This window comes from Triturus cristatus, chromosome 2_1 (assembly GCF_964204655.1).
Source record: "Triturus cristatus chromosome 2_1, aTriCri1.1, whole genome shotgun sequence".
NCBI classification, from domain to species: Eukaryota; Metazoa; Chordata; class Amphibia; order Caudata; family Salamandridae; genus Triturus; species Triturus cristatus.
In genome coordinates, this window is record NC_140581.1 from 106,718,964 (window position 1) to 106,791,052 (window position 72,089).

Here is a 72,089-nt window from a genome sequence, read left to right on the forward strand (position 1 = left end):
GTACCACCTGGATTGGCATTCATGCCTGGTCCTTCTGGTGTCCCCAACAGCATTCACAGCATCGATGATGGTCTGCCACATGGCTGTTTTAGCTGCCATGCTGGTGTTTCTGACCAATGTTCCAAAGAGCTGTGGCTCGACTCTGAGGATTTCATCGACAAGAACCTCCAACTCTCGGTTAGTGAACTTTGGATTCTTGGTAGTGGGCATGGTGAGGGGTGTGGGTGTGGATGGTGGGGGGGTGTGTGGATGGTGGGGGGGTGTGTGGATGGTTGTGGGTGTGTGGGTGTGGTTGTGCAGGTGTGTGTGTGTGTGTGAATGTGATGAGGGGGTGTTTGTGAAGGTGGTTGTGTGAAGGTGTGCAAGTGTAAGGTGTGGTGAAGCTTGTAGTAAGGTGCTGTAAGTTGTCTGTGGTGTCTGGCAGCAGTGAGTCTGTTGCAAAGGCTCATGGTTTGTGTGTGTGGGCCCTTTTTCTTGGTCCATTGGTGGGTGTGGCTGTGTTTGAACTTTGGGTGGGTGTGTTATAAGGAGTGGTGGTGTTTAGGGCCTCTGTTTGTTTTTGGCAGTTGCAGGTCAGTGTATGTGTTTTTTTAGTGTTTGATGGCCATGTTTAGTGGCTTTGTGCCATTCGAATAGTGTATTCTTGTGTTGTTTTGTTTTGTCCTGGTTGTGTACATGCGTTTTGAGCGTGTGTACGGTGTGTACATGGGCCATTTGGTTGTACGGTGCTGTCCTTGTGTGTGGCTTGGTACGACTCGTACATGCGGTAGTGATGTTGGGGCCTGGGGTGCGCTCCGTACTTAGGAGGTTGTGTTGGGTGTGCGACAGGAACGTACTGGGGTGTAGGTACACGGGGGTACGACACGTACAGGGGTGGGGGTACGACTGGAACGTACTGGGGTGTAGGTACACGGGGGTACGACACGTACAGAGGTGGGGGTACGACAGTAACGTACTGGGGTGCAGGTACACGGGGGTACGACACGTACAGGGGTGGGTGTGCGACAGGAACGTACTGGGGTGTAGGTACACGGGGGTACGACACGTACAGGGGTGGGGGTACGACTGGAACGTACTGGGGTGTAGGTACACGGTGGTACGACATGTACAGGGGTGGGGGTACGACTGGAACGTACTGGGGTGTAGGTACACGGGGGTACGACACGTACAGGGGTGGGTGTGCGACAGGAACGTACTGGGGTGTAGGTACACGGGGGTACGACACGTACAGGGGTGGGGGTACGACTGGAACGTACTGGGGTGTAGGTACATGGGGGTACGACACGTACAGGGGTGGGGGTAGGACTCGAACGTACTGGGGTGTAGGTACACGGGGGTACGACACGTACAGGGGTGGGGGTAGGACTCGAACGTACTGGGGTGTAGGTACACGGGGGTACGACACGTACAGGGGTGGGGGTAGGACTGGAACGTACTGGGGTGTAGGTACACGGTGGTACGACACGTACAGGGGTGGGGGTACGACTGGAACGTACTGGGGTGTAGGTACACGGGGGTACGACACGTACAGGGGTGGGGTAGGACTGGAACGTACTGGGGTGTAGGTACACGGGGGTACGACATGTACAGGGGTGGGGGTAGGACTGGAACGTACTGGGGTGTAGGTACACGGTGGTACGACACGTACAGGGGTGGGGGTACGACTGGAACGTACTGGGGTGTAGGTACACGGGGGTACGACACGTACAGGGGTGGGGGTAGGACTCGAACGTACTGGGGTGTAGGTACACGGGGGTACGACACGTACAGGGGTGGGGGTACGACTGGAACGTACTGGGGTGTACATACACGGGTGGGGGTTCGACACGTACACGGGTGTACATACAGGGGGGGTGTACATTAACGGGGAGTACGACTCGAACGTATGGGTGCTGGGGGGAGTGTTGGGCGCGTATGCGGGCACATGTCTCCATGGTTGCAATGGGAGTTCGGTGCGGACGGTGTTTTTACCATACGGTTGTGAGATCGGACGAACGGGTGGGATCGTGATTCCTCGGTCGGACTTCGCTTTTCACGTTTGTACGGTAAATCGTCCGAGGACGTGTCGGACACATTTTCCGACCCGAGGACGTGTGGGGAATGATTCCCGATGCGGTTCGTATGGACTTTTTACCATGCGAATCGTGATTGCCAGTTCGTACGGCACTTGTACGATTCGTACGGTAAAAAGACCGGATACGAGTCGTACGGAGATTTTTTTTACAGGATCGTAATTGGCACCAGAATCTCTGCTGTGAAAACAGTAAAATAGCTATATACCAGGACTATACCAAGGGGAAACACCCATTACAACAATGGCATTGCTATGCGGTGCCATCGCAACGCAACTTTTACATCACATGATCCTTTGCATCGCATGCCTTTACAACACATGCTATAACAGCGCACTGACATTTCCATCGCATGCTATTGCAAGGCATGTGATCTTTGGGATACCGTTACAGTTAAAAATGTACATACATATTCATTACTAATGCTATAGAAATAAATGAATATAATTAAATTAATTGGGGGATACATTAAAAATGGTATATAAATAAATAAATACAAAACAAATTATTTTGGAATACATAAATACATACAAAACAAATTATTTTGGGATTCTATTACATAATATAATAATATTTTCATTTTTTTAACATATATTTTGAATGATATTCCATAAATGCATTGTTTTGGATGTATTTTCCCATGGTTTCACATTGTAGTTCATGGCAAAAATTGTCTCTTTTTTATTTTCACAGTAAGCGATAACGTTTGAGACGTTTGCGTTCATTCGTGCTTTTCGTCATTCATTGGGTCGACGCGAGCCACGGAAGATGGCAAAGACAGCTCCGTTAAGGTAAGGGCAATAATATTTTTTCTATTTAAACACAAGGGGATATGTAATATAACTGATAAAAGCACAATGCGCAATGATTTGCCTTATTGCTTTACTTTTGCATATTACATTTATGGTATGGTGAGTCGTCGCGAGCCACAGAAGATGGCAGGGACAGCTCCTATAAGGTAAGGGCAATAATAATATTTTTATTTAAACACAAGGGGATATGTAATGTAACTGATAAAAACACAATGAGCAATGATTTGCATTATTGCTTTACTTTTGCATATTACATTTATGGTATGGTTTATTATACATGTTTCAAACTTGGAAACTTAGGGCCCGATTCACAGAACTAACTTAATACAAAATCCTAAACTTACTACCATTTTGGTATTCACAGAAGGCACTTACTCATTTTGGTATTCACAGAAAGCACTTACTCCTTTCGGTATTCACAGAAGTTAGGAGTCCTAACTTTAGGACTCCTAAATGCCTTCTGTGAATGCCGAAAGTCTTAAAATTAGGATTTTTCTCAGTTTAGTAGTAGTATAGTTAGTACTCCTAACTTTCGGACTCCTAAATGCCTTCTGTGAATAACGAAAGTCTTAAAATTAGGATTTTTCTCAATTTAGTAGTAGTAAAGTTAGGACTCCTAACTTTAGGACTCCTAAATGCCTTCTGTGAATACCGAAAGCCTTAATATTAGGATTCTTCTCAGTTTAGTAGTAGTATAGTTAGGACTCCTAAATGCCTTCTGTGAATACCGAAAGCCTTAATATTAGGATTTTTGTCAGTTTAGTAGTAGTAAAGTTAGAAGACCTAATTTTAGGACTCCTAAACTAAGAAAAATCCTAATTTTAAGACTTTTGGTATTTTGGTAGACCTTAGCCAGCTGGAACATCGCAGGTTTGAAATCCAAGGGGAAAGTTCTGGGCAGGCAGAATTTTATCAACTCCTATGATATTGTATGTTTTCAGGAGACATGGTGCAGGGAAGAAATTAATTATGAGGGGTTTGTTTCATATAATTTGGTGGCGAAGTGTACTGGGCCGGGCAGAGCTAAAGGTGGTCTGTTGATATTAGTGTCAATCCACCGCCCAATTATAGTAAAAAGGTATATAACAGTGGGAGAACATGCTCAGATTCTTTGGCTGTTAGAGGAACAAGCCCATAACATCTTATTGATAAATTATTATAATAATATTTTCGACAGTTCCAGGGATGCAGTCGTCCGTGATTTGGCCAGTGCCATCGAAAACTTAAATCCAGAAGTTAATGTCTCTTTTGATTTTGTCTGGGTTGGTGACTTTAATATCCCATTATGCGAACTGTCAACTGAAAATGTCTGTGGATTTACCAACGATGCGGGAGTAGAATACCTGCATTTTTGTCACAACAACTATGGAGATGTACTAAATTATTATATGGGCTATTATGACTTAGAAATTCTAGGTCTCCCAAGAGAGGAATCTGGACGAATTATCCCTACTTTTAAGGGTCATCATTCCTGCTCAGTCATTGATCATGTGATCGTTTCCTCTAATATTGTCTCCTGCTGTGCTCCACCCAGGATTGAAGTTACCACCATAAGCGACCATACTTGTATTATTTTGGAAACAACTCTCTGGGGCGATAGCTGTGTTAATATGGGCGCTTCGGTCTCTAATATTGAACCGTATAGACCAAATGGTGTCCGCCGAGATGGGCTGGGGATAAAGCAAGTGATTTAATTGGTCTTATTGTGAGGGACTGCTTACCTAATATTAGTATTATTTTTGATAACCCTACTGATGAAACGCAGGTTTTAAATGCTTTTAAGGATATCAACAAAATTATCGAGGCCAGATTTACTAAATCCAAGGGGGGCCAGCGCAGTAACGTACCAAGATGGTTTGATCATTTGTGTACCCGTCTATTAATTGAATTAAAATCCGCACTTGCTAAAAAGCTCAGGGACACTGATTCTGTAGCGAAATCAAGGCTAGAATATAAGCTTGCTCTAAGGCGGAGGAAGAGTGAGCTACAGCAGACGGCATGGGACTCTCTTAACCAAGCAGCTGAACTATCTAACAGTACCTTGTTCTGGGCTACTGTTAACTCTCCTTTTTTTAAGGATGAGAATACCCCAATGTTAACCTCTAACGTCCCGAGCGATGGCTGGGTTGCCTATTTTTCAAATATTTTTGATTCTAATAGCACCTGCCAGTATAGATGGCCTGGGCCCGATTCACAGAACTAACTTGAGACAAAATCCTAAACTTATTACTTATGGTATTCACAGAAGTTAGGATTTTGTCCTAAGTTTGACAAAAGACAAACTTAAGACAGACTTAAGACAAACTTAAGACAAACTTAAGACAAACTTAAGACAGACTTAAGACAGACTTAAGACAGACTTAAGACAGACTTAAGACAAACTTAAGACAAACTTAAGACAAAATCCTAACTTCTGTGAATACCAAAAGTAGTAAGTTTAGGATTTTGTCTTAAGTTAGTTCTGTGAATCGGGCCCCCTTTCTTACCCTTGAATATTACAGTCTGTGAGGTAGAATCTGGCATCCGTGACAGTAAGGGGGGGAAAGCCCAGGGCCCAGATGGGGTGCCCATTGACGTGTATAAAATGGCTCCCGAGATGTGGAGCCCTCTGTTAGCTACAGTTTTTAATGCTGCTATATGTACTGAGACCCCCGAAACTTGGGGGGAATCTATTATTATCCCAATACATAAAAAAGGTAGTACGTCCGATGTAAAAAATTATCGACCATCTCTCTTCTAGATTCGTCTGTCAAAATCATGAGCAGAATTGTGTTAGTGAGGCTAGAGGAATGGGCCGAGCAAGAGGGTATCCTAGCCGACAGTCAGTATGGATTTAGAAAGGGCAGGGGCACACTTGATCAGTGTTTAAACCTTGATCTATTGATCGGGAAATACACTGAAGTTAAGCAAGGCTCACCTTACCTCTGTTTTGCAGACCTTAGTAGCGCCTTTGATATGGTCGACCATTCGATCTTATGGTCAACCTTGTTACAGTTAGGTGCGCCAGAAGGTATAATCTATTTTCTCACTAGATTGTATGGGAATCTAAAAACTTGTGTGTGTTTTGGGATTAAAGGAGAATGCACCCCTAAATTTAGCGTAAAAAGAGGTATTAGACAGGGCTGCGTACTGGCCCCCCTCCTTTTTATTTTATTTATTAACGGAATCGACACAGTTTTAAAAACAATTAAAGCAGATGCCCCACAGATCAAAGGTTCCCCCGTGCCAGTGTTATTATACGCTGATGATGCTGTCTTACTCTCCAGAACTCCATTAGGATTGCAGCGCTTGATTCATAGATTCTCTTCCTTTATTAATGATAGGAAGTTGACTATCAATAAGAAGAAAACGTACATCATGATATGTGGGGCTAAAAGCAAAAAGAAAAGCAAATCTGTAAATTCTTTTTTTATAGATAAGGACAAGGTGCTTCAAGTGGATACTTTTTGCTATCTTGGTATAACCTTCTCTAATGATAGAAAGTGGCTTAATGAATTTAAAAATATTCGTATTAAAATGGCAAAAAATGCCCATGCTGTTTTTAGATTCGCTGCGAAGGTCGGGGACTGACGTACCAGGGACATGCTTAAGATTTATCAAGCTAGGTGTGTTAGTATTGCTCTGTATGGGGCGGGTGTTTGGGGACACTTTCATGCCCATACCTTGCAGTTGGAGGAAAATGCTTTTTAAAAAAAACTCCTGTTACTTCCTTCCACCGCTTGTACTGATCTTACCCATCGAGAGCTGGACATTAATTTTCTCACTGATCAACTATCTCTGAGGCCACTTATGATCTGGCGTTCTATCTGGCTCCAGGAAGAAAAAACCTTTAATAGATTGGTCATTGAGGATTGTCTCTCGTTGGATAAATTCCTAAATTTACCTTGGTTAAATTACGTTGTCAGGTGTTTTTCAGAGATTTTTAATTTAAACATCCTGGCGGACCCTAATGCAGCATCTTTAATAACGAAACAAGAGCTGAAAATTAACTTTTTTGCATTTGCCGCAAGGAAACGGGCCATTGCCAACGGTTCTCTATCTACTGTTATGTTTTATAATAAACATAACCTTGTTGAAGGTTCACCTATTTACTTAGTATGGGTAACAAGGCCATCTCATAAATTTGTGCTGACCAGACTGAGGTTTGGTATAGCCCATCATTTAGTGGCATTGCCAACACTTAAGATTCCTTTTTGCTGTGCTTTTATGGTCATTTTATATGTACCGAATAAAGCTTCATGAAATGAAAAATGGTATTGTTTATTATCCATCTTTAAAACTTGGAAATTGACAATTTCTTATTTTTTTGTTTATTCAATACATATTTAACATTTTTAACATCGGATTTTATCATAAGGATTGTCCTTTTTTTCATGTTCACAGTAGGCTATTACGTCGGCGCACATACGTTCCTGACGTTCTTCTGGGACTCGTCGCGAGACAGAGAGCAGATGGAAGGCAGAGCTCCGTCAAGGTAAGTGACTCCAAGTTGGGAAAGCTTGGCCGTGAGGCTGGTTGATTTGGCAAGATTAGTGCCCCTGTTGGGCTGCGAGGGACGCTGTGCACGTCTTGGCACAAGCATGGGAAGGGCATTGATGATAGTGCTGTTGCAGGTTATTTGTCAGTGGGTAGGGGAGGACGGTGCATAGTACAGTTTGCTTTTTTTTGTTAGTAGTTATTATATGCAGCATGTTAATTAGGGATGCAGTGCGCAGCTGGGAACTGGGATGACACCATGCGGGTCATTACTATGGCAATGGAGGTTAAGTTCTTAGTTGAAAAGTAAGGGGATTGAGTACATGCACAAAATGCTACACAGTACTCTCTTTTCTTAAGTGACACCACATTTCATTGGCCTGCTTGCAAGAAACCCACCTAGATGATATGGTATCTAATAGGTTGGCAAAATATGGAGAGGTCAGATATTTCATTTATCCTATTCTGCTTATGCGAGGGGTGTATTGATATGGGTGGCTTCTGGCACTCCATTTCCCTTGAAGTATATAGAAGCAGATGTGAATGGCCCTATCTTCTTCTGAGGATGACGCTCAGCAGACTGGATATCACTATTCTAAATGTCTATGCCCCGAATGTGGACTATACTGGCTGGCCCAGACCTGAATGTTCCTCGCCTGTGGGTAGGGGATTTTAATTGTGTGTTGGATTCCAACTTGGACAGGCACCCTCCTAGACAGGGCACTAAGCCGCAGATGACAAGTGGCTTCGGGAGGTAATGCAGTATCTGGGAATAAGGGACATCTTGAGAGATAGGCACCCAACGCAGAAACTATATACCTGTTACTCGCTTACACATGACACGCACAGCAGGATGGATAAAGTGTTGGTTTCAGGGATGTATGACTTCCCAGACATGGGGGTGACCCATCTGGCTCGATTTTTGTCTGATCATGCCCCGATCAGTTGCGTGGCCCGCTGGGGTACCACCGCTCATTTATCCAGAAATGGCAAATGCCGGCGGATATTTTAGAAGACCCATTTGGGAAAGAGACTTTGTCTCAGGTCTTGACTGACTACATGACAAACAACTGGGAGGGTGCGACCACCACTAGGGCAATGGAATGGGAGGCATTGAAAGTGGGGGTATGGGGGACCTGTATCAGACAGACATGCGGAGTTCGAAGACAGCTGCAACGAGACCTCAGGGCAGAGGACACTGCATTAGCGGAGACCCAAGCAACAGATCAGACCAACCCAGCTGCTGCTGCTCACGAGGGGACCGTATGTACATGCATCAGTGACATATGGGATAGACTAGATAAATATACACTCCATCAGTATCGGCAGTGGCTGCATAGGAAGGGGGACAGGTCCGGACCCCTTTTAGTTTGGATTTTCAGGAGAGAGCAGGCCCCTACCCTGACCACTGCCTTGTGCACATCGACAGGTGAAACGGTATATACCAGGGCCGCAATCCTGGAGGTGTTCCAACGACACCTGCAGAAAGTCTATGCAGCAGACCCGGCGGTCCGGGAGAACTGACACGTGCCATTCCTCTAGACATTGACCCTTACGTGCCTCCCTTCATCGGCCTCTAAAGAGCTGGACAGACAGCTGTCCCTGGAGGAAGTACAGGAGGCCTGCTGAAGCTCCTGAGGGCTAAGGCCCCTGGAGGAGATGGATACCCACCTGAGTTTCAGTGAGTGTATTCTGCTACTGTGACCCAGGCATTACTGTGGGTTTTAGGGAGGCCTTTGGCAGTAGAATCTTACCCCCCACCATGAGACAGGGAGAGATCTGTATGATATTGAAACCGAGAGGGGACAGCTTGGACCCGGCTTCTTATCAACCACTCACTTTGATCAACACAGATGCAAATAATTATGCAAACTGCTGGCAAAGTGCTTAGCCCTGCACATTCCTCACTTGATGCATGAGGACCATTGTGGCTTCATACAGCGTCGTCACACTGGCACAAACCTACGACAGTTAACTCATATCATGCATGAGGTTAAAGATGAAGATGAGGAGCTTGCCCTCGTGTCAATAGATCTTCCAAATGCCTTTGACACAGGTGACTAGAGATATCTGCTGGAAGTGCTTAAGAAAGTGGGTTTTGGGCCACAGTTTTGCCAATGGGTCAAAATACTGTAAACAGAACCACGTGCAAGGGTACAGGTGGGACAGGCGAGTTCGGAGGAGTGGGTACTGGAGTGGGAAACACGTCAAGGATACCCACTCTCACTGCTGTTCTTTGCCCTAGCCATCGAGCCTCTGGCGGTGCAGATACGAGGAGAGATGGGGCAGTGGGGAATCCGAGTAGGTGACACATCCCACATACTCTCCCTACATGAAAATGATGCCCTCTTTTATATAGCTTTTCCCTGCTTAGCGCTGCCTAGGCTCCTGTAGCATCTCGAGGATGGTTTCTGGGCTGTGATTTAATCAACGCAAATCCTTGATCTTCCTTCTGGCATGAATGGCCACATTGCCCCTGGAGAGCCTCCCTGATCTTGGGATATGATGGGAGCGAGCGCACTTTCGGTACTTAGGCGTCCAGGTGGCACTTGACAATGCCCAGCTGATACGCCTTAACGTAGACAGGGTCATAGATACACTGCGATGTTTGATGGGCAGACTGGCAGTGTCCAAAATGGTGGTGCTGTCTCGCTGCCTCTATGTGCTACAAAACTTACTATGTCCGGTTCCCAATCAGATCTTCAAGCACCTGAACTCTGTGCTTGTGTCATTATTTTAGGCGAGTCGGAGCAGTAGAGTGGCACTGAGCACACTGACACTGACTCATCAGTATGAGGAAGGGGGGACTAGAGGCTCCAAGACAGGAATTATACTATTACGCTGTGCAATTACAGCACATGTCCGGTTGGTTAGAGGACAGTGACAATTGGGGAAAATGACTGCTGGCAGGGCGAGCTCACCCGGATACTCTCCTGGTTGCATTGCTGCAGGGCAGGAGGGTCCCTGACGATATGCCCTATATAGTCCGCCACAAAGCGAATTTTTGCCAACAATACCTAGAGAAGGTACTGGGACATGCCCCTTTCCATAGGGAGCTTCCTATATGGATACTCGCCCCTGTGAGGGAAATGAGCCTACATATGTGCTTCCAGGTGTGGAGGGAGGAAGGGAGGATGTGACGTCTTGACAGACCTCTATCCAAATGAAACATTCATCACATATGAGCAAGGCCTGTGGCGATTTTGCAATAGGACAAGGGCACAATCTAAACTAAACCGGGTTGATGGAAATTGCTAAGATAACCTGGCCCACGTATCTTGACATACCGTAAATGACCCACACCCTGGATATACTGCTTACATGCGGCTCTGGGCATTGGCTGATTTCCCTCCTGCATAAAGCTATGAGAACGGCCTTGAATGGCCCTCCTCCTCGGGCAAGAGCAGCCTGACATATAGGCTTAGTGACGAGACCTAGGCAGCCATAAGCACGCTCACACGCACAGTGTCCTGCAATGCATGATTTAAAGTGATATACTACAATTTTTTGTACTGCGCCTATCTTAATCCGTTGAGACTACGGCGCATCTCCCTGATCCGAGCTGACACGTACCTTACATGCGATGCGGAGGAGGCAGATTTCGTACATTCAGCAGTGATATGCCCTGTGATGAAGCGGTTTTGGGATCTGCTAATGGTGAGAGTGTGGGAGAGTATCCGCATTGAGGAGGAGCCATTGCAATGCTTACTGGCCACATTAAGAAACCCAGGAAGCGAAAAATGGCTTACAAGTTGCTACTACTGATGTTGGTCCTAGCTAAGCACAGGGTGGCTATCACTTGGATGGCACAGAGAGGTCCGGACATAACAGCATGGCTTAGAGACACGCGAGTAGACTTTAGCAGAAGAAGTTCATATGAAATGAAACCATAGGATGACAAACTGCGGCAGACCTGACTGAGTGGTGGGAATGAGTAATTCTGCTCTGAACTCGGACCCAGATGGGGATGACCAGCATGAATCAGAAGTGAATGGGGGCACATCTGGGGGGGGGGGGGGATTGAAACGAGCAGCGAAAATTGATAGGAAGTTGGAAGACACACCCCTGATTTCAAATGCACTATTAATTACTACCACTTTGTTGCTGGTATTCCATCCCATAGCGACGCTGCCACTGTACATCTGATAACTGTATTTGAATGATTGCTGTGATATCTCTTAAAATCAAAAATAAAAGTTAAAAAAAAACATATCTGGAACAGTTTTCGAGATGAGTTTTGAGCTTGCACAAATTTGCTGGGTGTAGAATTGACTATGTACAGTCCTGACCTGCTTGTAGTAAGATTTTCTTGCGGTGTCATTGTTGGACTTTGCTATAGTATTATATTCTTTGCGCCATAGGCGCTCTAGTCGCTTGCAAGCTATTTTTTGGAGAAAGAACCCCTCTATGAACCACTTTGCAGAGGGTATAAAGCAAGTTGTTTGGCTTGTGGTCAGAGGGGCTAAGTGGTCCAGTGCATTCATGATCCAGTGCTCTACTTCTGTGCATATCATGGCATGACAGCCCATTCATGAGTTGCTACTGGACGTTGCTAGCATCATAATGAGTCTAATGTATGGAAATTATAGTCAAGCATTAGTGTTATCACAGTAACTATTGGTAATTCTTGTAAAAATGTATCACAAAATAATTCAAAAAAGCTGCCATGCAGTTGTTCTTCCAGCTCATAAAATCAAATGATCCACTCTGACTTTGAAGAGGGATTCCATCTGCACCCTTACTCTTCCTTGACACTCAAATGGCACGAGCATCAGATGACTGTGGAAAAGAATCAGCAACTGCTGTTGTATGCAAAAACCTCTCAACAACCTTTGGCTTCGAACACCATATCACCCTTCTTCAGAGGCTGTCTCTAACAGGCATGAAAATCACAAACAACTACAAAATCAAGTATATCTCATTGCCAATCAGGGGCCTTCTTCAATTACTGACTATCCAACATCCAGGATAATGATGACACTTGACCTGGAGAGAAAGCAGGGGACTTAGCTACAACCAGCATCCCAGTGTTAAATCAGATCCCATTGGCTTCTGGCCTGGCCCAATGACTCCTGCTCATTTTGTCATGCACTGAGAGATATTTTGTATCCCATGACAACTCTGAAAGAGGTCCACGTGACTTGCAGCGGACACCAACACATGGATGACAGATACAGAGGACCAAGAGATCTGTCATGCGCTAGAACATTGCTCACTCGTACCTACTAGGGCTGCCTTGCAAGCTCAGCGACCACTAATCAGCCAAACACTTCCCAGCAGCAACTATGTAATAGGTGTCCTACCATGATAAATCAGAACAGAACAAAACATAAAATAACATGCATGGTTTTGGGTTTACCATCCCCCTAAACCCTCTAAAACCTAAGGGGATGTTGAATAGTTATAACATTGTAAGGTACAGAGTATTTTTGTAAGGCATAAAACAAATATGTGACGTTTGTCACTTTATTGAAATGTGCCAAGTGAGTGGTACACACGTAAATACACTCTAGATGATAAAATTAGGAATTCCAAATGTGTGGCTTTAAGGTCTCAGACTCAAAAACCTATTAAACAATCTTCCCTACAATATGGTTTTTGTCCACTTTTTTTAACTATACCAATTTTTGAGAAAGCTCTCACATGTATTAGTTGTGAAGAAAACATGGTAACACACTACACTAATAAATATATAAATAAAATATAGCACCATAAAATATATTACAATACATGGTGTCACTTGATTGGCCTGTACTATTTTCATTCAAATATTACCCAATTGCAGATGCTAATGCACTAACATATATAAGGATAACAAGGAACCGTTGTACCTGGGTACCCAGCATCTCGATTTGCAAAATACCTTACTCTGTAATTCAATATGGCCAGAACTGACTACTTTCAAGCATACAGGGTTAACAAAATGAGCTTACAGCAAAGAAAAGTCAACATGATCAGCATGCAGAAAGCTTTTTAATGGCACGTTCATTTAGAGAGATGGGCAGAACTGGCTCCTCAGCAATCAGAGCCCATTAGAGCTGTGATTCAGCATCAGAACACTGTGTCCAGTGCTCACTGCATCCTTAGCAAAGCTGCAAGAAGGAGCTCAGGCAAAATAACAGACCTGTCTGCTGAGAACTGAGTTAATGGTGTGCAATTAAAATGAACAAATCTTGTGTTGAATAAATGTCTTGTATTTCACACATACCTCACATATTCAAAACACAAAACCTAAAAGAGTTAAGGGCTCGTCTCAAAGTCAGGTGGGATGAGAGAATATATATAAGCATATTCTGCAAGGGACTAGGAGGTGTATTGGGTACCTACACCCTTGCGTACCTTTTAATTGCTCCCGTATTGTGGCACCTCGCCGCTTGTATTAAATCTCAATAGGAGGGTACATTCCCAGTATTAACATCGGGGTGTCAAACTCATGTTTGTTCAATTTTCGGACAACGTAATGTGCTATATACATGTTTATTATTTACATGAAGTTGGTCGATACGGCAGATATAGGAATTTCCTATATCATAATTGCATAAATTAACTTGCAGCGGCAAACGAGTAAATTTGAATTCTGGTGTGATGTAACATCTTTTCAATACTAATGGAAATGTTCTAAGATTGCCGCTACGATGGGGGTAACACTACCTGTGATGTTCAACAGGAGGTACATGCAAATGGCATGGAAGTACCTTGTTTGTGTTTACAGTCACGTATTACCCTATGTAAAGCACTTGTACTCACAACTAAGTGTGTGATCAAGACTGTTCGTCGAAATGCATAACTACTGAGTATTAAACGCTACAATTTCTCCAAATCTCTCAGAGTGCGTCATCATTGCAATTGTTTGGATATATTATCTACTGGCGGTCGCCAGTAGATAGTTATAGTTAGGACAGATTTTCCATAGGAAATCCGCAACATTCTATTTGGAATAACGTTGGCACCGGTTGACGAATCCACGCGAAATTTTCCAAACGTTTGGCCAGCTCCGCTCCGCTCCTACCCTGAAAGTTTTGCGGTGATCCGTTGAGCGGGGACTGAGAAAAAAGGGGGTCCCAAAACACGTTTTCCCCATGCAATTTCCCATAGGATCTGTTGTCGAAGCTACAGCTCGAACCACTGAACGGAATGACACCAAATTTGGCAAAGAGGTAGTCCTCAGTTCGGACTCGTGCCTTTTGCATATATGGTGTGAATCTGTTCAGTAGTTCCTGAGAAAATTAGGGTAAAAAAGTTAGTGATATCTATGGCCGCGGAGGATCCGTGGACCGTACCCGCACCGTAAGCGCACCCTCCCCGAACCGAGCGCGCACCCTCCCGATCGCGCGCTGAATGCTAATTGGCTGTCGAGTGTCTTTGTACATTCGAAACCAGGAACTGTTGGCGGACATTTTCTGCCTCGGTAGAAGCGAGGCTGAAAATGCAAGGGGAATAAGTGTGTAAAACATATAAAGGGGGCAGAGTGGAAATACTCTGACCCTCTAGAGGTGCTTAGGGAGTCCCAGAAGGACCCCCTGGGGCCCCCTTTTCTTTTTTTTTTAAACAGGGAAATGCGCGAACGGTGCGCGCATCCTATCGCGTTGGATGCACGGATTCTCTCGCGGTGGGTGCGCGTATCCACGGCAACGTTTTTGGAAAAACGACAAGAAATCATTTGTTATATGACAACTTTCTACACTGAAAGGTAGGGTGTATATTTCTGTTTTTTAAAGGTATGATTGTTATTGGTTAAAAAAACAGATTGTAAGGAACATTATATATGATAAGCTGATATGTTGAAAAGTCAAGCACACTTCCTGTCTTGTGTAGGAACATTGTGAGCTGAGCTTGTGACCTGTGAGCTTAGTGCAGTGTTCCATGACCTGTTTCTATGCTAACAGGTAGAAGGCAGATTGGGGGAAGGGTTGAAATGTATTTCAGTTGGAAAGGGTTGAAATGTTTAACCAATAGAAATGTGTGTTTGCTTTTGAGTTTATGTGCGAAGGATTGTGATTTGATGTTTACATGAATATGTGTGGAAAATGAAAGGGAAACTTTTCAATTCTTTGCTTTTTGCTGAGAGGTTCACAGTGCAGAGATTCTGTAAAAGAAAATATGGTGAGTGATTGATATACTTCTTAATCTACAAAGATGAGTTATTTAGTTGTGAGGGGATGTATGTAGACTATTTTGATTTTAATCAGACTAATGTATTTTTCCTGCTAAAGTGTAGGGAGTACTTTTTTTCTCTACAATGTGTGTGCATGTAGAAACCATTCTGTGATAAGCATTTGTGTTTTTCATGTGTTTGTAGACAGATAACTGTGCTGTTTTTATATTGTGGTAGAATTAGAAACCAGTCATTGTTTATGAATTTGTGAAATGAGTTATGTTATGTTTCTATACTAAAATGTAGTACTACTTCTAGATGAAGAAATGTGTTTTGGTATAGTGCAAGGGATAGTGTTGTTTGTCTAGAATCACACAGTGAGTATGTGTGCATTTGGGAACCACTGTGAGAGAAGCATTTGGTACCATTGTGTATTTGCTGACAGATAACTGTTTTAACTTGTCATGTTGTGAAGTTTTAGTAGCATTAGACGATAGTTATGGCTTATGATTTGATTAAATGAGTCAGGCTTTGACAGAAAAGTGCAGCCCTGAAATATGTAGATTGTGTGCAGTTCCCTTACCAGTTGCACTGTAGTGAATGAGTTTTGGTAAACTCCTAGGGATAGTGGTGCATGTCTAGAATCACAGTGTGAGTTAGTGTGTATTTGGGATCAGTGTGAGAGAAGCATTTGGTGATATCATGTATTTGCTTACAGATAACTTTTTTAAAACCTGTCATGTTGTGAAGTTTTAGTAACATTAGAATCCAGTCTTTGCTTATGCGTTGATTAAATGAGTCATGCTTTGACACTGATGTGCTGTACTTAAATATGTAGATTGTGTTCAGTACCATTAACTCTTCCAGACTAGTGAATGAGTTTTGGTAAACTCCTAGGATAGTGTTGATTGTCTAAAATCACACTGTGAGTCTATGTGCATTTGGGTAAGGATTGTGAGAGAAGCATTTGGTAACATCGTGTATTTGCTTACAGATTACTGTTTTAAAACCAGTCATGTTGTCATGTTTTAGTAGCATTAGAAGACAGTTATGGCTTATGCTTTCATTAAATGAGTCAGGCATTGACAGTAAATTGCAGTCGTGAAATATGTAGATTGTGTGCAGTTCCCTTACCACTTGCACTGTAGTGAATGAGTTTTGGTAAACTCATAGGGATAGTGGTGATTGTCTAGAATCACACTGTGAGTTAGTGTGTATTTGGGATCAGTGTGAGAGAATCATTTGGTAACATCATGTATTTGCTGACAGATAACTGTTTTACAACCTGTCATGTTGTGAAGTTTTAGTAGTATTAGAATCCAGTCTTTGCTTATATGTTGATTAAATGAGTCATGCTTTGAGGGGTTTTACTGCTTTACACTCGCTTGCAACCTCTGTGCTGTGCTATCTGTGAAACAAAACTTCGTTTCCTTTTTTGACAATGTTTTTAATCAATTGTAAAATCTAATGTAATACCTTTCTGTTAGATCGTATCCCGCTTGTTTTATTGCTGGGTGAAAGGGTGGTATTTTTAAAGCTTGTGAATGCTTTATTCTCTGCGAGGGAATCTGTGGGGTGATTTGCTATCTGCTTCAGGGGGGACTTTACTCACTTCCTGGTCTTGCCGGTCAGCCATAGAGAGGCGCCATTTCTGTAGTGCGCTCTCTAGTCTTTCTGGCTGCCGGCCTACAAAGATGCACGTGGGGCGGACGCGCATGCCTTGAGGGGTTTTACTGCTTTACACTCGCTTGCAACCTCTGTGCTGTGCTATCTGTGAAACAAAACTTCGTTTCCTTTTTTGACAATGTTTTTAATCAATTGTAAAATCTAATTTAATACCTTTCTGTTAGATCGTATCCCGCTTGTTTTATTGCTGGGTGAAAGGGTGGTATTTTTAAAGCTTGTGAACGCTTTATTCTTTGCGAGGGAATCTGTGGGGTGATTTGCTATCTGCTTCAGGGGGGACTTTACTCACTTCCTGGTCTTGCCGGTCAGCCATAGAGAGGCGCCATTTCTGTAGTGCGCTCTCTAGTCTTTCTGGCTGCCGGCCTACAAAGATGCACGCGGGGCGGACGCGCAGCGGACGAGCGCAGCGGGCGCGCCGCTGGCGCACCGAAGGCGCGCCTAAGGCAAGCCCGTCTGCTCCCGTCCGCGCCTCGGATGCGCCCTGCGCCCGTTACTCTGCTCATCCAATGGGGGGCGTTCGTGCTGCGCTGACCTATGGTAGGGACAGGCTACTGAGTCTCAATGTGACTTCAGGTCTCTCACACTCTCAGTTTGATATGTTGAATGCTCAGAAGCATGTTTGTGCTGTTTGTGGCTTCTGTCTCCCGGCTATCCCTCCTGATGCCTCATGTTTGTTAGGTCAACGGCATAAACGGGATATTGTTCCATCTATCTCTGCCGCCCTAATTAATGTACGGTCTCTAAAAAAACATCACGCCGACATCTTCGACCTGCTCTCCGACCACCCTGTTGACCTTCTGTTCCTTATGGAAACCTGGCTCGATTCCAACTCTGACCCCTATGTTACTCTGGCTATCCTGGAGGGCTTTAAAGTGGCTAGGGCCGACCGTTCTGAAGGCAGGGGTGGCGGTGTAGCGGTTGTTTTCAGAGACAAATGGGAATTTATTAGGGGCGAAACCCATGCTTGGGGCACTGGTGAAGCGCTGGATTTCAGTATTAGGTTCTCCCCCCATTTTCTACTTGGTGGGGCGCTGGTCTATCGTCCCCCTGGCTCTGCCCATGCTACCATCCAGAAGTGGGGAGATGAGCTTACTGCAAGGGCGCTTCGCTTTTCCCAGTTCCTGTTCCTTGGTGACTTGAATTTACACCTGGATCAAGGGTCATCTACCGAGGCTTGTGCCTTTAAAGATATTCTTCAGATGACTCAACTGTCTCAATGGGTTATCCACCCTACGCATCAGGGTGGCCACATTCTTGACCCGATCTGTTCTAATTTTAACATCCTAGTTGAGGATCCTCTTCCCCTTGTGTGGTCAGACCACTTTATCACTTTTTTTTCCTGGAAGGCTGGCCAGCCCCATGCTGCTGATTCTACTTCACGGAAACCAGCCTTTAAGAAGGTTGACCCCGTTTCTTTGGCTGGGGCCCTGGTGGCCTCCAGGCCTTACCTCATTAATAATCTCGAGGGGAGTCTTGCTGGCTTTTCCAACTGGCTGGACAAGTCCATGACCTTGCTGGCTATTCCTACCTCCTCTCGGCCCTCGAGAGTTGCGCCTTCAAAACCATGGTTCTCGGCTGAGTTGCGCACGCTTAAACACAGTTGCAAAAAACTGGAACGGACCTGGCGCCGTCAGGACTACTGTCCTCTGGCTAAGGCCGCTCTGAGGATTAAGCAAAAGATCTATTACGCCGCCATTTCTCAGGCTAAAAAGCAATATTTCACCGAGCGTATTGAACAGGCCTGTAATAACTCGAAGGAGATCTTTCATATAGTCCAGAGTTTTACATCCCCTGTCGCTCTCAACTGTTCGGGCCCGGCGACGATTGAATGGTGCAATACACTTTCCTACTTTTTCTCGGATAAAATCCGTATGATACAGCAGTCCTTGCCTGTGTGTTCAGCTTTCCAGGCGGAAGATGGATTGATTGCACCCTCGCAGGGCGCTCCAATACACGCTCTGTCGGTCTTCTCTCCTGTCGACATGGCTAGTACTCTGAAATTACTTAAGGGCCTCAAGTCCGGTTCACCTTCGGATTTATGCCCTGCCAGCCTGCTGGCCGCGGTCACGGAGATCATCAACCCTGAGGTGAATGCTATTATTAACCTTTCCCTTGGGGAGGCTTGTGTTCCGCCGGAGTGGAAACAGGCAAAAATTCTTCCATTACTGAAGAAACCGTCCCTTGACCCCACGTTGCCCGGCAATTATCGCCCTATCTCCCTTCTCCCTTGCCTTGCTAAGGTATGTGAGAAGGTAGTGACCCGACAACTTTCCGAATTCGTGGAAAGATCTGAGGCCTTGCACCCAGCCCAGTCTGGGTTTCGGGCATCCTATAGCACAGAGTCAGTGCTAGTGGAGATCTCAGAGGCGATTAGGGACTGCTTAGATGCTGGTGGCAGAGCAGCTCTGGTAATGCTTGATCTGTCAGCAGCATTTGACACGGTGCCTCATGCCAGACTGCTCTCCCGCCTCTCTGAGATTGGGGTTTCTGGCTTGGCCCTCGTTTGGCTGAGGACTTTTCTGGAGGGTCGTACCCAACAGGTTTGGGTGCCACCGGCCGCCTCTTCTCGGCAGGAGGTCCCCACAGGTGTCCCCCAAGGTTCGTCCCTTAGCCCCCTCCTTTTTAACATCTATGTTACTCCTCTGGTCTTTTTGGCCGAGAAGTTGGGGGCTAAGGTGATAGCCTATGCGGATGACACACAGCTTCTTTTTACCTGGGCCAAGGGGGAAGACTCCGTCTTGCCTGTGCAGAAGTGTCTGTCTTCGGTATTTGGTTGGCTTGCTAGAGCCCAACTCAAGTGCAACGAAGACAAATCAGAGATCCTTCTGTATGGTAACTTCCCCTTGGACTTCAGACGTGAGATCTGGCCCCCGGATCTTCCTCCTCCTCCCTCTAATGGTAACTCCGTTAAAAATCTTGGAGTTTGGTTTGAGGATAACCTGTCGTTCTCGGCCCAGGTGAAGAAGGTCTCGGGTGGCTGTTTTGGCCTTCTTAAGGTTCTTAGGGGTTTTCTTCCTCTTCTCCCTAGAACTGCCAAGGAAACGGTTGTTCGAGCACTACTACTCTCCCGCCTGGACTATGCCAATGCCCTGTATGTGGGCTTACCTGGCTACTCCATGTACAAACTACAAGTGATCCAAAATGCAGCCGCAAGGCTCCTCCTTGGAATCGCCAGAAGTAGCAGCGTCTGCGCTCATCTCCGTGCCCTGCATTGGCTGCCCATGGCCGAAAGGGTTAAGTTTAAAGCATTGGTCATTGCCCATAAAGCCCTTCACAACCTGGGTCCCATCTATCTGCAGAGGCGGTTTTCCTTTTATGTCCCGACCAGAGCTCTCCGCTCTTCAGCCCTCCTGCTGGCCAAGGTTCCACGTTTCTCCCGGTCCAGGATTGGGGGCAGCTCGCTCGCGGTCAAAGCTGCCGCGGCCTGGAATGCTCTCCCTTTCTTCTTGCGCAACACTAAGGACCCACTTTGTTTTAAACGTCTCCTTAAAACCCATCTGTTTCCATAGCCTCTCACTTTAGTTCTCCTCATTTGGCTTCGCGCTGGGACACTCCTTGGAGTAACTATCGCGCGTTATAAATCTATCTAACATAACATAACATAACACTGATGTGCTGTACTTAAATATGTAGATTGTGTGTAGTCCCCTTACCCCTTCCACAGTAGTGAATGAGTTTTGGTAAAGTCCTAGGATAGTGTTGATTGTCTAAAATCACACTGTGAGTCTGTGTGCATTTGGGTAAGGATTGTGAGAGAAGTATTTGATAACATCGTGTATTTACTGACAGATAACTGTTTTAAAACCTGTCATGTTGTCAAGTTTTAGTAGCATTAGAAGCCAGTCTTTGCTTATGCGTTGATTAAATTAGTCAGGCATTGACATTAAAGTGTAGTCGTGAAATATGTAGATTGTGTGCAGTTCCTTTACCACTTCCACTGTAGTGAATGAGTTTTGGTAAACTCTTAGGGATAGTGTTGTTTGTCTAGAATCAGACTGTGAGTCTGTGTGCATTTGGGAACCACTGTGAGAGAAGTGTTTGGTAACATCGTGTATTTGCTGACAGATAAGTGTTGTAAAACATGTCATGTTGTCAAGTTTTAGTAGCATTAGAAGACAGTTGTGGCTTATGCTTTCATTATATGAGTCAGGCATTGACAGTAAATTGCAGTTGTGAAATATGTAGATTGTGTGCAGTTCCCTTACCACTTGCACTGGAGTGAATGAGTTTTGGTAAACTCATAGGGATAGTTGTGCTTGTCTAGAATCACACTGTGAGTTAGTGTGTATTTGGAATCACTGTGAGAGCATTTGGTAACATCATGTATTTGCTGACAGATAACTGTTTTAAAACCTGTCATGTTGTGAAGTTTTAGTAGGATTAGAATCCAGTCTTTGCTTATGCGTTGATTAAATGAGTCATGCTTTGACACTGATGTGGTGTACTTAAATATGTAGATTGTGTACAGTACCATTAACTGTTCCAGACTAGTGAATGAGTTTTGGTAAACTCCTAGGATAGTGTTGCTTGTCTAAAATCACACAGTGAGTCTGTGTGCATTTGGGTAAGGATTGTGAGAGAAGCATTTGGTAACATCGTGTATTTGCTGACAGATACTTGTTTTAAAACCGGTCATGTTGTGAAGTTTCAGTAGCATTAGAAGCCAGTCTTTGCTTATGCTTTGATTATATGAGTCAGGCTTTGACATAAAAGTGCAGTCCTGAAATATGAAGATTGTGTGCAGTTCCCTTACCACTTCCACAGTAGTGAATGATTTTTGGTAAACTCCTAGGTATAGTGGTTGTTGTCTAGAATCACACTGTGAGTCTGTGTGCATTTGAGAACCACTGTGAGAGAAGCATTTGGTAACATCATGTATTTGCTGACAGATAACTAATTTAAAACCTCTCATGTTGTCAAGTTTTAGAAGCATTAGAAGCTAGTCTTTGCTTATGCATTGATAAAAATGAGTCAGGGTTTGACACTAAGGTGCAGTACCATGTACTATTCTGTTCACTGTGGCAGAACTGAAAATGTAAAAGTTTTACCTAAGCACTGTCCTAGAAGTAGTCTGATTATTTAGTCAGTTTCTAAGTACCAAATAGATTGCTTCAAATGTCTATGCAGTATGCATGTAGTGTTCTTCTAACATACTATACACTTGTCTTTTACACATTCAATTCCCTAGTCAGTATCCATACACTTCCAGGAAACATCCTGTCACTTCCTTTGCAGTTCTCTAGAGACCCATTCAACAGCATGTACGAATCCATTCACTGTGCTAAAAGCCAAACACTTATAAATTCACCAAGACACTCTCTTTCCAGTACTCTAATGATTCAGTCACTGCCTAAGTATTCATGCACTGAGCCAGGTCTTAGCACATGGACTTCTTCAAACCCCTATCCACTATGCATGCAGTCCTCTAACCATCTACACACTTGTCATTCAAACCTTCAATTCCCCAGTCAGTATCCGTTCACTTCCAGCAAACACCCTGTCACTCCCCTTGCACTCCTCTAGTGACCCATTCAGCATCATGTACTAATCCATTTACTGCGCCAAACCCTAATAAATTCACCCAGGCACTCTCCTTGCAGTACTCTAATCATTCAGTCAGTACCCAAGTACTCATCCAGTGACCCAGGCCTTAGTATATGGACTGCTTCCAACCCTTATCCACTATGCATGCAGTCCTCTAACCACCTACACAATTGTCTTTCTCACCTTCAATTCCCTAGTCAGTATCCATACACTTCCACAAAATACCCTGTCACTCCCTTTGCAGTCCTCTAGTGACCCATTCAGCACGATGTACTAATCCATTCACTGTGCTAAAACCCAAATACTTATAAATTCACCAAGATACTATCTTTGCAGTACTCTAATCATTCAGTCATTGTCTAAGTATTCATACACTGAGCCAGGCCTTAGCACATGGACTGCTTCAAACCCCTATGCACTATGCATGCAGTCTTCTAACCACCTAGACACTTGTCTTTCACACTTTCAATTTCCTAATCAGTATCCATACAGTCCAGCACTTGTCACTGCCTTTGCACTCCTCTAGTGACCCATTCAGTACCAAGTACTAATCCATTCCCTGTGCGAAAAGCCTAGCACTTATAAATTCACCTAGGCACTCTCCTTGCTGTACGATAATCATTCAGTCAGTACCCAAGTAGGCATGCAGTGAGCCAGGCCTTAGCACATGGACTGCTTTAAATACCTATGCAGTATGGATGCAGTACTCTAATCACCTACACAGTTGTGTTTCACACCTTCAATTCCCTAGTTAGTATTCATACTCTTCTAGCAAACACCCTGTCACTCACCCAGTGTGTCTCCTTATAGTACTATAATCATTTAGTCAGTTAGCATGTAGTCTTTTAGTGAGGTAGGCTTTAGGGCATGAACTGCTTCAAAGTAGTATACACTATGCATGTAGTGTTTTAACGATCGTCACACTTGTGGTTCAGGGCTATAGTTTCTTAGTCAGTTTTTATATGAAATGTGTTTGTACAGTAATGGAATAGTATAAATTTGAAAGTTATTAATATACATTTATTTGTGATTCTTTTTTACAGATACAGAACAGGAGTGTTTCTCATCTGTTTGCACTCTTCTCGTGCAAGATTGTTTGGATGAAGGGTCCTTAGGTGTTTCATCATACTTGCTGTGCCGCACGAGTATTTTTTGTTAGGATCCCCTCGTAACAGAACTCTTTGGCAAATCTTGTGAGTGACGAAGGTGGCATTGGTCTTTGTTTGCCCCTTGGAAAAAGTAAAAAATTTCCTCACCACTGAAGAAAAACATTGTGGGCGTGGTGCCTTCTGCAAAAAAATTTCCTCAGATTCGGTAAACATTTTAAAGCGGCAACATTTACAGTTTTTGTAAGTTAAACTTATAACATTTTGTTAGCGGTATGCATTTTATATATCTGTGATTTGTTTCTTGTGGTATTTTGTTGAGAATACCATGTTTTTTTTTTTTTAACAATCTTTCTGATTTTCCAGGTCTGTCGTCGACATCCGTGGTTCCCACAGGAGTGTTCCGCCTTGTTGTTTTGTATTATTGTTGTTACATTTTGTTTATTACTTTATTGTTTATATTTATGTTAATAAAAAAATAAAGTTTGAAAATAGTTTATCGTTTATATATTTATTATTATAAAAAATAAAGTTTGAAAAAAAAATTAATAATGTTTTTGGTTGTTCTCTTAACTGCTGTGTGACTCTTTCTTGTTCTTATTACTGTTATTTGATGGAGTCCACCATGGTGTTAAATTTTGGGGCACTTATCGCTGGAATACTGGTGATATCTGCAGTTTGCACCAACTTCTGAATAGTGTGTTAGATTTATCTCAACTTTACTTCCGTTAAAGTGCTGATAATGAAATGGAGAGTAGCCGTTCCCGTGCAAAAAGACACGAGGTGCACCTTTCTGATTTATTCTATATACTAAAATCCTGTATTGTATTGCAATGAGGAATTGGCTGCACTTACAGTGTACACAAAATCTATTAAGAAATCTCATTGTATTTATATTGATTGGGAATTGTGCGTCAGGTGCTGGATCTTGACGAAATACACTGCTCAGTTCGTATATTGTTCTGCACACAAAAAAAATCACATCACAACTTTCACACCAATTGCAATGCGAAACAAATTCCGGCGATAAGACACGTTAGCACCAGGGATTTTACACCTGCTTTCTGCTGGTGTTAAGCAGGACAACTTCCTGCACCATGAAAGGGAACACAGCCAAGAGCCACACCAGAACCCCCACAGCTGCCATAGAGTCAATGAGCATGATACAGGGATACCCATGAGGTCCAGAAGACTTATCTCAACAACTCCAGGACCGCCAATGCCCCCCAAACCCACATCTTAGTAAGTGTGTCCCTGTGGTCATTGTCTTAGCATGATAGGTACGAGCCCTGCAACATCACAGTGTGCTGTCACCTCAGCGTTAGCAGTGAGCCTGGATGTGTAGCTACGCACGCATCCTGCTGCATGCACAACTGGCGTGTGCTGGTCTGGGGTTCACAGGTCAGTGGAGGGGTGTGCCTATCCGGCCAGGGGAACGGGGTGCCTCAGACATGTCCGTGTACAGAAAGTGCGGTAAGTGTGTCTCTGTGTTCTGGTGTGGCCTGTTTCAAGAGCCGCAGCAGTCAATATTGTAAAGTGGCATGCACCACCTCCAAACGGCACTGTGATGTTGTAGTTGGAATGTAGTAGGACATGCGCAAATAGGCATTACAATGGTGTGCCGTACGAGTGCACGAGATACAACAGCGCACTGTACAAAAGTGTGGGGGCTCATGGGAGGGAGGAGCAGCCGTTTGGCAGCATAACACACAGTGAACTCGACCATGTGCCACATGCTGGGCATCTCATCCATGATGACCACGGTCGCAGACATCCCACAACACCAGTGAATGGCCTTTGTACACATCCTGTATGAATACAGCGTGGTTTTCACTTCTATGCTCGTTCAGTGGTGTGATGTTGGTGGGTTGTGTGACTTATGCTCCTTGTTAGTGTGTTTAATTTTGGCCATTGTTTGTCTATACTTGTGCTGTACTTAATTTTGCATGTGTGCCATTCTGCCCATCTCCCCCCGTCCCCCCACTTCCTGCTTCTTCCTCTTCCTAGTGCTGTTGTGTCTATAATTTTGTTGCTGCACACATAAATACATGTAAAGAATAAATTAGAATAGTTCCTTGATTCTTTTAGGTTTCAAAACTTCTCTATTGGTTTCTTTTTAATTTTCCATATGAACCGTTTTTTTAAATATTTAACAACACATAGAAGTCAGAAGTGCAACGTATTCTATCAACACACTTTCTAGAACATTCTACAATACGTGCAGGTTAAAAGTTCATCAATTTTTTAAAACGTTACTATATTTTTTTGTAACATTTTCTTGAACATTTAACAACACGTGCAGGTTAAAAGTTGACGATTGTTTTAAGTTCGAACAGTGCCTTCCAAATGCAAGTAGCAGGTTTGGTTGAGCTGAGCAAATTTTATCCTTTGATATGTACTCCACGTTGAAACTGCTTTTTCTTAACCAATCACAAAGATGCTTTTCCACAAAACTAATGTGCACCCTACTTTTAAAAAAGAATGCTTTTCATGATATCTTTAGAGATAAGTTATAGATAGGAATTAGCATTTAAAAAAACTCTAAAATTCACTGAAAAAACCATAGGTTTCATGCACGTTATAGTTAGGAATTGGCATTTAAAAAACCTTAGAAATTCACTGAAAAAACCATAGGTTACAGGGGTGTTATAGTTAGCTGGACATTTCCCTCGTACAAAACCCTAGAAATTCCCCTGTTATAGTTAGTTCAGCTAACTATAACTCACGCCCCGGCAAAGCACTGCTGATGACGTCACATATTACATCACTCATGACATAGTCAGTGACATCACTGATGACATCACTGATGACATCTCAAATTACATCACTGATGACATCACTGATGACATCATCCATTGAGTATGTGTTTCTGAACAGTTTTAATATGTTTAATATTTATAGGGAAAGGCCTGTTGAAAAATAAGTGGGTGTACAGGTGTGTGAATGGATGATTTTCTAGGTGCGTAACTGACTCTATAAGTGAGTCATTAAATGTATCTTACTGCAGACTAGTGACTAAACTGTGTGAATGTCTGTTTGTGTCTGTGTGTTGGTGTATAAGTGGCTGCATGGTTTTGTGAATAGCTATATGAGTGTCTATATGGGTTATTGATTGGTTGTCTGAGTATCTGTATGGGTGCCTGAGTGTTTGTGTGGGTAGGGTGTGTGTGACTCTGTGACTAGATGTGTGAGTGGGTGATTCAGTGGGTGCATGGTTTTAAGAGTGCAGCTGTGATGGACTGTATGGTTGGGGGAGTGTATGTATGGGTGTGTTAGTGATTGAATGTATATCTCAGTTGTACATGTGTCAGTAACTACATATGTGAAACGCAGTGTATATGTGTGTAAGAGTATATAACTATCTATATGTGAGAGTGTGTGATTTTGGGAGTGGCTGTATGCGCCATAGTGCAAGGATATCTGTGTCATGTGTTTGTTTTTCTGCAGGAAGACACAGAATGTGTTAGTATTTTTATGAGTAAGTGAACTTGAGTGTGTTTAACTGTATAGGTGAGTAAATTGGACTGTGATTAATTATTTGCATGACTGACTAGATGTGTCAGTACCTCAATGGATGATTGGCGGTGTGTGAGTGTCTATATAGGTGTATAAATGCACAGAGTGACTGTAAGTATGAGTGACTGTACAGGTAAGTGAGTGGACATGTATGTAGACCTAAAAGTCAATGAGTTGGTGTGTAGTTATTGGTATTGGAGTATCTATGGTTGTCAAAATGGCCGTTTGAAATTTTGATTCGGTGTATCAAAGGTTATATTAGGGTGTGAGAAGATGCACTAATTTATCACATGGATGACGTCATCAGTGATGTCATCAGTGATGTCATTTGAGATGTCATCAGTGATGTCACTGACCATGTCATGAGTGATGTAATATGTGATGTCATCAGCAGTGCATTGCGGGGGCGATAGTTATAGTTAGCTGAACTAACTATAACAGGGGAATTTCTAGGGTTTTATACGAGGGAAATGTCCAGCTAACTATAACACCCCTGAAACCTATGGTTTCTTCAGTGACTATAGATATATATATATATATATATATATATATATATATATATATATATATATATGTGTGTGTGTGTGTATATATATGTATGTGTATATATATATGTATGTGTATATATATATACATATCATGCTCAATTACAAAAGGAAACACGCTGCACTCGCGGGCCACTTTCAAAATATTTATTCGCAAGGACGTGTTTAGCATTCTTCCAGCTCGCATATGAATACAACAGCACAATCGTGGCAGTCTTTAAAACAGGTAAAGTGATTTCATTGGATGCAGCCTGTAAAGGGAGAAAGAGGACTGTTATATCTCGGACAAATGTCCTTTCAGATCCAGCGCATACAGGGATTATAAAGTCCAATGGTAACTTTTTGGGAGCACAGAATCTTTGTATTCTCGTCTGCATGACACATATGAGCCTGCCAGAATGAGCCACGACCTACTAAGGTAATAATACAAAAATGAAATTGACAAATGGAACATTTGAACTTACCTAAGGAATATTGACACTCGTACCAGGACTTGATGTCCCATCAGGCATTGCAACAGATGCACTAAGCATACGCCCACTGGGGGCAGATTTACAAATGAATAAATAGCCGGAAATACAATGGCTGCGAGTTTTCAAATGCCGTTTGTGTCTGCCCATGAAGAAGGGGTTGTTTAACCTTGAAACGCGTTGGCTGCTGAAACACATTGTGGCGCAGAAAGGCAGGCTGCATGTTTAAAGCTGGTTGGCAGAGCGAAGTCGTGTGCGCTCCTAATGCTTCAGGGCAATTGTTGGAAAATATATATTTATGTATATAACTATATATATATATATATATATATATACATATATATATATGTATATATATATATTCACTGAAAAAATCGCGCCCCCCTGCAATGCACTGCTGATGACCACACATATTACATCACTCATGACATGGTCAGTGACATCACTGATGCCATCTCAAATTGAATCACTGATGATATCAGTGATGACATCATTCAGTGACTGTGAGTGTTTTTTTTAAAGTTTATGAGCGTTAAATATTTATTTAGTGAATCAGTGGATTTATGAGTGACTGTATGGATGACTCAGTGGGTACGGGACAGACTGTATAAGTGAGTGATTAGGTGTCTCAGTGAATGTATGGGTGAGTGACTGGTTGTGTGAATGTGTTTGTCTGTCTGTCCGTTGATGTCTAAGTGGGTGTATGAGTGTCTTAGTGGGTACGTGAATGGCTTTACGGGTGATTGATTGTCTGACTACGTCTATGAGTGTCTGTGTTTGCGGGTGAGGAGGTGTGTGACTGCCTGTATGGATCAGTGAGTGGGTGAGTCAGTGACTGTATGGGTACTCTTGTGTGTGTGAGAAGTTGTATCGGTGAGTGAGTGTTTATATGGCTGTGTTGGTGATTGAGTGCATGTGTCAGTATGGGTGAGTAACTGAGTATGTGAAAGGCAGTATACGTGAGTGATAGAGTATATGAGTGATTGTATGTGTGAGTGAGTGAACATGAGAATGGCTATATAGATGAGTGCATGCTTCTGTCAGTGACTGTATAGCTGAATGAGTATGTGTAACTATTTGTATGAGTAAGTAAGGGGGTTGTTGTGTAACTGTTTGGGTGAGTAAGTGGCTGTATGATTGACTTTATGGGTGATTGTCTAGGTGTGTGAGTAGTTCTATGGGTGACTCAGTGCGTGAGTGCCTGTATGGTGGTATGAGTGGAAATGTCAATGGCTGTATTAGTGAGTGAGTGAGTGAGTCTGAGTGGCAGTATGGGTGAGTGGATGTGTGTATAGATCAATGAATCAATGAGTGGGTGTGTAAGTACTGGTATGGCTCTGTGAATGGGTTTGTGAATGGTTTTGTGTGAGTGGCAGTGGGTGTATATAAAATTCTATGGGGGTGTGAGTGGGTGCGTCAGAGATGATGTGGATGATGTCAGTGATGTCATTTGAGATGTCATCAGTGATGTCACTGACCATATATTAAGTGATTTAATATGTGAGGTCATAAGCAGTGCATTGCAGGGGTGTGAGTTATAGTTAGCTCAGCTAACCATAACGGCTGAGTTTCTCTGGTTTTGTATGAGTGAAATGTCAGAGTAACTATAATGTCCCTCTAACCTTTGTTTATTTCTGTGAATTTCTAAGGTGTTTTAAATGCTAATTTCTAACTATCACATCCCTGAAACCTTTGTTTTTTTCCGTGAATTTCTAAGGTTTTTTAAATGCTAATTTCTAACTATAACGTCCCTAAAACCTATGGTTTTTTCCACTGAATTTCTAAGGTTTTCTAAATGCTAATTTCTAACTATAACGTCTCTGAAACCTGTGTTTTTTTCAGTGAATTTCTAAGGTTTTTTAATTAGCAGTCATGTTTGTAGGGTGGTGGAGAAAGGGGTCTGGGCCTCCGGAATTTCAAAGATTAGGACATACAGGAGGAACCAGTGGGGCTTCTTGGCCCCCGAGATCCCTCTGGAGTAAAATGGACTTCATCCCCAACTAGCAGTGCGCCAGGAGGTGCATTTGCAAAGTGGTGGACAAAGGGGGCGTGTCCTCTGAAGATCTCTTAGCAATCCCACTGTGTAGGATTTACTGGAGGTAACAGGAAAGGTAGTTGGCCTCCAAGGATGTCCCTGGGGGTCAACTACACCTCCTATTACCTTCAGTAAATCCCACACAGCAAGATTGCTGAATTCTGATAGAAGGCCATGCCCCCTTTGTTCACCACTCTTTAAACACGCTTCCTGGCATGGTCTTGGTTGAGGTATGAAGTCCCCTTCACTGCTGGGGTCCTTAGGGGCCAACTAGCCTACCTGTTACCTCCAGTAAGCCCCACACGGTGGGAGTGCTGAGAGGTGGTCGCAGGCCACACCCCCTTACTCCACCACTCTGCAATGGTGCCTCCTGGCACACTGCTGCTTGGGGGATGAAGTCCACTTTAGTCCTGAGGTCCCCAGGACACAAGGGGACCTCATCGCCCTACCAGCAGTGCATCAAGAGGCACGTTTGCAGAGTGTGGTATAAAGGAGGGAGGCCTCTATACACCTCTCACCAATCCCACTGAGTGGGGCTTACTGAAGGCAACAGGTGGTTTAGTTGGCCTCTAATGACATTCAGCAGCGCAGGGGACTTCATCCCCAACTAGCAGTGCGTCAGGAGGCGCATTTGCAAAGTGGTGGACAAAGGGGGCGTGTCCTGCGAAGACCTCTTAGCAATGCCGCTGTGTAGGACTTATTGGAGGTAACAAGAGAGGTAGTTGGCCCCCAAGAACATCCTTGGGGACCAACTACCCCTTCTATTACCTCCAGTAAATCCCACACAACAGGATTGCTGAGTTCTGATAGCAGGCCACACCCCCTTTGTCCACCACTTTGCAAACACGCTTCCTGGCATGCTCTTGGTTGAGGTATGAAGTCTCCTTCACTGCTGGGTGTCCTTAGGGGCCAACTAGCCTACCTGTTACCTCCAGTAAGCCCCACACAGTGGGAGTGCTGGGAGGTGGTTGCAGGCCATGCCCCCTTTCTCCATCACTCTGCAAACGCACCTCCTGGCACACTGCTGCTTGGGGGATGAAGTCCACTTTAGTTCTGAGGTCCCCAGGACACAAGGGGACCTCATCGCCCCACCAGCAGTGCACCAAGAGGCGCGTTTGCAGAGTGTGGTAAAAAGGAACAAGGCCTCCGACCACCTCTCAGAAATCCCACTGTGTGGGGCTTACTGAAGGAAACAGGTGGTCTAGTTGGTCCCTAAGGACACTCAGCAGCACAGGGGACTTCATCCCCCAACAAATAGTGTGCCAGGTGGTGCGTTTGCAGAGTAGTAGAGAAAGGGGGTGGTATCTGGGGCTGTGTGGGGGGCTTGAGCCCCCCCACTTTAGTTTTAAACAGAGCCCCGTAGAGGTGGAGGTCCCCAGGGCTCTATTGTGGAAACTGAAGCCCCCCCAAACAGTTTTCAGGATTTAGCTCCGGGGAGATGGTGGTCCCTGGGGCTGCGGGAGTGCTGCGTGCCCCCCAGCATTTAAAATAATTAGCCCAGGGGAGGTGGCGGTCCCCGGGGCTGCAAGGGGGGGCAGGAGCCAGCCAGCCTTTTCATGGCAGGAGCCCTGCCATAAAAAGGCTGGTGGTGGAGGAACAAAGATAGCTTTCCGCCATGGGGATACAATCAGATGGGCACAACATGTACCCTCCTGTCTGTATTCCTCCAAAGTTCCAGCATGGCATGGACATCACCATCCACGCCATGCTGGAACTTTTTTACCATTCTCATTGTGGTGCCTGTTTTTCAGGCACCGCCAAGGGAGTTGGCAAAGAACCATCCGCTGTACACAATTCAATTCGTAAAACAGCGGGCAGTCCTTGCGCTGGTTTGGCGGAGCTGTGCCGGCGGAGAGCCGGTGCAACTGCATCAAACTCGCAATCAGCCCCTAAATTATTATCGGGATTCTGCTACAATGTTATAATGTTAAGACTTATCGTACTTCTATTTTTACTTGTTATGATTCAAATCTGGCAAGAGCAAAGCAAGGTGAGGCCACGTACTTACATGAAACAGAAATGAAATTCTTTTATGTGGTAGTTTACACTAAAATGGGCAGAAGAAAGTCTGAAGGGTCATGGGGCGACTCGGAACAGAGTGCCAGAGACCATGAAATGAAACTTGAAACTGTGTGGTTCATCTTGCAGTGCTCGCTTTTAAAATGTATAGAAACATCTTTACTGTGAGACAGCTCAGGCCACTTAAAAACTTCTGCTAAACCAGACGGTCTTTTTAGCTGCTTGAGTGGTAAAAGGGAGAAAACAATATGTCATATCCTGATAATGTTAATGCAAAGCTATTCTACCACAAGTGGAATGTTAATGTGATGATGCTGTCAGAATGTTGGGGATCTGTCAGAGAAGGGACAGTTGACTGGGCTGAGCTCCCTGCTGGCTGCTCCTGGTGGGGTCTCCCTCTGGTCCTGAACTGATCTTGATCTCGTCTTGTTCTAATCTTCCTGTGATCTTGTACCATCTTCTAATAAACCTCTTTGAATCATCTGAACTGAGTGTACTTGATCACTACAGAATTTTGGTGACGAGGATGGGAGACAAACTCACGCGTGCAAAGCACAATGGATTAGCACATCACCAAGTGAAATTAAATCTACCTAGACTCATCTCTGTGTGGAATTGGAAAGGTGTTTGCTTATCAACGTGTTTCTGTCTCAGCGCTGGAGTCGTTTTATTTCAAGGTGTGCAAGTTTGTTTTACTTGTTGGCAAAACTATGGAATGACACCCAGGAATGACGGCTGTTTCTACTTGAAAAGTCTTGGTCTTCCTTCCCGCCTCTTAGGAGGGCCATTTGTGTGAGAACACACTGTTTAAAATTACTTACGAAGAGTAATTTGTCTCCCCATTGTGAGTCTGTTAAAAAAAAACTGTAGCGCTGCATTTTAAAATTCAAATACTGCTTGCACCTCTCACCTTGTTCACGGTGTCGCATGGAGCAGCTGTAGAGCTCTTCTTGACGTTTTCGTTGCCACGCAGTTCCCAATGCGGCCTCTGGACGTTTGCAGCACGAACGTGCCGGGAGCCATTCGGCGTGCGTCCCCTGTGCGTCACGCCATCTTGGAGTTGGAGCATTCAAACATCCAGGTTGCTTGTTATGGAGCGTGACACGTCCTTCTTCCTCCTTTTTGCCAACCATGTTGTGTGCACTGAATAAAGTTTTATGCTTGTCGGATGCCAGGTCCTGTGTCGCTATGTGAGGATCGTTATAAGCGGAATCGTCGTTTGGAGCGGAAGTTACTTATAGTCAGTTTCTTCATTTGAACTGTGTTTTGGGTCTGGTTTGTCACGAACACTTGGGGAGTCATGCGGTGAGTTTTTTTTTTTTTAACAAACCAGAGTGCCCTCCATCTTCAGTGGGCGGCGAATTTTCTCCATAATTCGTCCTGTTTGTCTTAGCTGCAGAATCCTAAGTACTGTTTGCTGTGCAACACTTGCTCATCATCATCATCGAGTAATATCATCTTGGAGTTGTTTTGATTAAATACTGAGTACTTTTTGTTTTCCAACTTCTGTCCTTTATCAACATTCTGGTGATAGGCACACCAGTGACTATAACATTATACTTCTTTTATGGTGCAGTTTGTTGGGATTCAAATGTTTACTTGTACATGTTTATTGGTACCATTTTCTCGCACACAGTCACATCTACGTTGGCAGCAATGTTATCTCTGCATACACCTGACTTACGCAAGCTAGGAGTATTTTCAAAATGTAACAATGTCTGTTTATTTCTAATTTTATGCATACTGCTATGTCGCTTTTGATGCATTATCTTAGTACTCTTGCCCTTTGTTCTATGTTTGATTGTGTTGTTTCAGGGCAATTATGCATAGGTTCCAGTCCTCTTGCATCTTTTATGCATCTCTTTCCTAAGAGATAAGTCTTGGGTTTCTACCCATTTATTTTGGGTTCATACCCGAAAAGCTAACATTCACGTTGTTTTAGTGCACAGTGTGGATGCTCCATACATGGACACCTCTCGTTTTATCTGTTTACCCTACATAGGGTGTGTATTTCTTTTGTGCACAACTCTATTCTACCTCCCTCCTGGGAGCTATGCAAGGATGTAGCCCCTTTGCATTAAGAATATGGGTTCCCGCCCATACACTGTCAGTTCTCATGCAAAGGTCACAGTCCTTTTGCATTAACACAGTTCTTACTAAGCCTGGGCAAAGCACTATGCTACGCTCGCGTAGTTTGCGAAGTTCGCGCTACTTCGCACTATGCGAATTGCACGTAGCACAGTGTGAACACGCGTAGCGTAGTGTTGCGTAGTGCTGCGGTCATTTTTTGCTTGCTCGCGGTCCTCAACGTCAAGTTGGCGACCGCGAACAAGCAAAATTACATCCCGGCGAGACTTTTTCCTTGTTCGCGATCAGCAACATCAAGTTGCCGATCGCGAGCATGGAAAATAAACCTCCCTGTGAGATTCCCAACGCGAGGAGGTCAGGTTTCTCATTGCGAGTGGTCGCGTAGGCTCGCGATGAGAAACTACCAGTTCGTGTTGAGAAAGCTGCCGCTCGAGTAAAAATCTACTCGAGCAGCAGAAAACTACAGCTCGCACTGTACAAGATGCCATTTTCAATGATTGCACAGTGCCGGTTGCTTGTCCGCACTGTGCAATCATTGAAAATGACATCTGGCACAGTGCGAACAAGGTACTACGCAGTTCGCGAAGTGCTACGCGTAGCTCGCGTAGTGCGAAGTGCACTTTGCGTAGCTTCGCGAAGTGCTACTTCGCGAACTACGCCCAGGGTTAGTTCTTACCCAAATATTCAGTTTATTCTTTGGAATATGTCATGAGTACCTACTCATATGTGCTGTTTAACACAGTTACATTACTACTGTGCACGGTGTGGTTTTTCCACACAAAGTTTGTCCTTACACTTATTGTGTATGGGGAGTTTTCCCAGTTTTGTGCACAACGCATCTCTATCCCAAGAGATAGTCATGGGTTCTCACCCATGCATTCTAGTTCACATATTTAGCTTATGTTTATACTCTATTTGAGTGCATTTCATGCTTTCATTGCTAAGTATGTTCTGTTTATATTGTATTTTTATTGCTATTTTTGCACTGTTATCTTTGCATTACATTTTTGTCATTGCGTTACGATAATGGTGTTTAGATGGGGAATCACCCTTATTTTCCCTCATCTTCTTTGTTTCTTTCTTATTTTCTATTTTCTTTCTGAGGTCTTCTTCTCGTGTCTCTTGTGCATTCTGGACTTTCCTTTGCTTTTCTGTCGTGTTTCCTTCCTCTACGTTCGTCGCTGCCTGTAGCCCTCTGTTCAGTTAGTTTTCCATTTTTCAGCCTCCATTTCATTCCTGTTCTGGCCAGTGGGTGTGCTTTGGGGCAGTCTTTTGTGCTTTCTTTTATCCTTTTCTCTTACGTTGTTGTTTTTTTTTCTTCTTCGCTGTTGTGTAAGAAGGGAGGATGGTTTCTATGTTTGATTTCCTTTCTTCTTTCTATGTTTGATCTCCTTTCTTCTCTTTTCCTTGATTTCCCTCTTGGTTGCTCTTCTTTCTATGGTTGTTCTCACACTGCTCTTCTTTTGATGGATGTTCTTTTATTGTTGCTCTTTTTGCTTTTGTATAATCATTTTGCTTTCGCTTTCCCAGGTTTTTATCTTCTGTTTCTAGCTTTACGTTTTCCCGTATAAGAAAGGGGGATATGTCATATCCTGCTAATGTTAATGCAATGCTATTCTACCACAAGTGGAATGTTAATGTGATGATGCTGTCAGAATGTTGGGGATCTGTCAGAGAATGGACAGTTGACTGGGCTGAGCTGCCTGCTGGCTGCTCCTGGTGGGGTCTCCCTCTGGTCCTGAACTGATCATGATCTCGTCTTGTTCTAATCTTCCTGTGATCTTGTACCATCTTCTAATAAACCTCTTTGAATCATCTGAACTGAGTGGACTTGATCACTACAGAATCACAATTTAAATCTCTCTACAGTGTAACCAATTTAGTTACACGATAACCACTTGACAATTAAATCCTGGATTGTTTAGGCTTGGTTATAAATTCAGAAATAGATTGATGTAAATCAGTCTCAGCATCACAGTATAGAAATAAAGGACAAACAGAATGAGTCCAAATCTCCTAAAGAGCTTTAGCCTATATAACAAGAAGCATACAACAAATTCAGATATAACAATTCAAGTAATAAGGAAAACAAACTGAACATTAAATTGCATCAATTGATTATCAAAGGTATGCATGAGCACGTTATCTCTCCCTGCACTACCTTAAAGGGACAACCCTAAGCTAAGAAGCATAAGTAAGAATTTAAATCATAAAGGTGTCTGCTCTCAGAGTCTTCAGTTGAAGAAACTCCAACCAAGAGTCAAGTAGAATAAAGTGGACACAAAGCAGAAGAAGAGGACTTTACCTCATGAAGTACTAAGATGGCTCTCTGACCCTCAATGCATTACAGCATAAGATATTAGTTGCATTCAAGGTAAACCTCACGTTCTGCTCTGGTAACTTTCCATGATTCGGGCACAAATTGCCTCCTTGCTAGTTATTGCATTTCTCCTTGCTAAAATCCATCTTCTCATACCTCGCTATCATAATAAAACACACACCCTTGTTTACTAACTAATTAAACCTTGTCCTCACCTGCAGTGGAAACATAAAATGCAAGTAAACACACTCTACACTGAAGATTACAAACAAATCAGGTATCAGACTTAACATAGTCTTGTGCTGAAACTATAACTGAGGCTGCTAAATCATATCAACTTAATTGTCAGGGTATGACCCTGTGCGCCTACTCTACGGGCTGTTTTTTCTGTTTTATTTCTGAGGGACTGCATTTCCCAGAATGCCATGGTGGGAGGAGTCACATGGTATATGAACAGAAGCACGTATCACGTAGCGTGCATTAATCTGAATATGAGGGGAGGCATTTGGTGTGGAGAGAACCCGTCTGTCCTGAAGTAAGGAGCTTATCTAATCTACCCACACGGCTGCTGTTTGGACTTAGCGAGCCGTTCCTCGTTCGGTGGCAGACTCAGTTTCCTTCCGAACCGGAGTCTGCAGTGTCCAGTTTGTGAGCGCCTAGGGAGGCGTTGCTAGGGAGAGGCATTGAGGCGTCTAACAGCTGATCCGGGTAAGACTGTGTTGAGGCTTCAACGGCTGTTGAAGCAACAGTGTAACTCGAGCGTGTGGAGAGCTGGGTTGAATTTGAATACGCTCCCGTTCATAACATTGTACTGTAACTGCTTTTGGCTGTGCTATCTGAAGGTGATTTTATCGGACGCCTTTAATATACAAAGAAGGAAAGTGCTATACTGGATCCTATATCAGTAAAGGTGGATTAGGAATTTCCCAGGATCTGGCGAATGATGCAATTGGCTTCATTCTCTTTTCAGAGACTGCATGGGTTATTGAAAATCCCCGGGACTTGAAAGTCGCACCTTTCTTTGGATCAGTTACATTCACTCTTCTATCTATGCTGGTGGCATTACTGTTTTTTGGCTCTTATATAATTTAAGAAAGGGAATTGAATAACAAGGGTATGTATGAGTAATGGGAGTTATTTTATAAGGGTCTGAAGGAGTGGTGAATGTGGAATAACCTCTGTGATTTGTGTTGTAGGTGTATCCTCCTCCTGTGCGAGATGAATCGTGCCTGAGGTAGTGAGGTCCAAAAGAAACACCGAGACTGGTGGGGCTTGTGTTACAGCTACTAGTTCCCCTCCAGTGAGACCTTTTGAGAGTAGCTATGATTTTAGGCATGTATTAAAAATGTTTTTTGATTACAGGTATCCCTTTCCGTGTTGTTCCCACCCTAATTCCTTTCCCTCACTTGATCACTCCAAAACTCTGTAACACAGGTGTTGGAGTTAGGGATGTCGAGAGGTGGACCCCTTTGAGCATCGATGAGGAGTTCCTGTGGTTTTGACATTAATGGTGCACAGGGTTACAAATACGTGCCAATTGCTAAACCATTAAAAAATGCAATTTCTTACTGAATGAATAAAATGCAAAAGATTAGGAAATAGATTTTATTTCAAAATATACCACTATCAACATAACTCTCTTTACATGCATAAATCTCTAAACATTAGTCCTGCACACACATCTCATACCATCAGCTCCACAATGAGAAAGGTATGAGCTTGTTTTTTCTTAGAATATTAATATATAAGTATTGCAGGACACTCTAGTAATCACATATCTATGCACACAATTTAAAATTCTCATTAGTTTTCATGTGGAGTACTTTAAAAACACATTACCTCAGCTTACCCTTAGTAACATTAATCACACAAAATATATTTGAGTGCTGACTATACATGATTATAATTCACTCCTACAGTATCTTAGGGTGGGATCAAAATTATGCTGCTCCAATTGTGTCACACATGCTTTACACCATCAATAAGTATCATTTATTGGTATATAGGAGAAAACTACATCCATGAGCAGACAGTTACATCAGTTTAATATGCCAGCACGCATATGTGTTTGTGGGTTTTCCAACTTAGGTGCTGATTCCGATCCTGTAAAACCCGGTTACAAATGGTCGTACGGAGCGTTTTCTCCGTACGACTCGTACCCGGGAATTCCACCGTACAAACCAGCAAGTACGATTCGTACAGAAATACCATTTCCGTACGAATTGTAAAATACACCGTACGGCTAAAAAATACATACAATTCCGATCCTGAACAGCGCGTATGCGACGTCCGCATGGAGTCAGGCAGCGTTTTACGGACCAGCAAGTACGATTCGTACCCACAGCACTCCGCACGGCTATATTTTTACGAGAGCCAAAAAGTGACGGAAAAGCTATGTACGCCGCGATGCACGAGGAAAAGGGGGCCCGGTATGCGCCGTACCCCCATGTATGTACGCGCCGTACCCCCAGCCCCCCATATGTATGCGCCGTACCCCCAGTCCCCCCGTATGTACACGCCGTACCCCCAGCCCCATATGTACGCGCTGTACCCCCAGCCCCGTATGTACGCGCCATACCCCCAGCCCCCCGTATGTATGCGCCGTACCCCCAGCCCCATATGTACGCACCGTACTCCCAGCCCCGTATGTACGTGCCGTACCCCCAGCCCCCCGTATGTATGTGCCGTACCCCCAGCCCCATATGTACGCGCCGTACCCCCAGCCCCCCATATGTACGCGCCATACCCCCAGCCCCGTATGTACGAGCCGTACCCCCAGCCCCGTATGTACGCGCTGTACCCCCAGCCTCGTATGTACATGCCGTACCCCCAGCGCGTGCCGTACCCCCAGCCCGTGCTGGGGGTACGGCGCGTACATACGGGGCTGGGGGTATGGCACGTACATATGGTGGGCTGGGGGTACGGCACGTAGATACAGGCCTGGGGGTACGGCGCGTACATACGGGGCTGGGGGTACGGCGCGTACATACTTGGGGGCTGGGGGTACGGCGCGTACATACGGGGCTGGGGGTACGGTGCGTAAATACGGGGCTGGGGGTACGGTGCGTACATATTGGGCTGGGGGTGTGGCGCATACATACGGGGGGGCTGGGGGTATGACGCGTACATACGGGGCTTGGGGTACGGCGCGTACATACAGGGGGGCTGGGGTACGGCACGTACATACGGGGGCTGGGGGTACGGCACGTACATATGGGGTGGCTGGGGGGTACGCGCCGTACATACAGGGGTGGGGGGTACGGTGCGGATGTACGCGGGAGGGGTGGGAGGCTCGGGGGGGCTGTACGACTCGAACCCTCGGGCACAAGTGTACCCGGGGTAGGGGTCGTGCAAAGTTCACTCCGTACGGGACGTTTTCCATACGCTTGTGTATTCGGGACGGCGGTACGGATCGGACTTGTGCGCTCAGACTTCAGTTTTACGACTCGTACGTAAAACTGTCCGGGGACATCTCGTAGACTTTTCCCGAGGTCATTCGTATGTATTTTTCACGTACGAATCGTACTTCGCCGTTTGTACGGGACTTGTACGATTCGTACGTAAAAAAATACGGATACGAGTCGGACGGTAAATTTTTTTAACGGATCGGAATCGGGGCCTTAATATCGACCCAAAAAGATAATCACAATATTGTGGTCAAAGCATTGTGACTATAAATCTATTGTGGGAAGAATAACGAAAGTAACTCTTTCTTTTTTTACTGTTTGAAATCATATCAAAGTTTAAAATATTGTTTGCTATAACTTTGTTTTTATTATGCTGTTTTATTGCACGGTTTTACATTTTTATTTCATTATGCACATTATTGTGAAATTTATTATAATAATGTTTGAGAAATATTGTAGCAATCCAATTTTGGGGTTATTCAGTTAATGGTGGTTAGTTGACTAGAGCTTTTTAATAAAATGATATATTAATTGATTTTACTTGAATATGGTAGTTATTTAATATTTTTAATGGGTATTTGTTTACATGTTCAATATCAGGTTGTGTTTTTTTGGATGAGATTTAGTGAGTAGTTGTGCTAAAAAAAATATTAATACATTGATAATATTTGATTTTGGTAGGAATTATGCCAATTAACAATTGGAATTTGTGCCTATTTGTTTTTGAATATAGACCTGTATATTATTTTGAAAAGTGTTTTATTAATATTGTATCAGTTGTAGAGTGTATTAGAGTTAGGATCGGCGAGTTTTGAATTTAAAGTGTATATTAGGTATTCTTAATATTTTTTATTTTACATTTACAATGTATTTCTTGTCTACATGTTTTATAATTTGCTAAATATTTACATTAATTTTGGGGATGTGAGGTTTTATTAGTAGATTGGGCAAGTAGTCTTTTAACAAAAATTAGCATTAATTTATATCTATTGTTCTATCTATATTTAAATAAATTTAAGTCAACATTTTTATTGAGCTTGTTTTTGTATTATGGAAATATGCTTTTATAAGATTCTTTTCTATTTAAAATATCACAATTATTAATGTGGGTTGTTGTGTTTATTGGGGCTGGTTGGTTGGATTATTTTAATGCATTTGTGTGTAAAATCTAAAAACTGTAACTTTTCTGTTTTAAAAAATAATGTTTCATTAACACAGGGTTTTTATGTATGAGTGTGATGTATATTGTTTACTTTTGAATTTTATATTTATTAGGTTGAATAGTTTTTTTATAGGTTTTCTGCATTTGTACATTTTTAACTGTATTTTGATCATCTACAAAAGTTATGATTTTGTATTTGAATTTAAGCTTTATTAAGGTTTTATTATTTTAATTGTTTATATTTTAAATACATATGTACTTTATTTAATTTAAATGGGTGTACTGAACATGACCCCTCTAATGTATGCTCTTTTTTATTGCTCATTGGACTGGAATTAGAATAGGAAATCTCTCCCACGTAATCTTTATTTCATTCTATGCATAGTAAATTTGACCCATCTTCCTCCTTCCAGTGTCTGCACTTCCCCGAGTGTTCATTATACTGGATTTAGAATAGTAAATCTAACCTCTCTACCCCGAATGTATGCACTTTGACTCATATTCCTTAGACTAGAGTTCAATAAGTCAATCTGATACACCCAATTAATTTACTTTACTAAATCTTTGTTAAGCGTTAGCTAGAGTTGTAAATCTGACTACAACCCCAATATCTGCAGTTTCCCTATTGTTTTTAGACAAGAATTTGAATAGTAGATCCGGCCCCTTCAAATACAAGCAGTTTCCCCAATGTTTGTTAGAATAGTAAATCTAGCCACCCCATGTATGCACATTCACCAATTTTTATTAGACTAGTGTTAGAACCTGGGGTTCAAAGTGTTTCGGGGAGGGGGTTACTTGCCCCTTTCCTTTAAATTAAAAAAAGGCTTTGGGGATGGGGTTCCCGTAGTCCGTAACGACTCGGGAGGGGAAAAAACCCGGAAATGGGGTCCTAGGGCCCTGTAAAGGGTTGGGGAAGAGGGCTCTCCCCTTACTATGTAAGTACAGTCCCAGGGGATGGGATTACGTAGTCTGTAAAGGCCCATCCCAAATAATTATATAGCAAAGTGGGCACACGGACATGAAAATGAATATTAAAAGAGCGGCATGAGCTGCTCATTTATTATTAACTGCTCTTTGAAGATGCGCTCCATAATCTCATGGAAGGACTTTTTTGTTTATTTTGCTTTTAGCTTGGCAGTGCCCCTAAAATAGGGAGCAGCGCCACCAATACTTTTTTTAAATGTTGCTGGGGGCTGCAGGGAGCCCAGCAGCCCCTAAGCACCATTACAAAAAGTACAGTAAATAATAAGTTACTCCCTAGTCAAAGCCAATGTAAACAGAAGAATTAAGTGCACCTCCTTACTGGCTGATGAAGAGGTTTTCTCTACACAACGACATACCTGGATCACAACAGCATCCTATGGAAATCTAGCACCGAAACCATACTTGAGGGCAGGTATCAAAGCCCAGACCAAAAGATCTTTTCTGAAATTTCATCTGAGTAGTTTACCATTACTTTTATACTTGCCACCATGGGAACACCCTGTCAGCACACAGGATTGCCAACTTTGCGGACAATTGCCTGAAACTACAGTATACCAAATCTGCATACGTGAATCAACTTTGGAAGACCGGAAAATCATATTAAAACCAGCGTTTAACGCTAGGGGACTGCATCGATGCAGGCAATCCATCATAGCCTGCTTCAATTGCAGACTGGTGAAATACCTGACAAGACTCGAAGTAAAAACTAACCATCTAACAGACGATAACGCATCCGGACTGAATCTTGGACCCTAACCCCCCTTTGCACAAGACTTTGCTTGCACTGTCACTTTATTGCAAACTCTCTTACAGTCAAATTATGCACTTCGAGTGAATTAACTGCTCCCGAAAAGTTGAGGGAGCAGTTGTCTCACGGTTTATTAGCCCGTCAAAATAGTAACCAGACTTGGAGCTTAATGTTATGAAATTTAGTACTGAATTGGCAGTAATCAGTATTTCTTTATTTTTTTGTTTTTATGTACAGCATAATGTATATTTCAGCCACCTCTACTTACACAATCAGCTTTTCCAGTACTTGAATGATTTTAACAAATGTATTTGTTTTATTGTTTTTTGAGCAGAGGTTTTAATTAACTAAGCACTAAAATAAACAAACAAACATAAAAAAAACAGTAGTCTTCTGTGCCATTAAATCCATGACCCCAGGAGAAATGTCCATATTTTTTTTAAGGACTCTTAGCTGGAGTTGTACGATCTTCAGCTGGAGTGTAATGCTCTCTTGTGGTTGTTTTTATAAATGCATGTTGTGGGCTGAACATTTTTAAAAGAAGACTCTGAGACTTGCTTGTTTTAAAAAATATATAAGTAAGTCTCTGATTATTTATTTTGACATTTTTTACCCACAAAATGTATTAATGAAAACTATGTCAAAATAAATAGAACCACACATGTTTTTTGACTAAAACCTTATTCAAATTTTTTTGATAATCAATATTGATAAAGATTGCATTATGTGAATTATTGAAATATACATTGGATTGAAATATTAGTGATTTTTGGAGAAGCATGACAGATCTGCCTTATTATAATGATATGCTCACCCCTTGATAAAGCAAATAGGCTCACTTCGCGGGGGTTGGCTTAATGTGTGGTGATAGAATAATACTTTGGGGCCGATTCCGATCCTGGTCGGAAAGCACTCCGACCGAGCCGGATTCGGAGTGTTTTCCGACCGAGCCGGAGTCCTGCAGTCCGACCGAGCGAGTACGATGCGGCCAGACTCGGTTTGGTCGGACTCCCATAGAAGTCAATGGGAGTCGGTCGTACGACGCGTAGATGGGCTCCCATTGACTGAATGGGTACGTCTCGCTCAAGGGCTCCCCCTACAGTGGGTACACGTCGGTGCCATCCGCACCGTACATGCCCGTGTCGGGGGGACCCTTGGGTCTCCCCCTGTGTCCGAGTCGTAGGGCTGCGGGTGACAGGGGGTCCAACGTGGACCCCCAATAGGCAACCATCCAGACGTTTTGCGAGCCGGACACTCCGGCTTGCACAGGCGGTCCGATGCGTGCATCGTACTGGCTCGGTCATAAATCGCATCCATAGCACGCGACGATTAGCTTCCGACCGAGTCATACGGAGCGGTTCGGACCTGGAAACGACTCGGTCGGTGAATTTCACGTAGCTCGCATCGTACTTGCTCGCTCGTACAGCTGTACGAGTCGGGCGGAAAACTCTCGTACGGCTCGTAGTTTTTCCGGCCAGATCACATTTGGTGCCCTTCCGACCCGGATTGGAATCGGCCCCAGAATGTTGGAAAAAAACCTAGAAAGTCACTGACAAAACCAAAGGACAAAGAGACATTATAGTTAGGCAAAAGGTTTGGTAACAACGTAATATTTAAGCAAAAAAAAACTGAAATTAACTGGTTGTAGTTAGTTCTAGTAACAATAACTTGTGTAAAGAAAAAAAAACACTAACAGTGGAACCTTCACTTGGCCAGCACCTAACCTTGTGTAGCTCTCCCTGTAATAACCCTTTGTATGAGGGAAAGTCGTGTGCACACTCAGTGGCACCCACTGTTACAATGCCTATTCCCTTAGGAATCAGAGTATATACCAATAACCGAGAGGTGCACCACATGAAAGGCTTGAGAACAAAGGAATCCTTTGTAATTATAACATTTCTTCAAAGATCATTCCTTATATTCATTTTATTTTCATTTATATAATAGTTCCAAAAAACATAAAAATCAGTTCATGTAACTCTACAAACAGACCAGCCGACGCGTTTCGTCCTGGAACAGGACTTCTTCAGGGCTGTCAAACAGTAAACAGAAAAGTACATATAAATAACACACATATAAAAATACATATACATATATAAAAACACTTATACATAAATATAAGCACCATAAAAGCACCAAAAAGACAGAACGACATTGTGTACTGGGAGAGAGAAGAGATAATTCCCAGTTCTGGAATGCATTTACACCTGTTAGTAATTTTATTCCTATGTTGAGAGTTCACACTAAACATTCCAAGCAGTGCATTGTATTTAATACAAATCCAAAATCCTTTTAGGGGCCAAACAAAAGGAAAACGACTTGCATTAATTGTTAAGTGAGAAGATAAGAACAGATAAGATTTGTGAAATAAAGACAAAAAGGAAAAACAAAGGAGGAGAGACCTAACCTACCACTAAATCGTAGCGGAGATCATAGAGAGAAGTATCCTCGTAAGTGTTCCCCAATCTTTTAAATGTTCATATTGAAAGGCAGAGTTCCATCCAATCAGCTCTAAAATAAAGACACAGATAAAAGGGCACCTAGAGTCAATAGTGAGCCTAAGGTTACAGAAGTAGTAGAGGAAAGTGCTGACACAACAACGTATATGTACCAGACAACCTGCGTGTGACTCACAAATAAACGCCAAATCGGAGTTATCAGTATCACAGCCGAGATCCAGTGGGTTCCCGTTGCAACAGTTCCACAGTCACAGGAACCAGACACCCTTAAATGATACGGATGTTTATATTTAACATCGTCCCAAAGTTCTAAAAGGGAAGCGGGAATACATATCTTCAGTAAGGAGAAATAAATATCGAACATGATCTCAGTTTTCTTAAGCTGCACTTGAATATATATTTTTATTTGACAGTATGAAGATAGCGCTAAAGGGAATTATACAAATAATGAATGGAACACGGAGGGAATAAACGACCTGAATCGGGAAGTGAGAGAAATGACCAGAGTAAATAGGGGGCTGCATTAAATTAGTTACACAATACATATGAATAAAACTCAGTCCTGCCTCCCAAGTCGTAATTCCAAACCCAACGCCCACGTATAGTGAACAGTATACATTAGTACAGAGATACAGTCAGAAGAGGGGCCCAATTGCATAATAACTAATGGCTATAGCCCGTAATAAACATAGGGAAAGAGAGCCGTGCTCATTGATCAGTGCATAGTAAAAAGGGTCCCGGCATAAGACTACGAAGCCTAAATAGGCTACAGCGAGCGGGGCGGTTTGTGCTTCCGAGACTTACCGCAATATGCTAGTTGCAGGTGAACAAAGTAAAGAAGAGTCTCCAACGGACAGATTCAAGGTCCAATACCCAGGCAAGAAACCTGACTCATTTACCCACGAACTTTAAATAGTGCGTAAGGGGATAAGATGAGAAAACCACGTGGGTGGTTTCCATGGCAACCTATATAGCCGGGTCCTACTCGTTCGTTGCGGCAGCCATATTGGCATTACCTATGCTCTTGTTAAAAATATCTGGAGAGCATTTGATATCCATTTATAAGAGCAAACTAAGACCGCACGTATCGTTGAAATGTATTATTTTTTTAGGAGAGAACACGAGTAAGGCAGTCAAACTTTGTAGCGACCCATATGCCCGCGATCTTCGAATGTTGCGTAAGGAAATAGAAACCACGTGGTTGGTTTCCATGGCAATGTATGTAGCCAAGTCCTACTCGTACGTAACGGCAGCCATATCAGAGTTCCCTGTGTTTATGTAAGTGATATAGTGAGCATTAAATAATCGTTAGAAAGAGCAAACTAAAACCGTACATATCATTGAATTCCAATAATTTTTACAATTTTTTAATTTTTACACAAGAATGAAGCAGCAATAAGTCCGCAAAAAAATCTGCAAATTATCCGCTTATAAAGTTATTGAATATAACTACAGCCAAACCGACATTACCGTATATTCAGACGAGTTATATCCCTCAGTAGGAAATATAATATAACTATCAAAATTCAATCTCCCACCAGGGAGAGCAGAGAGAAACAGGGAAAGAAAGGCAAACACCATAATGCGCATATAAATAAAGCGCTATTTTTCAGAGTGCTTTTTAAGAAGAATTAGTAAAAAGTCCCCCTCATAGAGAATCATCCCTATCTCGATGTAGTGCTCAAATTCTAAAATCATAAAACCCCGCTATGGAGCCCTAGGGGGATTAATGGCAATAGAAAAAACTTAACAAGTGTAGCAAACACTTAGATAAACTCAAAGCCGTTTGAATTGCAGGCTTCAAGATAATAAATCATTGTACATATGGTCATTAGAGATGGGAGTGGACACTTGTGAATAATAGGTACAACTAAACATAAGGCAAAAAGAGAAGGAAGCGGGAGGGAGCCGTATGGTCTGAATCTGAACTTGCCTACCTTAGAATGATGTCAGTATGATTCAGCACATGAGCGATAGTAGTGGCAAGGTCCACAAATTCCCTCTCAGTAACCTTAATATACCTTGAATTAGTGTGACACTAAGCAAAGTGAGTCACACGCAGGTTGTCTGGTACATATACATTGTTGTGTCAGCACTTTCCTCTACTAGTTCTGTAACCTTAGGCTCACTATTGACTCTAGGTGCCCTTTTATCTGTGTATTTATTTTAGAGCTGATTGGATGGAACTCTGCCTTTCAATATGAACATTTAAAAGATTGGGGAACACTTACGAGGATACTTCTCTCTATGATCTCCGCTACGATTTAGTGGTAGGTTAGGTCTCTCCTCCTTTGTTTTTCCTTTTTGTCTTTATTTAACAATAACTTGTGCCCTAAGATAACTATAACACCTACCCTCACCATGCACAACTAATTTCCCAACATATTGCATCACTCATAACATGCTCTATGATACCGTTGATCACTACAGCATTTGCAATAACATCAACGATGACACAACTGTGCATAGCGGGGGCATGAGTCATAGTTAGCTTAGGCCAGATAAAAACCTTAGAAGTGCGCTCAAAAGGCAGTACCGTTTAAAAACAAAAAAAACACTGAAATTTGCCAGCTACACGTAACTGACATAAAATAACTTGCACCGCTGTGATGCACTGCTTATATCACATATTACGTCACATTGACACCTGAAAAGTATGGAGCTGCAACACCAGCACATTCAGTCGGCATGGGGAACATATCTAGGAGATCCTCTTCCCTCAGGTTCTTACTCTTTTTCTTACAATTTAGTGTGCTGGGGGAATCGATATGGAGGAAACAGAGCAGTTAGTGCACAAACATGACTCTTTGCCTAAGGGGGCTGATTCCCTGGGACATGGGATTCATGTCCATCCTTGTGTGCTTCCTCATGCCATTTTAGGAAGAAGGCACCTTGCTCAGAATTTATTTTATTTTTGGGACCATTCCATTATTTCTATAAGTTTTCTCGTCAAATTTGGTGGGGGCTTATTATGGTTAGATTTTTCAGGCCCACTCGCTACTCCCTATTGCTTACTTGAACCTTGGTAGCAAAGAAGGGATTAGTGGACTGTGTGTCTGCAACTTATTCTGTGGAGTGGGATAGGAAAAGAGACGGAAAATGGGATAGACTGTCTTGGAGCTGACACCTGGTGGAAAGTCTTTGGCTGCAGGCTGTCAAAAGTATTTGTTACCCCTTCCAGTAGCCACGTTGCTGCAGACATAGGAAATGCCTAGCCAGAAAATGCCTTACGGAATTGGCCGCAGGAAGGAGGAAAAGCCAGAGAGCAATAAACCTACGAGATGACTTCTGGACACAGATGAAACTTCAAGACAGAAAACGAGGCAGAGAGGCCAACCAACAGGAGATGACTGGAGACAAACTGTGATCAAAACAGAAGGAAACAGTCGATTCCCGAAAAAACCTAAGGAAAGACTGGGGTACTGGAAGCCTAGGCAAGGAATGAATTGAAAATCCCTCCATTAGTAGGCCCAGGTCAGGAATTACCTCGCAGGAAGTTAAACCACCATGTTGGATTGAGAAAGTCCTATAGCGAGGAATGGAAAAATCACCATTTTGGTTAAGGCAGTATATCTTATCCCAGAGACCCTTTCTAAAGGATTCTGGGAAGAAGAAGAAACATGGAGATGCTGAAGCTGTGTCCTAACATGCCCCAAGGAGAGAACCGCAGCTCAAAGCTGCATTGGCGGGCTGACCACCTTAAGAGGAGAGTTTAGGGACTGCGGCAGCCCACCTGTACTCCGTGGTCCTTCTGGCTCCCCATGTAGCTTGTGTTTCACCCGCCATTGGGTGCTGGCTTCGGCCAGGACTCGACAAGACTTCCCTCAGTGACATATCTTCTAACTGAGCTTATTGAGGGGTGAAGGAAGTTATTGTGCGCTCACATCCAAAGATGCAATAGTGTTCGATAAAACTTCAGCCAAGACACAGAGGGGTCAGATGGCTAGATCAGAAGGCCTCTTTCTCTCACACATTCATCCTTCAAGAATCTGTATTTCGGGCCCTTGTGCTCCTGCCCATCTCCCCAATTTCAACACTTTTTCTAGAGTCCTTTCCCCCTAAACCTTGGATTCACACTCATAAGCATTTTTTGTTCACTGGACTCCTCCTAATCCTATATTGACATTCAACTTGTTTTGCCTGTCATCTCCTAACTTGACAGTAATTGTGTGCACTACTTTTTAACAACACATTTTAAGAACACATTTACAACCATTAAACAATACAGGTCATGCAAAGCAAGCAAGTAAACAAATAAACGGTAAGCGCAGCTAGACTTAAACTGAATTTGGGTACAATGATAGTCATGTTTAAACCAATTCTCCAGGTTCAGTGCTGGGCTGTGCTCTACCCCAGTCCCTTTACCTATGGAATCTGGAGCCGTTTTATGGAGTCCGGTCCAGTACTCTCCTGTCTACTACGTGTGATCCTGATATCCCGGCCTATGCACCATCTATAGAAATTAAGCACAACAAGTCAGGAAGCCAAAAGTCCAAAACATGTTTATATGCAAAAACGCAAATAGCACAGCAAAAAATCAAAAGACAATTGTCATTTCAACCAACCAGAGCTCTCGCAAAAAATGTCAGTGGAGTGTGTAATGCTAAAATGTATGCAAAAGTGAATGGTGTATATACATATATGTATATTTTCCTCTATGCAAGCCTATGGAGTACACATCTTTGACATAAACTTGTTACTTTCAGCAAAACCTATCAAATGAGCAGGTGCAGGATCTTCTTGCGGAGAAAATTTTAGACATCCTTGCAGCAGATATACAATACATGAACACACTGCTGACTTAATCAATTTTTTGAACTTGCATTTCTGGGTGCCAATTTCACCTCACACTTTTCAAACTATTCATTTAACTAGGAGGTGCAGGAAAAGAAAAATCAACTACCATAAATAAAATTGCTTCTAGGCCTACTAGAGCCATGAAGGTTAGCAGATACATTGATGATAAAGGGCACCTCGGATTGCTGCTGAAGAAGATCACCCCTCACCATGGGCGCTGGCATTTAAAACTACCTGATTTGTTTTTCAGCCACAAGCCCTACGTTTATGCTCTAATGTTTGAGACACACGTCAGAAGGATTGTCTAGAAGGTGTTTCTCTTCTCCCCACTCATGTCACTCTGATGATGATGGCTCATCCTCTTCCACCCTACTTCCCTTGAAGGACTACCTCAAGGCTGGAGATAGAATCATGGTGCACGTCCAATGGTACCTTCTGATTTTATGAGTATTAGGAAACAATTCCCTAATGTCAGAGAAAACCATGCTCAGTTCTGAGAGGAACGGCGGAGTGTATTTGACGTATACAGATCCAACGGGGCAGATGTGAATCAGGTACTGTGATTGGTGGTGCCAATTAAAGAGAGAGAAAGGTTGGTGGAGAAATTGATGTGGCAGAGGGTTGCCTCTGGAAATGATGGAGAGTTAAGTGCAACAAAGAATGTGTCGTTAATTCGCAGATGTGTGCCTGGTGACAACTGGCTGGACTAAGAACTCAAACTGCAACAAAAATAAGCGTGAAGCACCGGCTGATTGAATAGAAAGACTTCAGGGTTTGTTCGACAGATGCTCAGGTCCAGACCGTCCTAGAGAGATGGCTCATGAAGCTGCTTTTGTGCAGGGATTGCTACCGAATTTAAGGAGTTAGTTGATCATTATCTCCATCAGATAGCAAACTAAAAAACTGGCCAAATGGGTGAAGTTGCTAACTATTGCATCGCATCACAAGAGAGAAAGAATGAAAATGTAGAATCAGAACTGATCTCACTACAGTTGCAGAATATGCACAGAACTATTAAAAGCATGAGACTGTGAGCACCGTAAAAAGAAGAATAAAGGCAGAAGGAAAACAAAGAAGGGAGAGTCAACGGAAGTGACAGACGACTGGCCCTGAGAGTGGGAGGGTCATGCTTTGATGTCGGACGGCTGGGGCACTAGAATTGGAATTGTCCCAACAGTGGGGCAGATTTACAAGCCCTAGATGCGTCAGTGATTTCACTCAGTCACTTTTATGGCCATGCTGCGTCAAAACCCTGCACCTGCTTGGAGCAGGCGTAAGGATTGACGCAGCATGTTAGGCATAGGGGGCACCCCGAGCCTTGCTGGAGCTGCGTCGCGCTAGCGACGCGACACCAGCAATGGGTCACCTTTACGGCAGCTGATGCGTCACGCATCTGTCTATTCTTGCCCCATGGTGTGCCACATCGTAAATGCGGCGCATCCATGGTGGCGCAAGAGGTGTCTGCCGTGACGCAAAATAACTGGCGCATCCCTGCTGATATGCAGGGATGCGCCAAGTGTGTTTAATGCTCCAGTCCTCCCTGATCAGTCTGGGTTTCCCCCAATTAATCAGAAATCTTATCCTGAATTTTGGGACATTCTGAGAGATTCTGAATGTTTTATTAGCCTTCTTACCTGTAGATCAAAGGGGCTCCTTTATAGAATGTGTCATTAATGACAAGCACACTAAGGGGGATATGTATAATGTAGTGGCGGAGAGAGGCGTTAGCCTTCCTGGCTTAACGCCTCACTCCTCCACTTCTGAAACGCAAGGCTGCACCACATTTACAAGAATGTAGTGCAGCCTTGCATTCCCCCCTGCGATGGTGCTACGTTTAGCAACTTAGCGCCAACGAAGGCACCCTTGCACCAGAGTGCAAGGGTGTCTGCGTGGAGGGGAGGATCGTTTATGTGTAGGAAGGTGTCGCTTCCTGCACATAAACAATCCTAGAAATGCCATTCTGTCACTTTCATGCGTGCTGCTTCATGCAGCACACATGAAAGTGACACAATGAAATGTTTTAAAACGTTTGTTTATGTACAGGAAGGGACACATTCCTACACATAAACTAACAATGGCAATTTGCTTTTTCCACGTGTGCTGCACAAGACAGCACACATGGAAAAAGAAAAAAAGAAAAAACGAGGAGAAATAGTGTATTTTTTTTACCAGTTTTTACCTGTTCTTAATTTTGGCTCTCCCTCCTATGTACGACACCCTTGTACATAGGGGGAAGCTTCAAAATGAATGGGTGTTGTGGTGGAACGCCCACCGCAACACCCACTGGCCATCCCTTTCACGCTAACCATAGCGTGAAAGGGGGGCCTTATGTACAAGGCACCGTTAAGCCACGTTATGTGGCTTAACGCTGCCTTGAACAGAAGGCGCAGCCCCTATCGCCACCACAATGTCAATATAGGTGATGTTGTGGCGGCGATAGGGGCTTGTACATATGCCCCTAATTGTCTAATTGCCACAGGTACCAGTCACTCAGCTCTACAAATCTCTGAATTACCCACTTAACCTGCCTTGGGCAGGTTCATATCTGCAGTCGCTATTTCTTACCAAAAAGTTCCTCATCATATTTGTGCCCCGTGTCCATTTCTCTGGTACTCATTAGCGATAAACATTTCTTTTATTTCAGCCCAACTTCTCCAACTTATCTGTTAACTAGAGAGATTCCCTGCAAACTAAATTGCACTCTATTTTACAGTCAGGAAGGTGTGTTCCTAAACATACGAAATCAACAAAAAAATGAAGCACTTGCACTATTGTATGAGAGCCCAAATCTTCCAAGAAGTGCAAATGAAGCTGCCATTTCTCCAGATCTAACTGAATTAGTTTCACAAGTACCTTCCACATTGTGGTTCACAGGGACCAACGATGTGGGGTTCAAATCATTGATGGCACCAGTGAAGGCGAATATCGGCCCTTAGAAGAACTACCCAGAATGCCCTAGTACTAATTAAAATACAAAGTGGAGAAAGGGATCCACCCCGTAATAGCAGATTTGATTACGTAAGGGGTTTAAGTGCCTATTGTTAGTAGATGTAATACCTCATTTCTCCTAATACACAAGGCTGAGAAAGCCTATGCGTACCAGTTTATACAGTACCTGAGGGCCATTAATAATGCGGCTATGCCAAGCTTTCCTGTGCTCCTTATCCATGCCACCATTCTTTCTGGATTCCCACTAACTGCCACTAGTTTACTGTGGTTGATCATTGTTCCACTTTCTATTCCATCCAGATACACGAGGAGAGGCAGTATCTCTTCCCGCCCACATTCCAAGGGTCTCAATTTTCTTGGACCAGACATCCTGAAGGATTTATGGAGTTCCCTTCAGTCTTTTCCCAGGCCCTGAAAAGGGATCTAGACTTGATGGTGATTCCTCAGGTGCAACTTTGTGACCAGTGAGAGTTTCATTGACATGTGACAAGGCAGACCTGCGTCGACCAGAGTGGAGTGGAGCTGGGTACGTGAGCGGTGTGCTGTGTGGGTGAAACTTGTACAGTGGTGAGGCTTTTTATAGCGGTAACCCTCTCGCTCTTGCTTTCCCACCTGGCGTGTAGTCTGCTGCAAAGAATAGGGAGAAGTGTACTGAGGCAACACGGTCACACATTAGCCCAGCCTCAAGGCCCTCAGGCCCCACCCTACACTCTGCTTGAGCAGTTAACACACACACTCGCCAAATACACAGCAGGAGTACGCGAATGTTAGTGCTATTGTTACTTAAAGGTTTTAAGGTTTCAAGGTATAAAGCCCTTCAAGCCCTTGAAGTTCCTCTCGGCATTTTAAGCTTGACACAAGGAGTAGGTAGCAAACAGTAAGCACCGGGCCTGCTTGTGAGTAGCAGATTTAGGTCCTGCCACAGCTGGCTTGAGTCCATAGTCTGCGGAAGAGGCCCAAAAAGGATCGGGTTCGGCTTCCAGCCAGTGTGCGCTAGTCCTCCTTGTTATCAGCCAGCAATCATCTAAAGGTAACCCCTCACCAGCTACCCGGGCTCTAACTCAGACCCACCATCGCCTTCCAACAGCTTTGCAGAGTCACAATGGTACCCTGCAAATCCAACTACAGCGCCGAGCGCAAGGTTGGGGGTGGATGTCTGCAATGCCTGTGTTTGCCACAAGAACAAATCTCCACAAGGAAAACACTGTCTCCTCTAAATGTACTCACTCATCTTCAAGCAACAAAACAAGCAGCTGGACAAGTGATTTTCAAGGTGTGCTACTCTTTTAATTAAAGCTTTACCCTATAAGCCCATGCAGTGTGCTCGTGCCCCTCCCCTCGCCGCACCTAGTCAAAGGGCAGCAGCAAAAGTAAGGGGGAGGTGAGCCAGTGCTAGAAGAGGCATCCCACCCTTGTGCCAAGGAAGAAACCGATGAGGTCGCGCAAGATGAGAAAGAACCTAGCACAAACAACAAGGCATAGGAAGGACAAGGCGGGCAGGGCAAGCTCTCTCTCGGTGAATGGGGAGCCCTGTTCTCCACGCTCAGAGCCTGGTCTACAACCAGGCCCCTCAATAGAGCTCTCATAAGCTCCTGCACTCAGCACCGTGAACAAATAACTGTCCCTGATCCACTTAAGGCAACCTCATTGGACACAAAAATAACCGCTGGGAACGGTGGCACCCGCATCACAACCCTACTGGACATCTTCAAAAAGTCCCCTGCGGCATCCAGCCTGGTTGACTCAGCAAGTAGGGGTGCATATGCCATCCACAGCCGTCCAGCCAAGACAACGGAGAGGCCCACTCAATTTAAATTTCAGGCCCTTATGCCCCCCACCCCATCAACAGGACTCATCCAAGACAGTAATTTAGCCTCAAGCTCGGAGACGGAGGGGGCTGCAGTCGAGATGCTTCCATCTGGGTATCCCGATGCCAATTCAATCATAATGGCCCCCAAGCAAGGGGACCAGCCACCAATCAACCCCTAGGGTGGCAGCATCACCTCGTAGACCGGCGCTTACTACTGGACAAGAGCCCCACATTTGGAGTTTCCTGGAAAATTCCATCCACGTGAGTCATCTGATGACATACTTACACCCTCACTCAATCATGTGGAGTATTATCCTTCATCCAGTGTTTGTCCACGATTGGCAATCAATTCCGCACATCCCTGGAGACACACGTAGACTGTCTCCTCAGTCCCCCAGTGGCCCAATGGACTCAGGCATCATCCGGGAATATAATCCCACTTTCACCCATAAAACCATCAATTCCGGTGGCAACGTGTCAAGATGGAATTACCAACACCCTTTACACTTTGGCATCTGTAGACCTATACATAGGCACACACCTGCAATCAATAAGTTCAAGTCCGGAGACCCAAACCACCCCTGGAAACATCGGATCAGATGGTCCTCAGTAATCTTGCCCTCTCAGTAGCAGGGAAAGAAAAAGGCTCAGTAAAAAGCAAAACAAGACAAGCAGCACCTCCACCGCCACTTATACCCTATTTCCATTATTTGCAAAGTCAAGGAAAAGATCTCCCCTGCCTAACAAGATGGAAAATGGCCCTCACACGATATCACATGACCATCTTCACCCCCTACCAAGGGTCACCCACCAGCTGACCTCCATGAAGTTCCAGGGGGTCCCCTTGACAGCGGACCAGGTCAGAACTCCGGTCAACTCAGTGCAAGCTCCAACACAGTAACAACAACATCTCCCTGTACTGACCCAAGCAAGAGTGGGTAGCGGCAAGGCCATGCCTATCCTGCAGAACAATTAAGTCCCCTGGCTCTGATCAACAACGATTCAGTCCATGTAAAGAAGGACACCCTCTGTGTGGTGATAACAGGGCCTTTGCAATCTACGAGTTCTCACTCAGGTCCCAACGCATACCAGAAAGTTGTTTCCCACAGGCGCACTGGGCAGTTCTCTCGTGCCCACCCAGGCAACTAATGACCCCCCAGGATACCTTGCACTCAACAGAAAGCAACCTTGGATCCATCTAACACCAAACTGATCACAGCAGAATATATCTTGCAAGGACCTCATGATATCCTAAAAAGAGGGAACATTGTAAGGTTATTGCAGGCTGTCTCAGAGCTGTGGGGCCTGACCTCACATGATATCGTATCAATTGAGTTTTCGCACCAACCTTGGTGAAACACTTCAGCAAAAAATCAAGTAAGCATGCAAAGTGAACTGCATTTACCATAATGCTAAGGGGAGAACTGGCTGGGAGGTGAAGCAGTGTTCTCTCATCCCCCTTCTGTTTGAAAAGGCACCCTTGAGCCATTGAGCTGACAAGCTTTTGGAGATGCACCTGTGCACCAGAGAGAGTTACCGAGACCTGAGAGGATTTTGGCAGCTTTCTCAGCAACCCCAGATGAATTTCGTTTTTTATCTCCACTGATGAAGGATAACATGCAGAAACACATGTCTAGAGATTCACAGCACTAACCTGCACCAACATTGGTGAAACACTTCAGCAAAAAATCAAGTAAGCATTCAAAGTGAACTGCATTTACCATACTGCTAAGGGGTGAACTGGCTGGGAGGTGAAGCAGTGTGCCCCATCCCCCTTCTGTTTGAAAAGGCTCCCTTGAGCCATTGAGCTGAGATGCACCTGTGTGCTAGAGAGAGGTACTGAGACCTGAAAAGATTGTGGCAGCTTTCTCAGCAACCCCATACTAATTTCGTTTTTTATCTCTACTGATGAAGGATAATATCCAGAAACACATGTGTCTAGAGATTCACAGCACTAACCTGCACCAACCTTGGTGAAACACTTCAGCAAAAAATCCAGTAAACATTGAAAGTGAACTGCATTTACCATAATACTAAGGGGTAAACTGGCTGGGAAGTGAAGAAGTGTGCTCCCATCCCCCTTCTGTTTGAAAAGGCTCCCTTGAGCCATTGAGCTAACAAGCTTTTGGAGATGCACCTGTGCACCAGAGAGAGTTACTGAGACCTGAGAGGATTTTGGCAGCTTTCTCAGCAACCCCAGATGAATTTCGTTTTTTATCTCTACTGATGAAGGATAACATGCAGAAACACATGTCTAGAGATTCAAAGCACTAACCTGCACCAACCTTGGTGAAACACTTCAGCAAAAAATCAAGTAAGCATTCAAAGTGAACTGTATTTACCTTAATGCTAAGGGGTGAACTCGCTGGGAGGTGAGGCAGTGTGCTCCCATCCCCCTTCTATTTGAAAAGGCTTTCTTGAGCCATTGAGCTGACAAGCTTTTGGAGATGCACCTGTACGCCTGAGAGAGATACTGAGACCTGAGAGGATTGTGGCAGCTTTCACAGCAACCCCAGATGAATTTCGTTTTTTATCCCTGCTGATGAAGGATAATATCCAGAAACACACGTGTCTAGAGATTCACAGCACTAACCTGCACCAACCTTGGTGAAACACTTCAGCAAAAAATCAAGAAAGCATTCAAAGTGAACTGCTTTTACCATAATGCTAAGGGGTGAACTGGCTGGGAGGTGAAGCAGTGTGCTCCCATCCCCGTTCTGTTTGAGGTTTGGCAAATCACTGGCCCTCTGATACTCTCAGGAAAGAGTCGTACTCCATTTTAAAAAACGCACAAGAGTGCACAATCATAACAAGTGATGAACCAAGAGCAGCTGTAACTGACCCTTCCAGAAACAGTTGGAATCGCTTGCCCACGGTCCTTTCACACGGAAGCTCGAACTGAACTGATTGACGGACAATTAAGCATCCCAAGTATTGCACGCTTTCGCTCTGTTCATGGAATATCAATGGTCGATTTTATAAAAAGGTCAGAACATAATTGAAATGCAGGAAACATAGGCCGAGCAGAACGATCCAATCATGGGCTACATTGTGCATTGGAGCCAGCCATTAGAGAGCAAGTTCGGCAGACCAAGAGGATGCCTGTTGATATACACTTCAGTTAAAATACAAAGGAACGTCAAGCTGATAGCATTTCATAGAGCTGGATGCAAGGAATCAAAATAAGAAACTGCTGGTCAAAGTGTCTTCTCTTACTGATCAACGTTTATGTCAGCCCTAGCACAAAGGAGAAGAGTCAAAATTAAATCTGTTGATTCTGACCCTCTGTGAAGTAATTAAGGAGTCTCCTCAAGCCGACTGCATGATAAAAGGGATTTCAACACTACCCTCTTTCAAGATCATCAGGAAGACTCAGATGAGATCCTCTCAGCCATTACCACTAACATCACAGATCAAATCAGACAAAGGGACTGTAAACGCTGCCCACTGGGAGAGCTTCTAATCTTGCAATTCAACAGTGTGGGTTTCAAATTGCTGAATGGCAGGCTGCTTCAAGACATTGAATCAAAATGGAGAAGAACCAATGGAAAAACATATTCTTATCCGGACTATACGCTATGTAACATAGAAAGGTTCCCGTCAGTACGAAGATTCAGCATCATTTCTCTTACTGAAAGTGATCATGACCCTCAAACAATTACAATAAATTTAGACATGTTACTTCATGTCCCAGCAACTGTAACCTGCAAAGGAACACACACTGACAATCTAAAATGCCTTGAATGCAGAGAATTCGTCAGTGCTGATATCAAGGCGGGATGTAATAAACGTACTGAGGAAGCAGATCTAAGTACAGAATCACCAATCACCACATGAAAAGGTCTCACTCCTGTGCTCCTTGCAAAATATCCATTTCCAGTCCATCGGCATATCCCCCCCGAATCAGCCATGGTATCACCAATGATCCAATGAGTAAAGAAAGACTGTAACATGGCAATGAGGAGAGTCTGAAAGAACCCTAGGTCGAAAGAGCTTATCGGTGCTTTTAAGCTAGTTCGAAAAACTTCTGACATGCCGTTCATGCAGAAAAATTAAGTAAATCCCTTCTGGACAGTCCTCTTACACATGATTAAGACATTTAATTCCAGGAACTTTTGGGCCCTGGTCAACAAGCAGCTGAACGGATCCAGCAGGTTTGGTTGAGTGAACATCACTGAACCAGAATAGGTGTCTTTTCTTTCCAGGAAATTATTGGCAAGTGGGATGTAGACCCATGTTCACAATATGGACTTCATATTCTGGAAGCATCTACCACTTCCAGTGACTTTCAAGGTCGATACTTTCTGCCTCACCAAGCATTTGATATGGCCCCTCTAAAAAAGCTGCTGGGTCACGTGATATCGAAGGCCAGAACAGACGGGGCCACTGGGCCAAATGGCCTCCCTCAAGTTCTTTTCAAATAAAACATTACGTTCTGGGCAGAAAGCTTCACTCCGCTCCTCGACTACTGCTTGACGAGTTCGATAATCCCTGACTTGTATTGCAGTACCATAATTCATCCAATACACAAAGGGGGCCTTAGATCCAAACTGGGTCATTATACACTAATAGCGCTTCTCAACAATTAAGCTAAATGTCATGCTAGCCAGCTACTGGAAGACCTATGACTATGGGTGGAGTCAAAGAATCTTATTCTACAAAAATCAAACTGGGTTCACTGCAAAATCAGGCACGCTCTCCAACCTGTCATCAATCTCAATTTTGTTAGCTAAAGCAATCTCCTCCAAATCACTGCTGAACTGCTCCTTCATTGATGTCAAAGCAGCATCTGACCGGGCAAGGGGGCACTCTGGTCCACAGTAAAGGTCTGGGGAATCCCATCAAAGCTCCTAGAAACAATCATCCAGCTGCACTCAACACTTGGATTTAAATTAAATTAGGCGATGAAGCGATCGTATCAAGGAACAATCCTACAACATGAGGAGTAAAGCAAGGGTGTGTGTTGGCCCCTCCTGCTCTTCAACTTGTTCATCCCTGATTTATAGCAGTGCCTCGACTCAGTCAACAGCCACCACCCAAAGCTAGGTGGTGAAAGCTCAGCAACCTACCATACGCCAATGACTTGGTTCCGTTCGGCTTTACATGTATAGGGTTACAACGTCTGCTGAATCAATTACAAACATACCCAACTACCAACGCCCTGGAGGTAAACTTGAAGGAAACCAAGGCAATAGCACAAGGAAGGAAAAAACACTGTGGGTGAGGCTGGTTTTACAATGAAAAGAGAGTCACAGTGGGTCACACTTATAAGTACTTTGGAATACTAATAGATACAAGAGGTTCATTCGTACCACACTGAAAGGGAGTCAAAGCAAAGGCTTTGACACTACAAATGGCCCTGACAAAACTTTAAAAGTCCCTTCCAGGTCCAACCCTATCCCCACTATTGGAAGTTATGAGAACCAAAATCCCACCTACACTGTCTTAAGGCAGCGAAATATTACTGAGAAAACATAGCGTCAAGCTTAACAAATATACCACAAGAATAAACAAAAGCATTCTTCACTTGCCAAGATCCTGGTCTGCTGCCCAGATTAGGCTGGAGCTTATTCTACCTGATCAGTGGGTAGTAAGTGCAGGTGCCTACCTTGAAGTGGGCAATAAGCTGTGCACAGCTAGTGGTGACCTCCTAGAAACACTGTTTTGGGACATAATAATCTCTAGAGCAGGCTTCTCCAATGAGTAGCTTCGGAGCTACTAGTAGCTCTCGTTCTAACAGCAAGTAGCTCTCCTCTGTCCAGCCCCGTTAACTAATTTAGAAACTTTTGCTTGGCTGAATAAATCTATGTATAGCAAAATTGGAAATTGTGTTTTCACGACAAACAAATGAGTATTTTCTGAACTCATAAGCTGATATTTGGAGAAAAGTATTTGAATTCCCAAAACATATTTTAAGCTTCCGAATAGTATTACCTAGGTGCCAAGGGCATTCAAGCTACAGATATTATGTATTATCTATATATAGGTATTCTCAAAAGAGAAAGCCTTTTTTTACATTACAGCTGGCTACCGTGCCTGATGCACTGAGATGATCATGGCTAGTGATCTTGTATGGGGTGGCTACAAATGTTATCTTGTCTGATGTGGTCTCTATAACAACACTAATATTATTAGTAGTTCAGGATGATTTTCATTGATCATAAGTAGCTCTTATTACAGAAAAGGTTGGAGTCCCCTGCTCTAAAGGTCCTGGATGAGCTCATCATCAGTTTCTAGTGGACTGCCAGCAGCTCCTAGATGCGGAAGACCTTTGGGACAGTAACCCGAGTCAACAGGCCTTTAAACTGGGTATTGCAAACCATGTCTGTACTTGGTCATACCATTCAGATAAGACTGCATTGGTGTAACACAAACATTCTTGGGTGGTTATCAACAGCTACCGAATAACATTGCCTGCTGCTTATCGTGCCTGTACATGATATTCCAATCAACTGAAGGTGAGATTTAACGGATCTGAGGCTAGGAGAGTGGCCGTTCCTGAAGCATATTGCTAGTTGGTGCTGACCATAGGAAAGTAGGGGCTACGGGCAGTGTGAGGAATCCCACAAACATGTTGTGTGCCTGTGCCCTGCACTGCTGGCTGTTCGAAAAATCAGTTAAAACAAGAATGGATAATCTTGGGAGTCCACACATGCAGGCAAGTCAGAATCGCTTAGCTTGAATCTGACCACACCCGTTTTAATATCCAGCTCACAAAGTTTGTCTCCTGAGCCCATTACAGACTCTGCCACTTTGGCTCTCTTTTGACAATCCAGAGTACCATGAATATATGATCACCAACCCTCTCTCAAGCCTGCATAGATGATACCATCCCCCGTCACCGCCAGCAACCACAGCAGAATGTTTGCATGTGCGCGGTCTGCCATGTTTAAAATGCTAGTCTCCAACGGTGAATGTGTTTTTTGAACTTGCGTGGGTATCTGAAAAAGAGGGAGACCTGAGGCTCTTAAAGCACTATGCAACAGGTGCAGGAGCCCCAGCATCTGGTGACTGGTGCGGACAGTTCCCTTCAGTGAACCCTGTCGTGTCTGGGCTCTTTATGTCACTGGCCCAGACAGGGGGTTTCGATTGCGCTGAGAGCGCCGTGAGAATCACGCGGGCCACATGGCTTAGGCCGCAATAAATCAGGCACACACACAGCGTGATGTTCTGTAGTGCTTGTCTGTCTCGGCTCTGAGGCCAGATGCATGCGCACAACCATTTATTAACTCAAGCCCGCGCTACGCGGGCTAAACCAAATTCATAGACGTAGGCGGAGAGAGTTCTCAGCGCACCCCGCGTATTGGCAACATAATGAGAACGTTACAACAAACAATTGATGGACGGAATGCTGACAATGCAGACATTCTCCACCAGTCAAGAGATCTGGGTTAAATCCATCGTTCTTTTGCCCACTACACCACCCCAGTTTAGACATGGCCATATGCAAATCAGTCTTGACCCTGTGCCTCGTGGGAACAGTCCAGCCCGAACTGCCAAGCCATGTCTTCCCTGGACCGGAATCAAGCATCCTAGGACCGGTTTCTGGCTATCAGCCGTCATCAGCCAGGATAGCTTGACTCCAGTGGCGTAGTGAGCACGGGTCCCACGTCTGGGAATACCCATCCCACTTAGGGCGAAAAGCGTTACAACAAACAATTGATGGACGGAATGCTGACAATGCAGACATTCTCCCCCAGTCAAGAGATCTGGGTTAAATCCATCGTTCTTTTGCCCACTACACCACCCCAGTTTAGACATGGCCATCTGCAAATCAGTCTTGACCCTGTGCCTCGTGGGAACAGTCCAGCCCGAACTGCCAAGCCATGTCTTCCCTGGACCGGAATCAAGCATCCTAGGACCAGTTTCTGGCTATCAGCCGTCATCAGCCAGGATAGCTTGACTCCAGTGGCGTAGTGAGCACGGGTCCCACGTCTGGGAATACCCATCCCACTTAGGGCGAAAAGCGTTACAACAAACAATTGATGGACAGAATGCTGACAATGCAGACATTCTCCCCCAGTCAAGAGATCTGGGTTAAATCCATCGTTCTTTTGCCCACTACACCACCCCAGTTTAGACATGGCCATATGCAAATCAGTCTTGACCCTGTGCCTCGTGGGAACAGTCCAGCCTGAACTGCCAAGCCATGTCTTCCCTGGACCGGAATCAAGCATCCTAGGACCGGTTTCTGGCTATCAGCTGTCATCAGCCAGGATAGCTTGACTCCAGTGGCGTAGTGAGCACGGGTCCCACGTCTGGGAATACCCATCCCACTTAGGGCGAAAAGCGTTACCTGGCTTGGCAGTTCGGGCTGGACTGTTCCCATGAGGCACAGGGTCAAGACTGATTTGCATATGGCTGGGTTCAAACTGGAACGGCATGGTGAGCAAAAAAACGATGGATTTAGGCCCAGATCTCTGTACTGGGGTGAATGTATGACATTGTTCTGCATTCTGTCCATCAATTGTTGTTTTTGCATTTGTCACCCCGAGTGGGAAGGGTATGCCCAGACGTGGGTCCCTTGCTCTCCATGCCACTGGAATCAAGCTATCCTGGCTGAAGAGGGGTGAAACCCCGAAACCGGTCCTAGGATGCTTGTTTCCAGTCCAGGGAGGACCTGGCTTGGCAGTTCGGGCTGGACTGTTCCCATGAGGCACAGGGTCAAGACTGATTTGCATATGGCTGGGTTCAAACTGGAACGGCATGGTGAGCAAAAAAACGATGGATTTAGGCCCAGATCTCTGTACTGGGGTGAATGTATGACATTGTTCTGCATTCTGTCCATCAATTGTTGTTTTTGCATTTGTCACCCCGAGTGGGAAGGGTATGCCCAGACGTGGGTCCCTTACTCTCCATTCCACTGGAATCAAGCTATCCTGGCTGAAGAGGGGTGAAACCCCGAAACCGGTCCTAGGATGCTTGTTTCCAGTCCAGGGAGGACCTGGCTTGGCAGTTCGGGCTGGACTGTTCCCATGAGGCACAGGGTCAAGACTGATTTGCATATGGCTGGGTTCAAACTGGAACGGCATGGTGAGCAAAAAAACGATGGATTTAGGCCCAGATCTCTGTATTGGGGTGAATGTATGACATTGTTCTGCATTCTGTCCATCAATTGTTGTTTTTGCATTAGTCACCCCGAGTGGGAAGGGTATGCCCAGACGTGGGTCCCTTGCTCTCCATGCCACTGGACTCAAGCTATCCTGGCTGAAGAGGGGTGAAACCCCGAAACCGGTCCTAGGATGCTTGTTTCCAGTCCAGGGAGGACCTGGCTTGGCAGTTCGGGCTGGACTGTTCCCATGAGGCACAGGGTCAAGACTGATTTGCATATGGCTGGGTTCAAACTGGAACGGCATGGTGAGCAAAAAAACGATGGATTTAGGCCCAGATCTCTGTACTGGGGTGAATGTATGACATTGTTCTGCATTCTGTCCATCAATTGTTGTTTTTGCATTTGTCACCCCGAGTGGGAAGGGTATGCCCAGACGTGGGTCCCTTGCTCTCCATGCCACTGGAATCAAGCTATCCTGGCTGAAGAGGGGTGAAACCCGGAAACCGGTCCTAGGATGCTTGTTTCCAGTCCAGGGAGGACCTGGCTTTGCAGTTCGGGCTGGACTGTTCCCATGAGGCACAGGGTCAAGACTGATTTGCATATGGCTGGGTTCAAACTGGAACGGCATGGTGAGCAAAAAAACGATGGATTTAGGCCCAGATCTCTGTACTGGGGTGAATGTATGACATTGTTCTGCATTCTGTCCATCAATTGTTGTTTTTGCATTTGTCACCCCGAGTGGGAAGGGTATGCCCAGACGTGGGTCCCTTGCTCTCCATGCCACTGGAATCAAGCTATCCTGGCTGAAGAGGGGTGAAACCCCGAAACCGGTCCTAGGATGCTTGTTTCCAGTCCAGGGAGGACCTGGCTTGGCAGTTCGGGCTGGACTGTTCCCATGAGGCACAGGGTCAAGACTGATTTGCATATGGCTGGGTTCAAACTGGAACGGCATGGTGAGCAAAAAAACGATGGATTTAGGCCCAGATCTCTGTACTGGGGTGAATGTATGACATTGTTCTGCATTCTGTCCATCAATTGTTGTTTTTGCATTTTTCACCCCGAGTGGGAAGGGTATGCCCAGACGTGGGTCCCTTGCTCTCCATGCCACTGGAATCAAGCTATCCTGGCTGAAGAGGGGTGAAACCCCGAAACCGGTCCTAGGATGCTTGTTTCCAGTCAGGGAGGACCTGGCTTGGCAGTTCGGGCTGGACTGTTCCCATGAGGCACAGTGTCAAGACTGATTTGCATATGGCTGGGTTCAAACTGGAACGGCATGGTGAGCAAAAAAACGATGGATTTAGGCCCAGATCTCTGTACTGGGGTGAATGTATGACATTGTTCTGCATTCTGTCCATCAATTGTTGTTTTTGCATTTGTCACCCCGAGTGGGAAGGGTATGCCCAAACGTGGGTCCATTGCTCTCCATGCCACTGGAATCAAGCTATCCTGGCTGAAGAGGGGTGAAACCCCGAAACCGGTCCTAGGGTGCTTGTTTCCAGTCCAGGGAGGACCTGGCTTGGCAGTTCGGGCTGGACTGTTCCCATGAGGCACAGGGTCAAGACTGATTTGCATATGGCTGGGTTCAAACTGGAACGGCATGGTGAGCAAAAAAACGATGGATTTAGGCCCAGATCTCTGTACTGGGGTGAATGTATGACATTGTTCTGCATTCTGTCCATCAATTGTTGTTTTTGCATTTGTCACCCCGAGTGGGAAGGGTATGCCCAGACGTGGGTCCCTTGCTCTCCATGCCACTGGAATCAAGCTATCCTGGCTGAAGAGGGGTGAAACCCCGAAACCGGTCCTAGGATGCTTGTTTCCAGTCCAGGGAGGACCTGGCTTGGCAGTTCAGGCTGGACTGTTCCCATGAGGCACAGGGTTAAGACTGATTTGCATATGGCTGGGTTCAAACTGGAACGGCATGGTGAGCAAAAAAACGATGGATTTAGGCCCAGATCTCTGTACTGGGGTGAATGTATGACATTGTTCTGCATTCTGTCCATCAATTGTTGTTTTTGCATTTGTCACCCCGAGTGGGAAGGGTATGCCCAGACGTGGGTCCCTTGCTCTCCATGCCACTGGAATCAAGCTATCCTGGCTGAAGAGGGGTGAAAGCCCGAAACCGGTCCTAGGATGCTTGTTTCCAGTCCAGGGAGGACCTGGCTTGGCAGTTCGGGCTGGACTGTTCCCATGAGGCACAGGGTCAAGACTGATTTGCATATGGCTGGGTTCAAACTGGAACGGCATGGTGAGCAAAAAAACGATGGATTTAGGCCCAGATCTCTGTACTGGGGTGAATGTATGACATTGTTTTGCATTCTGTCCATCAATTGTTGTTTTTGCATTTGTCACCCCGAGTGGGAAGGGTATGCCCAGACGTGGGTCCCTTGCTCTCCATGCCACTGGAATCAAGCTATCCTGGCTGAAGAGGGGTGAAACCCCGAAACCGGTCCTAGGATGCTTGTTTCCAGTCCAGGGAGGACCTGGCTTGGCAGTTCGGGCTGGACTGTTCCCATGAGGCAGAGGGTCAAGACTGATTTGCATATGGCTGGGTTCAAACTGGAACGGCATGGTGAGCAAAAAAACGATGGATTTAGGCCCAGATCTCTGTACTGGGGTGAATGTATGACATTGTTCTGCATTCTGTCCATCAATTGTTGTTTTTGCATTTGTCACCCCGAGTGGGAAGGGTATGCCCAGACGTGGGTCCCTTGCTCTCCATGCCACTGGAATCAAGCTATCCTGGCTGAAGAGGGGTGAAACCCCGAAACCGGTCCTAGGATGCTTGTTTCCAGTCCAGGGAGGACCTGGCTTGGCAGTTCGGGCTGGACTGTTCCCATGAGGCACAGGGTCAAGACTGATTTGCATATGGCTGGGTTCAAACTGGAACGGCATGGTGAGCAAAAAAACGATGGATTTAGGCCCAGATCTCTGTACTGGGGTGAATGTATGACATTGTTCTGCATTCTGTCCATCAATTGTTGTTTTTGCATTTGTCACCCCGAGTGGGAAGGGTATGCCCAGACGTGGGTCCCTTGCTCTCCATGCCACTGGAATCAAGCTATCCTGGCTGAAGATGGGTGAAACCCCGAAACCGGTCCTAGGATGCTTGTTTCCAGTCCAGAGAGGACCTGGCTTGGCAGTTCGGGCTGGACTGTTCCCATGAGGCACAGGGTCAAGACTGATTTGCATATGGCTGGGTTCAAACTGGAACGGCATGGTGAGCAAAAAAACGATGGATTTAGGCCCAGATCTCTGTACTGGGGTGAATGTATGACATTGTTCTGCATTCTGTCCATCAATTGTTGTTTTTGCATTTGTCACCCCGAGTGGGAAGGGTATGCCCAGACGTGGGTCCCTTGCTCTCCATGCCACTGGAATCAAGCTATCCTGGCTGAAGAGGGGTGAAACCCCGAAACCGGTCCTAGGATGCTTGTTTCCAGTCCAGGGAGGACCTGGCTTGGCAGTTCGGGCTGGACTGTTCCCATGAGGCACAGGGTCAAGACTGATTTGCATATGGCTGGGTTCAAACTGGAACGGCATGGTGAGCAAAAAAACGATGGATTTAGGCCCAGATCTCTGTACTGGGGTGAATGTATGACATTGTTCTGCATTCTGTCCATCAATTGTTGTTTTAACATAATGAGAACGCCCTCAAAAGCAGGTATCACGATAAGCGATACAACATTCCTCCCAAAATTAGAGTCTAACAAATATAACCAAAATTTACTTTATGGACAAAAACAGTCCTACCGTCCAAAATGGACACTGGAAACATGCCGACCACTGTGTACCATCAGGTGATCTTTCAACAGTCGTAGCCCCTTAGTCTGCTTGACGGCTCAGGGTTTGCTGTCAGTCTATATTGAGTACGATTCTCTCGACTTTCACTGTTCTCTTCAGTGATTACAGAAGACTCCAACAACTCCTGCCCAGCTTGTGGGGATCGGGTAGACAACTTTACACCCTCTGCTCCCAGCATCTCAGGACCACCTTCCGACCATTCTTCCCAGACTCGGTCATAGGAACATTCATCCAGAGGATCACTCTCCCTGTGAGGACACCCATGATACTTCTTAAACGCTGACACCTTTCTGCTGTAGTTCCAAACCTCTCTTGACTGTGACCTGCGTGCCACAAATTTTAACAATGCACCATGGGTCCTTCAAATGCAGCTGGAATTTGCTGCCAGGGTGTCAGTCTTGGACAAGCACTAGGTCTCCTTCTTTAAGTTGAGAGGTTTCAGATCTGCGGCGCTTACTGGCTTGCTCGTTAGCCCTTTTTCTCCTACAATCCACAGCTCTCTCATTTACTTCCGCTGGGACCCATCTTGGGTGATGGGGAATGGAATCACTCACCACTCGCCCCATCGATAGGTGTCCTGGAGCACGACCGGTGGTGGTATGGGGGGTCTGCCGGTAATCACTAATTAATGAATATATTGACTGTTCCACAGAATCACCATTGGCTACTGCTATGCGGATGACCATGTTCAAAGTTCTCATGAAGCGCTCTACTTCTCTACTTGCTTGAGGCCATTTTATCTTTTTGTGCACAATTCCTAGAGACATCAGGTACGATGCGAATTCCTACCCCTAAAATGGTGGACCATTGAATTAGACCATGGGTGACCATCCCCTTTTCCAACTTTGGAATTACTTCTCCTGCGCCCAGGGAGTATAGGACCTCTACCTGCGGATACTTCGAGTAATCATCTATTACCATCACGGAATGTCTCCCATCCGGGAGACTCCCAAAGTCCATACTTGCGCTCAGTCATGGGCCTTCAGGTCACCTTTCTGTCACAATAGGTGCTGGGGTATTCGGTTCACTGGTGGCTTGGCACCACAGACAAGATCTCACCACCTCTTCCACTTTATCATCCATAAGAGGGAACCAGATTTTTGTTCTGAGCCTGCCTTTGGTTTTCACCATTCCCTGGTGTCCGGCATGGGCCAAACCAACCAATCAATCCACTAGCGCTGACGGGATCACCAACCAGTGACCTCTAAGCAGGCATCTATTCGGATCTGCGCTGAGTTTCATGTCTCACTTGGTACAGGGTCTCGATTATCTTCCTGGCCGCAGGAGTGAAGGTTGCCTGTTGACTTCTGAGGGAATGCCATTTGTTGGTTTTCACTGCCTCTAACACTTTTTGTAAGCATTTATCCTGTCCAGTTGCATGGCACAGCTCTCCTAGCGATATGGGCAACGGGCGTGATGTGTCCACTATGTACCGAACATATTCTTCAGTCTCCTCGGCCTCCACCATCTGCTTAGCTTCTCTGGGATGATGAGACAAATAGTCTGCGGGATTGCTTGTGCTGAAGTGATACTCAATTTTGCAATTGTATGCCTGTAACTGTAGCATCTATTTCTCTATTCGAGGTGGAGGTTTGGATGCCGTTCCGGTGAACAGAGGAACCAGAGGCTTGTGGACAGTGGTGACCAGGAACGGTTTTCCGTACACATTCAGATGGAAGTGCCGGCACCCCCAATGCACTGTGATTGCTTCTTTTTCAATTTGGAAATACCTTTGTTAGGTAGCAGTCAGTGACCTGCTTGTGAATGCCACTGGGGCCCACTCATCTTCATTCATTGGCTGTTGTAGGAGAACAGCACCCAGGCCTTTTGGTCCAGCATCACCTGCAACTTGTGTCTGCTGCCTGGGATCAAAGTATCTCAGTGTGGTGGTGCTTGACAGTGCGTCTTTGGTCGCTTGGAAGGCAGTCTCTTGTTCCAGGCCCCATACCCATGGAACAGCTGCGTTGGTCAGCTCTCTCATCAATGGTGTGGTCAACAAGGATAAGTCCTTGATGAATCGACCGCAGTAGTTCACCATCCTCAAGAAGCTGCGCATCTCCATCACATTGGTTGTAGCTGGGGCCTCTTTGATGTCTCTTACTTTTTCGGGGTCAGGAACCACTCCTTCAGCTGAGAATATGTATCCAAAGAACTGCAGCCTCTGTTGAAGGAACTCGCATCTATCTCAGTGTAGTCAGAATCTTGTATCTTCTGTAGCACCCGTCGCAGCCAGCTGTTGTGCTCCTGTACAGAATGTCGTCACTGACGTTAACTGTTCCTGGGAGATAAGCCAAAAGTTCTTTGATGGTATTTTGAAATACCTCTGCTGCACTTGATATTCCAAAACTTAACCTCTTGTAGCGTCTCATCTGTCATGCGTGGAAAATGTCGTGATGTATCGGGACTGTTCGTCTAGGACGAGTTGATGACATCCGGCCTGAAGGTCAAGTTTGGAGAACCAACAGGCTCCACTTAGTCCCCCTATCAGGTAATCAATAGTCGGAGTCAAATGCCTTTCCCTTTTTCTTGCAGTATTGAGGATTCGCATGTCTATACAGATTCTCACCTCCCCTGGTTGCTTGGGCTTTCTTGCCACCACAATTGGTGATACCCAAGGGGTGTAGCCCTTCACCTTCTCAATAATCCCCGCTTCTTCGAGTTTGCGTAGTTCCTTTTCTACCAGGGGTCTCAAATGAAATGCTACCCGCCTGTGTTGAAGAGCCACTGGCTGTACCAAGGCATCAATGTGCAGGTGTATCTGCTTGTCCCATAGACAACCAATACCATTGAATACTTTCGGGAATTCATCTACTATTTGACTCACCCCTTCTTGGTGTATTCCGAAGGCAAATGTAACTATACCCAGGGCCTCTGCGGACTTGCACCCTAGAAACATTCCATGTCTCTCCTCCATTACGTAGATCAGCGCCTCCACTTCCTGTTCATCATAGGCTACGGTGGTTCTGAACTTTCCCCTAATGTCCAGGGGTTTGGATTGTCCGTACGCAAAAACTTTTATCTTGGCTGGTGTCAGTGGTGGCAGAGGTGTCATCCCCTGGTATGCTTCTCGGGACATGATGTTTATGGTCGCTCCGGTATCTAAAATCGCCCTCGAAGGATGTCCCCCAACCAAAACCTGGCACTGTGGCAACTGACTCTGGGTATTTGATGCTGACCCTACGGTGAACACTGAGTGTGCACCGTGTGTTCTTCTCGGTCATCATCATCCATGTCACTGCCTTGACCCTGTGACTCCGGGATCTTGTTCACTTGGGACCTCACCGTCAGTCCTCTACTGGATTGACATACTTTCAAGAAGTGGTTCATTTTGCCACATGACGTGCACTTCTTTCCCCTTGCTGGACACTCTGACGGGCGATGTGAGGGTCCCCCACAGTACCAACATGAACGTATTCTCGGGCCTCGTGGGATCCTTGTTGGCAATGGCACGGCATTCGGAATGACAGCGCTCACAGGTTCAGTCCTGATGGGAGCCTGCAGCACAGCCTCCATTTGCGCCTCCCTTGCCTTTGAGAGTTCTTTTGTTTGTCCCATGGTAAGTATCTCTGCCAACGATTCTCCTGATTCTTTCAGAATGCGCTCCCTCAGTTTCGCAGATGCGCTCCCCTGAATGACTTGGCCTCGGATCTCCTCTGTCTCATCCTGATAGCCACAAGTGCTGGCCAATTCCTTTAACCATGCATGAAAGACATCTAGCGACTGTTCAGGCTGTTGTCTGGCTTGTCTAAATACAAAACATTTGTAGTCGTGATTCGCCATGGGCTCAAAGTGAGCATTAAGTGCTGTGATAAGTGTGAGAAGAGTCTTAGGTGCTGTATCCACCACTGTCTTGGCTATTTTGTATAAATCCTTCTCTCCAAGATGCAAAATCATGGCCCTCTTCTGTTCATCGTCGACCTTCGTGGCATCAAAGAATAGGAGCACCCGCCCCACCCATTCTCTCCACCGCGGGGCCTGGGCAAACAGCGCCCTCTCCACCACAAAGGGCTCAATGGCAGGGACGTGTGCCATGGCGTGCGTAGCGCTGTGTCACCGGTCTGGCACCCTGAACACCACTTGTTGTGGCTGATTCCCCAAAGACAGCTGTGGAATGCTGTGCACTGAACAAACGC